We start from the raw sequence: 72,089 nt of genomic DNA, 5'->3' as shown, positions 1-72,089 counted from the left end.
TGCACCATGACACGCGTGGGGCCCGTCAGACGAGCGTCGGGCGCGCTAGAGTAGAGCGCTCGATTGTAGTCGCCACCTGGCAGGAGCATCTTGTCCATTTCAAATGCTGGGTTTAAGGCGGGCCCGTAGAGGCCATGGTTAATGGCAGCGAGCTGGGAGGCCCAATAGTACTGTTTAATATCCGGGAGGGCAATCCCCCCGTCAAACCATGGGAGCGTCAGCTTAGCCAGAGCAATGCGCGGCCTCCCGTCCCAGAACAGGCGGCGTTGTAGACTCTCCACCTCACGGAAGTAGCGCGCCGGGACCAAGTCCATAGTGTTCCGCAAAGCGTACAGAAAACGCGGCAGAGACATCATCTTGAACAATGCCGCCCGGCTGAGCGGCGAAAGCGGCAGGCGCCGCCAGCGTGCGACATCTACCCGCAGACGCTGGAGTGGGGGAAGCAGATTCCGTTCATACCGGGCCTCCGGGTCCAGGGTAATGAAGACACCCAGGTACCGAAATCCCTGCGGGGCGACCTGGATCGGACAGCCCCGCGGGAGAATAGGAGCCTCCCCAGAGAGAACATATACACACGATTTAGCCCAGTTGATGACGAGACCGGAGTTACGACCAAACGAGTGTAAAACATCAACTAGCACTATAAGTGATTTACGTGCGGAGGCTAGGTACAGAAGGATGTCATCAGCGTATAGGGATACGCGGTCCTCATACTCGGGGGTCCAACGGAGACCACGGATGGAAGGCTCCCACCGCAGCCACTCCGCCAGGGGCTCCAAGGCAAGCGCAAAAAGAAGAGGCGACAAGGGACAGCCCTGTCGCGTGCCCCGGCCCAGCTCAAACGGGGCCGATACTCTTCCGTTCACGGCCACCTGCGCCAATGGGCCCGCATACAACAATTTGACCCAACTGATGAATCCTGGGCCAAATCCGAACTTCGCAAGCATCGCCCAGATGTATGGCCACTCAAGCGTGTCAAACGCCATGGTGGCGTCTAAGGACACCAAAATGGCCGGTTCCCGTATAAATGGGACGCGCGCGAGCACCCCATGCAAGCGCCGCAGGTTAAGGGCTGTGTTGCGATGGGGAATAAAGCCAGACTGGTCCTGATGAACCAGATCTCCCACCACACCGACCAGCCGATTGGCGAGTACCTTGGCGAGAATTTTGGGCTCCGCATTCAGTAGTGAGATAGGCCGATAAGAAGTAACCCGATCCCGAGGTCTCCCCTCCTTGTGGATCACCACGATTGTAGCCAGACGCTGGTCAAGCGGGAGGGAGCCCAGCGAGTGGGCCGCGAGGAACATTGCGCGGAGGTGAGGCGCCAATGTATCCGGTCGCAGCTTATACAGCTCGATAGGGATACCGTTCGGGCCCATGGCCTTGCCAGAAGCGACCGAGCGTATGGCGAGGGCGATTTCGTCGGAGGTGGGAGCGGCGTCCAGCGACACCCTGTCTTCCCCGGACAGGGAAGGCAGCGCGATATCCCTGAGCAGGGCACGGGAATCCTCTTCCGAGCAAGAAGAGACCGGGGAATACACCTCGCGGAAATACTCCGCGAAACAGGAGACAATTTCTTCTGGCTCAGTTACACACACACCATTCGTTTTCTCAATCAGCGGGACCACACGATTCGCTCTCTACTTTTTATCCAACCACGCTATTAGTTTACCAGCCTTATCACCCACATCATACAGTCGCCCCTGCTGTTCTCTACTAAGGCCCCTGGCCGCCTCCGTCACGAGGGCCCTATAAGCTGCCTGCTTGAGCTGGAGGACATGCAGTGCAGCATCCGTCACCCCATCTTCTAGATTACCCTCCAGCTCAGTTATTTCAGCCTCCACCCGGGTCACCTCCTCCCGCTCGCGCCTCCGGGCGTGGGAAATAAGGGATAGGGCCTCCCCTCTAAGTACTGTTTTGAAGGCCTCCCACAGGGAGATAGCTGAAGGCACTGACCCCACATTCTCCTCGAAATAGCGCTGGAGGGATTTAATCAAGTCAGCGCGAATGGTGGGGTCGCGCAGGTACCAGGAATTGATTGGGACCACCCTGCTCTCAGCCCTCGGAAAGACATCAAAATGCAACAATAGCGGGGAGTGGTCCGAGATACCCCGTGCCAAATGGCGTACCTCCCCCACCCTCCCGACATGGGCCGCCGGGACAAGGACATAATCAAGCCGTGAGAGACTACCATGGGCCCCCGAGTGGAAAGTGTATTGCAGCTGCGTGGGATGTTTTAAGCGCCAGCAGTCCACCAATCCCAGTGTATCCAAGAGGCCGGATAGCCACGCCTGTGCCCGGGGGAGGTCCCTAGGGGGGTGACGATCCACAGTCCCAGAAACCACCGCGTTGAAATCCCCCCCCACCACCAGAAGCCCCCCCGGAAGGCCAAGGAGGAGGCGCCCCAGATCTGCAAAGGTGGTCGACTGCAACCCCGGTGGGACGTACACTGACACAAAGACAACCACTTTGCCCTCCATTCTCCCCACCAAGACAGTGTAACGTCCCCTGTCATCGTGGAGCACCTCATCAATTTCTAACGGGAGCGAGTTCTTTACCATGATACCCACACCCCTCGAACCTGACGTGAAGCCCGAGTGGGCCATGAGGCGGTAGCCACGCCGATTCATGGCGCAGAAGGAATTGCCAATAAGGTGTGTCTCCTGCAGGAAGACCACATCAGGCGAGAGTCGCTTCAGATACTGTAGGACCACACCTCGTTTGATCCTGTCCCCCAGTCCATTGACGTTCCAAGACAACAAAGTTAATTCCCTACCCCCCATCATACACAGAAACCATCCTTCGTTCCCCCGAGAGCACAGTAGAACCAACACAAAAAAAGGGTTGCCTTGTGATAATAACGAACAACACCCCATCCCTGCCCACCCACCCCAACAAAACTCCCCCCTCCCTGCACCCCTGCATGAGCCCGGACAGCCCCCCCAACGTGCAGTGTGCCTGTCGCCCCATAGATAGTTAAACTAACTAGACCCCCAGAGGAGGAGGGAGAACCCCCAAGAGACCCCACACAACCTCCATAGGAGGGGAACTTAAGCAATCCGACGTATAGTCAAAAGTGGCACCATTTTTGTCCCGAGCGAGGCCTAATATTAGTCCCTCAGTCTTGATCCGGCGAGCCCTCTCCCCCGGCCGCTCCCCCCCCGCCACCCCGATCTCCAGACAGAGTATCCAGCCAGTCCCCGGCCGCTTCGGGGCGATCAAAAAAGTGTGTGCGACCTTCCACCTCCACTCGCAGCTTAGCTGGGAAAAGCATGGCGTATTTGAGATTTAGGTCCCGAAGACGGCGCTTGACACCAAGGAAGCTCAGTCTCTGCTTCTGGACGGCAGGGGTGAAATCAGGATAGAAATTAATGTCCATATTGTCAAGTCTAATCGGTCCCTGTGGTCTGGAGGATTGGAGGATAGCGTCTCTGTCCCGAAAATTAAAAATCCGGGCGATGAGAGGTCTCGGAGCGGCTCCGACCTTAGGCCTCCCCCGGGAACCCTGTGGGCCCTCTCCACAGCAAAGAATTTACTCAGCCCCCGTGGCTGGAGATGGGTAACAATCAGGTCTTCCACGAAAAGGTCCGCCGCCGCTTCCTCACGTCCCTCAGGCACCCCGATGATACGGATGTTGTTCCTCCGGGCCCGACTCTCGGAGTCCTCCAGGCGACGATCCATCAGCGCACTCACCCGAGCAAGCCGGCGCACCTCCGTTTGCAGGGCCGCCACATCTGTCGTAAGGCCCGATGCGGTGTGGGCCAAAGAATCGACTCGGTCGTTGGTCTTGGAGAGATCGGCCCTTATAAGGCCAACATCTACGAGGACCGAGTCGATCTTCTGCGCCAGTGTGTCAAAACGCTGGCCCACAGAGGCCTTCATCTCGGCGATGGCGCCCATGACACCACGCAGAGTCAGATCCGTGGGCAGATCGGGGGCATCAGTAGGGCCCTCAGGGGACCTGCGTGGCACCTCAGGAGATCCCTTCTGGAGGGTATAGCGATCCATGCTGTTGGACTGATGGGCTGCGCCACGCCGGGTCGATTTTACCTTTGCCCGATCGCCATCTTGTTTCGTGGCCATGGTCCCAGTCTCCCGATCGCACCAGCCACGTCGTGAAGGGCGGGCAAGCCGGTCCACGGGCTCCGGGGGGGGTGCCACCCCAGATCTGCGGGGCGGATCACAGCCGGCGGGCAGGCAGGGTCCCCCAGCGAAGCCACACCAACACACAAAGCCCCGCGACCCAACCACGCATATACAGCAAGGAGGGTGCGAAAGCGAAAGTGAAAGTGCGGGTTACGCGAGCCACCAAGCCCTGCCCGCCGCTGTTATTCACTTCGTCACTGGATCGCCCCACAACGCAAATCCGGGGTTCGGCTAGGAGAAGGCCGCAAACCTCAATCGGTGCTAGAGTCGGTGTCCGAGGTCCGATTTGGAAGCGGAAAACGGGCGCCACCTCAGCTCGGGCTCACCAACACAGTCCCCTCATCTGGGACAGGATATGTTCAGGATATTCATAGGAGGTCGCGGAGGTCCTCGGGAGCCTCGCACCTACGCGGCCATCTTGGTTGCGCGCTAGGCTCCTCCCCTAGACAAGCAATGTTGATATTAAGATCCCGCCCATAATGGGCTATCATTCGGTGTCGATATATCCGACTTTACCCAAATAATCTATATCGATCAATTAAAAACCAATTTTACATCAGGTCTACTCATATATCATGTTGAAAATTATATATTTACAGCATCAACAACTCTTATATTCATTCTAATGGGTTTAGATACCCGTGATAACTGTGCTTGTCAGTGTTCGCAAAACAATTTACAAATTCATTATGCCCTGTATGGGCCAAGTCCTCCAAGCCACTCGTCACCACATAAAGATACGAAATTCTACATTTTATAAAGGTACGAAATTCTACATTTTATAAAAGAAGAAGAAGAAGAAAGAAAGAAAGTGGAGGAAAGAAACTTTAGATAATCAAATATCAGAATAAATTTACCAATTAGTTCGTGTTGTCTCCATCCATTAAAAATGATTCAAACAATTCATTAGAACAGTACAATTTCTATTGATACAGTAAGTGGGGAGTAGAGAACCCCTTACCCTAAATGTACGGTAAGTTCCTCATTCATATATAGAGGACCTCTTTATAGTGTGGAGAGGGTCACAGGAATCAGCTTTGCAGTTCGTGAAGATACTGAACGATAATAAACATAATCTTCAATTTACAGCTGAAATCAGTCCGGTTAGTGTGAACTTTCTGGATCTTGAAGTCTTCATTGATGCGGACAAGATTAATACACGCTTGTTTCGCAAGGTAACAGCCGGCAATTCAATTTTGCATTCTACTAGCAGTCATCCTTCTAAATTGATACTGAGCATCCCTTACGGAGAATTCCTTAGGATTAAAAGAAACTGCACCAATGAGGTTGACTTTTTATCTAACGCAGAAGAAAGCATAGAGAGATTCAAAGCTCGAGGGTATAATGAACAAATATTACGTGAATCTCGTGGGAAAGTCCAGTTGAAACATAGGGATGAACTCTTGAAATCAAAAAACATAGCAGAGACCAAAGAACAGTTTAGGATGATAACAACTTTCTCTAGTGGTTCGGGAGAGTTAAGAACGTTGATGAAGAAAAATTGGAAGTTATTGAGAAACGATCCCATCATTGGGACGGATATTCCTAGACAACCCATGCTCACATTCAGAAGAGCTAGGGCATTTAGGGATACTCTAACTAAGAGCCATTTCGTATGGAAAGTCCCCAAACCATTTGGTGAGGCACCACACGGTTTTTATCCTTGTGGAAAATGCAAATCTTGTAAAAACTCAAAAAAGGTCCTCACCTATGAGGCAGTTGGAACCCATAATCTCAGATATATTAGGAAATTCTTGACCTGCATTACTCCCTATACAGTCTATTGCCTTGTGTGCCCATGCGGTTTGAGATATATTGGCAGTACTATTCACCAAACGAAAGTCCGCATATTGGAACACACAAGAGCAATCAAAAATCGTGACATGACATATCCCGTAGCCAGACACTTTCAGACTTATCACAATAGCAATAGCGATTTATTAACGTTTTTTGCAATAGATCAAGTGCCGGCGAGTATAAGAGGAGGGGATAGAATAGCAAGATTGAGGAGACTCGAATCAAGATATATTAAAGATTTGGGGACCAAGACCCCTGGTGGGCTCAACACGAATGAGGAACTTACCGTACATTTAGGGTAAGGGGTTCTCTACTCCCCACTTACTGTATCAATAGAAATTGTACTGTTCTAATGAATTGTTTGAATCATTTTTAATGGATGGAGACAACACGAACTAATTGGTAAATTTATTCTGATATTTGATTATCTAAAGTTTCTTTCCTCCACTTTCTTTCTTTCTTCTTCTTCTTTTATAAAATGTAGAATTTCGTACCTTTATAAAATGTAGAATTTCGTATCTTTATGTGGTGACGAGTGGCTTGGAGGACTTGGCCCATACAGGGCATAATGAATTTGTAAATTGTTTTGCGAACACTGACAAGCACAGTTATCACGGGTATCTAAACCCATTAGAATGAATATAAGATTTGTTGATGCTGTAAATATATAATTTTCAACATGATATATGAGTAGACCTGATGTAAAATTGGTTTTTAATTGATCGATATAGATTATTTGGGTAAATTAGGATATATCGACACCGAATGATAGCCCATTATGGGCGGGATCTTAATATCAACATTGCTTGTCTATAGGTTATATACACACTGTATTTGACGAAACCAAGCCAACGTTAACACCAGTAGATGTGTGAAACAAACGCTCATTATATACAAACCATTACAATATGGCGCTAGTGATTACAGGGACATGTTAGTCCTTTGTTGTTGTTGTTGCACGGAAGTGGTGGCAATGTGGCAATGTAACATAAATATGGCGGCTTCCGTGATGCCTGTAAACCATTGAGAAAGGCATACCCGAAACGCGTCTGGTTTTTTAAGCGCTGTGAGTCACAATAAATCTTGACTCGACCCCGTGAGTGCTGTGTCTTTTCTTGAAGGAGGGGAGACTTGAAGCGTCGATATTTGGCGGGAGCACCCCCCGCCCAACAGCACCCGTTCGAGCATGCGAGACACTGGTGCGAGTGTAGCGTGGATATATATATATATATATATATATATATATATATATATATATATATATATATATATATATATATAATCATTAAAAGATACTTTCATATATATTCATACGGAGAGAGTCAGCCCTGTTCATTCAGTGGTCTGCTCAAGTGTTACTTACATTTTGCTTCCACCCACACCAGCATAGAGCATTGTCTTTGGGTTAGTCCAAGTCACTCGTTGGCTAGCTCCACTCTGAGTGATAGCACTTTGCTTTGCACTTGTGCTCACCTGTCTGAAAAGTAGCTCATTTCAGCGCCAGGGCTGGTGAGTTGAAATCTTCTTTTAGACCTCTTTTTATTATTTTTCGTATGTGTTTTTTCTTGATTTATTTTTTGCAAATTTTAAGAACGTCAACAATGGTGCTGGGAGGTCTGCTGCTCAAATAGGGCTGGTGGATCTCTGGCAGTCTCAGTGTCCTGAAAATAGAGCCTGCTGAGGCGCCACATGTTGAGGGAAAATCAGGATTGCTGCTTCTTAATGAGCCAGCAATACCACGAGGTGGGTGTTTAGAAAATCCACAGATTTTTGGTGAATTTCCTGTAACTGCCCATGTTTAAATGAGACCCCAAGGGGCATATTCACAAGCCCCTATCGCTGGTTGTCATTTTCCGGCAAAACATGGTGGCCGCTTAGGACGCGGCCGCAGAGGCTCCCAAAACACGGAGATCTACCGTGAGCCAATGCCCGAAACGTGGAAATAACGTGAGGAGTGTGGAAAGGCTTAGAGGAGAATAGGAATAACTGAACAGTTTTTTTTCTTCTTTTACCGTGTGGAGCTGTGCTTTGGTGTACTGGTGGTTTTTCGGCACTCTCTGTGTTTTCGAAGGCAGAGGCTGGTTTGACTGGCTGTGGAGGCGGAAGCCCTGGACGGCTTGCGGACATCGGTGGAGTTTAGGGTGACCAACTGGCATTGGTGCAAATTCAGGACGGTGAGTGTAAAAATTCAGGACAACGGGTCAAAATTCAGGACACGAATTCAGGACAGGAGGTCAAAATTCAGGACAAAACTTCAGGACAATAGGTAAGTTTTACAGACACATCAGAGGAGGTTGCGCAATAGTATATAAGTAAGCCCAGTGATATCCAAACATATTCAACCATTTACAAACCTATCCATCATGTATCCTTCCATCTATCATTTCACTCAACCATCCCTTCATCCATCCTCTCATCTATCTATTATCCATCCATCCATCCTTTCACCCTATCCATCTGTACACCCATCCATCCACTCTTCCACCCATCCATCCATTCACTCATCCATCCAGCCATTTACCCTTTCACCCATCCAGCCATCCTTTCACTTACTCATCCATCCACCCAGTCACTCATCCTTCCACCCTTTCATCCATCCATCCATCCTCCCTTTCTCTCTCCACCGACCCTTTCACTTAGCCATCCTTCCTTCCACCCACCCATCCATCTACTCATCCACTCATGAATCCATCCATTGACCCTATCACTCAACCATCCTTTCTCTCATCCATTTATCCTTTCACTCCTTCACTCATCCATCCTTACATCCACCCTTTCACTCATCCGTCCATCCATTCACCCTTGCACTTATCAATTCATCAATCCATCCATCCTTTCACTCATCCATCCACCCACTCACTCATCATCCACCTTTTCACTCATCCATCCTTTCACTCATCCATCCACTCTTTTACCCATCCAGCTACCCTTCCACCCATACATCCAGCTATTTACCTTTTCTCTCATCCATCCTTCCTCTCTCATTATCCATCTATTCAATCTTTCATTCATCCATTCACCCTTTCACTAATTCATCCAGCCATCCACCCATCCCATCACTTACTCACACACCCACCTTTTCATATTAATTTTGTGCTGAGCCTTTTTGAGAAGAGGCCTATCAAGAACTTCACCCTCGCTGCAGGAGCCATTCCAGGACAGCGACAGAAGCCACCCAGGGCGGAGACAGGATCCACCACAGCGGGGGCAGGATCCATCACAGGCGGGGGGAACAGGGGCCACCACATGGGGAGACAGGAGCCATCACTGGGGGGACAGGAGCCATCACTGGGGGGGGGCAGGAGCCATCACAGGAGGGGGAACAGGATCCACCAGGGTGGGCACAGGGGTGGGCATGCAGTATTCTAGTATCATCTTGGTCTCTTCCAGGGTGGGGTAGGGCTCCTCACCCCCTCCTGGACAAGACAACAAGAAGACAGGCTCTCTTTCCAAAATGTTAGTTTTGCCATCCCCCACTGTGATGTACAGTACTTAAATGAGATACTCCAAGAGAACTGATTTAACTGATTGTCCTCCATACTTTGTTAATCAGTGTGGGTGTGATTGTGCCATTTCTTTATTTTATTACATTATAGACTGCAAGTTTGAAGAACCGAGGTTTGCTTGCAATTTAGTTACAGTAATTAAGCTCTGTGAAGAGAGCCATGTGCTGTCTCGGGGTAATCGGGGCCGGTTCTAGGATGTTTGGGGCCCTGGGCAGAAAGGGAATGTGTGAGGCCCCTCTAAATTGCAGAGACATGAGCATTCAGGGCTGTTTGCATCTGAATAGATGCCTCTGCTCCTGAAGCTGCATCCCCTCCCTCTCAGTCACCTTCAAGTGCCTCTTAACAGCTCATCAAGGGCAGAAGGTGTGAGGGTTGCCATCCCGCTGTGCCTCTCCAAGCTTTGGTACTGCATCGGAGTCTGTTGCACCCGACCTCAACAGCATCAGAGTCAAGAAGGGAGGTGGGTGGAAGCTGTGCCGGCTTTAGGGTGGTGCGACCGGTGCCTGGTTAAAATTACGGACAAATGGCATCCGTTAAAGAATCCTTCACGGACAACGGACAGACGGCCAAAATTACGGACTGTCCGTGAAATTTACGGACGGTTGGTCACCCTAGTGGAGTACGCCTGGCTGCCGATCCGGGACCCCTGCTGGCCTCCAACTGCTCAGGAACTCGGCAGAGGCTGGAGGACAGAGGCTCAGCACTCCAGCCACGGAGGTCTGGGCAGTGTCAGCGCAAGCGTGAAAGGCTTGCAGGGTGAAGGCATACATGGAGCAAGCATACAGCAAGAGCCAGTACCCCATGCAGGTCACGTATTTTGGGACAATTTGGAGGCAGAGGGGAAGCTCTGGAGGACATCGCGCTGTGCAGGTAATGATCAGAGGAATGTTGGAAAAGAGGAGGATGTGAGGGGAGGTGCTGAGGGAAAGTTAGCGGGAGAAACAACATTGGGGTTAAAAGCAGAGCCCATTAGAGTGCACCAAGGAAGAAACAGAGGGCTCTCCCAGATAAAAAAGGAGTGGAGCAATTAAACACAGGGGCAATTCAACCCCTAGAAAAAGTGGAAGGGGCAGTAGAGAAGAAGGGGGAAAACTTGAATGAAGGGTATACAAAGCAAGTCTCAAACAAACGCTGCGATTACGCAATCTGCCCCTTTGCAGCAAGTGACTGTGGATGCAGGAGAGTGGGTGACCCCAAAAAAGAGAAGGTCAAAGGGGAAGAGGAGAGAGACACAAGTAACTAGTCTTAAGATCACCCCCTCATTGAGGACTTTTTTCAAGGTAGTTCCTAAGACGCTGTTGTTAAAGAACCCTGCTTTAGAAAATCCTGGCAGTAGGTCAGTAGGAGGACAGGTTATTATAAGTCCTAATAAGTTTCTGGTGTTGGCAAATATTTTTGAGCCCCAGGAAATAGATCTTTTAGAGACAGAAGGGAAGGATCAAGCAGGGATTGAGTGCCTTCTATCTTTGGGAATATGGAGTCACATTCCGCTCAACCTCAGACTCAGTCTCAGATACAGATACAGGCTCAGTCCCAGTCCCAGTCTCAGGCACAGTCAATACCATCTGTAGTTTTTAAAGATGGAAGTGGGTGCAACAGAAACAAAGCAACCCCAAAATCATTTTCAGCCTCATCCCAAACTACAGTCCCAGTCCCAGTCTCAGTCAGTTACTGATCTAATTCAGCTACTAACTACTGAAGTTAGAAACAGATTTGAAACATCTGAGTCTAACCAAAAAGAGATTAGATTTGCATGTGATAGTCTCGAAAAGAAGCTGGATGACAAAGCTGTTAGGACTATACAGTTGGAAACTTCAGTGAAGGTCTTAACACTTCAATCAGAGGTTAAAATGAAAGAGATCAATTTCCTTATGGGAAATGAGATGCTATTGAAAGAAAAAATAGAGTCATTGGAGAACAATCCAAGAAGAAGTAACCTTCGTATCCTAAAAATCCCAGAAGGAGCGGAGGGGGAAGATATAAAGGTATTTGTGGTACATCTGATTAAAGAAGGAGTGCATGTAGAGTGGACAGAAGAGGAACTAATTAAAGATATACAGAGGGTCCACAGAGACCCATATAGACTGACTACGAACAAAGCCAAACCAAGGAAAATCTTGGTAAATTTCCACACTTATAAAATCAAGGAAGAAATTCTCTCCAAAGCATTGAAACAGAAAACACTGACAGTGGATGGAACTAACTTTGAAATTAGATCAGATATCTCCCAATTCACGGAAAATAAGCAATGGGATTTCGGCAATCTGACTGAGCCCTTTAAGAAACTAGAGGGCATATTCTCAAGAACGTGTGATAACTACCGCAAAATTAGCTTAACGCAACATTGCATATCACAGTCTATCACGGGAAAACAACGCCGTGTTAACATAGAATTCTCAACCCGGCGGCACCATGCGATAGTCTCAGGATAATGCAACAAATGACTGCGTTAAAATCAACGCGACGCTGCAAAAATGAAAAAACACGAACGCAAAAAAGTTGCGATGAGGCCAATCGCAATACAAAAATTAGCGATAACCACGCGTCATGTGGGAAAATGCACTATAAAAGCAAAACAAGAAAAACACACCAAAAATAAACTGCGTAGTAACTTGGATGCACCCAGACCAAGTGCCCAGGTCAACGCAAACCACACAAGCCCCCCAGACCACCAGTAAGAAACCTCGGGGTTGGGGAAGGCCAAGGAGAAGCGGAAGAGGAAGACGCGGTTCAGTCTGCATGACAACCGGATCGTCTTCATGGAGGTGACAGAACATCAACAACAAGTGCCCGTCACCTCCACCGTGTCATTGGCAACACAGACGGAAAAATGGCATTCCATCGTGAATGCAGTTGGATTGTCTAGGAGGCCAAGATGCGCTGGCATGATGTGAAAAGCCAAACAAAGCAGAAACCCGCTGCCAAAAGAAAGGCAGCAATGGCAAGTGGAGGTGGGATTCCTGTGCCACAGGAGGAGCTGGATCAAATGGTGGCCACAGTAATCAGTGTGGAGACGGTACAAGGAGTCGGAAGTCTGGACACTGCTCGACATGACCTGACACAACATCAACAGGGTGAGTAACGAACAGGGACGTTGAAATGGCTTGTGGGGATGACTTGTGGTTGACGGAGGTAGAAGCACCAGAGCTGAGCGGGTGTTTAGCCACCGACAATGCCGTGTCCTGTCTGGTACGGACTGGATTGGATTGGTGTGAGGCCTGCTGGACTGCAATGTAGGCCGAAGACGTAGTCATCAAGGGCCCACAGACACGTGTGGTTCGGATGCTATGCACAGACTTGGTGTCACCACATCGAAGGGAGTATAGTGATTTAAGCTCTGCATTGATAGGTGTACTCGGCCATTGTACAATTAAGACTCAGTTCCAAATGTGTGACCTACTTTACTGTAGTGTACACCGGAGGCAGCGATAGAGTACGTCAACGAGAAAGGAGTACAGCGGGTCTGTTTCGCGAAGGCCGTGATGGTCTGAGGAGGCTGCCAAGGTCACGGGCCTTGGGCTTGGAGCTTGTGCTGGCTAGGCCTGGGCGTAGTTCGCCAAGTAGCACTTCGCGAAGCTACGCAAAGTGAAGTTCGCACTACGCGAGCTACGCGTAGCACTTCGCGAACTGCGTAGTACCTTGTTCGCACTGTGCCAGATGTCGTTTTCAATGATTGCACAGTGCGGACAAGCAACCGGCACTGTGCAATCATTGAAAATGGCATCTTGCACAGTGCGAGCTGTAGTTTTCTGCTGCTCGAGTAGATTTTTACTCGAGCTTCAGCTTTCTCATCGCGAGCGGTCGCGAGCATACGCGACCACTCGCAATGAGAAACCTGACCTCCTCGCGTTGGGAATCTCGCCGGGAGGTTTATTTTCCATGCTCGCGATCGCCAACTTGAAGTTGCTGATCGCGAACAAGGAAAAAGTCTCGCCGGGATGTCATTTTGCTTGCTCGCGGTCGCCAACTTGATGTTGAGGACCGCGAGCAAGCAAAAAATGACCGCAGCACTACGCAACACTACGCTACGCGTGTTCGCACTGTGCTACGTGCAGTTCGCGTAGTGCGAAGTAGCGCGAACTTCGCAAACTACGCGAGCGTAGCATAGTGCTTCGCCCAGGCTTAGTGCTGGCATGTGGTGGGCCCTCTTTGAAACACGCCGGTGTCGGCAGGTGAGCAGAGAGGCCTGGGTGGGCAGGGGCAGGCAAGACTGGTTTGGGGACCAGCAGCCTGGGGTGCGGCAGGCGCACAGGATCACAGGCAACACCGCTCACGGCAACGGCCTCGTGGCGGGGTGGTAGGCGCCGCCCTGGCAGACACGTTGGGCATTCCGGAAGAGAACCACGCCCAGAGCAACGTGCTTTTTATTCACACCCCTATGCTGGCCTGGCGTACGCCAGGCCAGTCCACTCCGCACACGCTTACAGGGGGGGACGTCACAAGATACATTTTCGCGATTTTCCCCACTGGCTGGGGTGACACCAGCAGTGCATGTGGACATGGATCTGTCTGTGGTCTGCATACTGCATTCTGTCCAGCATATCTCCGCCACACTTGGCATTGTGTACATTCTCATTCATGGGTCACTTGCCTCCTTTGCACATGCCTGGTTCCCACCACTCCCCACATTCCGCTATTGAGTGGCTGAGGTGCCATGTCGTTGAAGGCTCATATACATGGCGAGCCCAGGTTGCCACAGTAAGTTGTGCTGTTGTGTCTGGTGGGTGGGCATGTTGTATGTGATTTTGTAATGTGTGCATTGCCAGAGTCGTGAGTTGCATGATTGAAGAGTTGAGGTGTGTGGTGTGTTCATTTGGTACTTAACAACGAGCAGTGCATTCCCATAGGTGCTATCCTGGAAGTGTTGGTTGACGATGGACTGTCGGAAGATGAAGGAATCATGCACACTGCCTGTGTAGTTGGCGACGACATTGGTGATCAGTCCCAGGTGGTCCACTATTGCCTGCACATTGATGGAATGCATGTGCTTTTTGTTGCGGTGATTGTGCTCAGTGTCGGCAGGGGGCACAAGTAGGACATGTGTGCTCTAGATTGCCCCCAACATGTGCGGGAATCCATCTATGGCATATAGTTCTTGCTTGGTCTCCAGCTGTTCCTGCGCATTGCGGGGGATGTATAGGTACTAGGGTACCAGGCTGATGATGGCATCCAGGACAGGTGTGAGGAACTTGGGTGGGGCTGGCAGTGAGACTCCTCCAACTCTGGTGGTTGTTGGTTGGGAGGTCCCAGAGGCCCAGAGTTGCAGCACAGCCAGCAGCTTTGTCTGCGGAGGGATGATGGTTGTCTGCTGTGTTGGTACTGTCAGCCTGTGGGCAATGATGGTCAGGATGCGTAGGATGGTCTTCCTTTTGAGCCTGTAGTGGGCAATGACATTGTCTGGTGTTAGGTCTGTAAGGCCGAAGCGTTTCCAGAAGGTCCGCTGTCTTTGTCCGCGCTGCCTCTTGGGTGGGGGGGACTGGGACGCAGTCCTGGGGGTGGTGGCGGTGGGCGTTGTGTCCCTGTTGGGGCTCTGAGCTGCATGATCAGTGGCTCCATGGCATCTGTTGGTCTTCAGGTGTGGCTTTGGGCTGGGCTCCCTTTTCTGGTGCCGGTTGCCGTCCGACTTTGCACCAGTTCAGAGCAGGTGTTAATTTTCTGCTGCTAACGTGCCTTATCACCTGTTTTGTGATCTTATTGCAGATCTGGCTGGTCACTCAGAATGTTGAGGTGTGGTGTTGTTGCGTGTTTTTGCTCGGGAACGCCTATTCTGCATCTCATTAGCGATAGTTGCCAGGGTCATCTGTGGCGACGTTTTTTGCGGATGCTATCACGGGTAAACTGGTTGTATCAGCTGTTAGCGTCGGCTTGTGAATGGGGCGATGAATTTGTCGTGACTTTGGCTGAGAAAAAGTGCCGATAACTCGTCGATAGATCCTTGAGAATATGCCCCTTGGTGCGACTGCACGGTTAAAATTCTCAGCCAGCTTACGTGTAATGCATAACGACAGGATGCAGAACTTTTGCAGAATAGAGGAAGCAGAGGAGTTCCTTAAATCAATATCAGGGGCAGGTGGAAGATAGGAAGGGCTGCATTTACCCCCTTTTTATCCTCTATATCCTACCTCCTTCAGATTTTTTTTTCTGTTTGTTTATTTTGCTTCTTTCTTTCCTTTTCTCCTCCTTTTGTTATTGTAGAAGGTGAATACGGGGCTTACAGGCTGTTCCAGTTTCAGATTTAGAAATAAACGAGAGAAAGGCTTAAACTGTAAATAAATTGAAGGGGCATAATGAACTGTCAAATTTGAGAATAGATCTTCGAGGATTCAGAGGGCCTCCTTAGGCATAGGCCATTAAGGAAGAGTTGGAGGGTTTCCCAGAAGAGGGTAGGAGGGGGTCACGGGTAGAATTTTGTGCACGGGTGTGTCCGCAGCAAACTAAGTCAGAACTCAGGATATAATAGAGCTATGAGGTCAAGAAATAAAAAATTGACAACTATTCAAAAGCCACAGATAGAATTTATATCGTGGAATGTTAATGGCCTTTTGGTGAGACACAGAAGAGAAAGGATTTTGGAGTATCTAAAAGACGCCTGGCTCAAATTATAATCCTTCAAGAGACTCATCTAACCAGTAAAGAAATGAATGAGGTACTCAAGAACAGAAAATGGCTACAGAAAGTGGTATGTACAGAACAGTAACTTACTATAAGAGGGGTGGCGATTCTTGCAAAAAAGAAACCTCAGATAATAATAGTGGAAAGCAGGATGGACAAGGCTGGTCGATGGGTGATTGCTAAGGTGAGACTCTATGATCAACCGTATACTGTAGTTGGATATTATGGGCCTAACCTCGATGATCCTATCCCATTTGGTAATCTACTTTCAGAACCTTTGGATTTCCCAGATCCTGTTATAATGGCAAGGGACTTTAAGGAGGTTTTGGATGGAAGTCTAGATCGTTCCACTAAAAGAATAGGCATTGTACATGATAAATCAAGATCTCTGATAATAAATTCAATAAAGAATTTAGGGTGGTGTGATATATGGAGAGAAAGGAAGGGATCTTTAAAGAGCTTTACTTTTAATAACAAAAAGTATGGACACCAATCCAGAATAGATCTGTTTCTAGTTAACCAAAATATAAAAGATCAGGTTAGAGATGTCAATCATTTGGGATCACATATGTCAGACCATTCAGCCATAACTATGCTTTTGGTCCCTCCGAATACTGTAATACAAAGGAGATGGATCGCACTATGATAGATAAGCTAGGGTCGGAATCTCAAGAATTTTTAAAAAACTATTTGGATAGTGCACCGAGTGGGATACTTATAAGGCCTTCTTAAGGGGTACAATTACATCAATTCAGTCTTATAAAAATAAACAATGAAGGGTTGAGATAGCGAATATTGAAAACAAAATTCAAAAGGTAGAGCAACAAATACAAAGAAATGAGGTGGAATATGGGGTGTGTCAATTATCTATCCAGGCTCTTAAAATGAACCTTTTGGCGGTAGTGGAATGACGACTACAGGAAAGGTGGCAAGCAAGTAAAATATCCCATTTTAATTATGGGGAAGGCTGCGGCAAGTTACTTGCATGGAAGGTAAAAATCGATCTGGCAAGAAGTTTTATACAAGAACTAAAATATGGAGGGCCAGGCTGTCCTATTAAAGTGGGGGATAGTACAGAGGATACTCTAGTAAAATCTTTTGAGGAAGTGTACTCAGATGATCTAAGTACGACAAGAAGGGAGGTAGAAGATTGGCTAGGCCAAGAAGTCCCCTGTAGAATCTCTGAGCCCCAAAAAGAAGCTATTAACTGTCCAATAACGGTGCAGGAAATTGGGAATGCCATCAAAGCAGGGACAACGAGCAAGGCGGCAGGTCGAGATGGTCTTCCGGTTGAGATATACAAAAAGTTAGGAAAGTATCTAGTGCCGGTTTTTGTTAAGCTGTTTTCAGAGGTTTTCGAAAATGGAAAAGAGATTCCCCCATCATGGAATGAAGCCACTGTCACTTCGATACCTAAACCTGATAAACCGCCTGACTGTTGTGAGTCTTATAGGCCTATCTCGCTGCTAAACTCGGATTACAAGATCTTCATGAAAATATTAGCAGACAGATTGAATGGGGCAGTGGTAGTACTCCTCCATGAAGATCAGAAAGGCTTTGTGCGGGGTATAGGTATTAAAGACCTAACGTATAGTCTAATTGGAGCTATAGATATGGACGGATCTCAGGTTACGAGATAAATGAAAGTAAAACGGTCAAAATGGCATGGAAAGTTGTTACACAATTGAGCTGTGTTAAAGAGGAAATGAGATACCTAGGTATTAGGATTGAAAATAGAGCAAATACCTGAAGCCAATATCCAGAAGATCAATAAGGAAGTGGGGAATCTTTTACTTGGTTGGTCTCATTTGCCTCTGTCTATTTATGGAAGGGTTAATCTTGTTAAGATGTCAATCCTTCCAAAGATTTCCTTTCTATTTCAAAATATCCCCATGGCCTTTAGGGAAGATTGGCTTAAAAAGATCCAGTCAAAAATCACTAGTTTTATTTGGGCCTCTAAGGGTGCAAGAATATCAAGGAAAAAGTTAAGACTGCAATATGACAAAGGGGGCCTAAGGTTGCCTGACTTATCCTACTATGCCTGGGTCTTCTTGTTAAAAGGAGGGAAGTGTTTGTTTAATATACCAGATAGTTCAGAAGTTGGGAAGATGTTTACAGCAATGCTTAGTGGCATAAAAGGGGGCGTGTATGGCCTCTATATAAATATGGAGATCCACGATATTTTAAAACGGTAAGTCTGAAAACCCTACAAGGTTTTGCAACTATATGGTATAAAGTCAAGAGAGAACTAAAACATAACTACTATAGGGGAATGGCTCCTATTTTTGCCCCTCCGGTATCTACAGAGTGGTCTAAGGACTGTTTGGCCCTTCCATTAAAAGAAGCAGGAATAACAGTATGGAGAAAACTGATGGAGAACGGAGTTTTGATTTCCTGGGAAGAAGGTCAAGAGTTAGCTAACGGTCGACTGTTGAGATTTAAGTATCTTCAAATAAAGAGCTGGAGCCTTATGGATGGTCTTGGTGCAAGACTGTCTAATGAATTGGAAGCTTGCCTGACAAGTGGTGCAATACGGAAAAAAGAGGTGGCAATATGGTTCTGGCTGTTAATGGAGGTATCAGATGGAGACTTTAAGTTGCCAATAGTACTGTGTGAAAAGAACTTGCCAGGAGAGCCGATGCAAGATTTATGGCAAGTATCTTGTGACATGCTATACTCCATGATACGTCCTGCAAATTTAAGGCGGAACCACCTTTTTTGTCTCCACAGGGTTTATTGGACACCACATAAATTATAGAAACGGGGGAAAGGAGCTATGCCGAGATGTCCCAAATGTAGTAAAGAAAAAGGTGATGGTATAAGGTGTCCCTTCCTGTACACAAACAGACCTTTTGTTAAAAATGCCATTTTGTAACTTACATGTGTGCTGCATGAAGCAGCACACATGTAAGTTACATACAGGCATTTTAGGTTTATTTATGTGCAAGAAGGGACACCTTCCTGTACATAAACAAACCTCCCTTCTTGCCGACACCCTTGCACTCTGGTGCAAGGGTGCCTGCCTAGGCGCTAAGTTGTAAAATGTAGCGCCATCGCAGGGGGAAACGCAAGGCTGCACCATATCCTTGTGAAAATGGTGCAGCCATGCTTTTCCAAAGTGGTGAAGAGAGGCGTTAAGCCAAGAAGGCTAACGCCGCTCTCCGCCAATTCCTTGTGAATATCCCCCCTAGTGTCATAGTTCATATTTCGCAGAAAAGGTGCGCTTAATCATTTAAATTTAAATTTTGAACCCTTTATAATTATGCTTTTATGCTAGAAAACATATTATTGGAGTGATAAATCCCTGAAAAGAATTGCTCGTTCCTTCAAAATTACAAATTAAATGCCAAAGTGAGACTGTTTTAGTATTTCCATACTAAAGCCATCAGGATTCAAATACACATAGCAATATCAAAGATATTTTGGTTCTTAAACATACTATTGCTTTTTTGCACATTATTGCAATGTGGTGCAGAAAGTAGTTGGAGGTCCATTTACATACCATGTGTAAAACTGCAAACATTTTTGCAAAGCATTAAATCGACCACAGATGCCACGCATGTTCAAACTTACCTCCATCATGGATCCGTGAACACAATATTAAAGAACAAACATTGTATAAAAATAGGTTACTGGTTGAGAGGGGTGAAACCCTACTCAAGCAGGAACTGCAATCCTTGTCAGGGTGAAGTCACAAGAATACACTAAATTAACCTGTGCTCAACCCTCGGGTGGCTTCACACAAAGTAATCAGGCTTAAATCAGAGGCAATGTGTTACGTATTTGGTCAACACTCCAAACAGTATCACAATAAAAATACACTGCAAAAGGATCCCACACTGGGTTAGAAAAAAAGAGTACTTTTTAATAAACAGAACAAGACCAAAATCAACAACAAAAAATCAATCAGCAGAACCAGTGTTATTCAGGGTTAAAGATTTCAGTAACAATTTTGCCAAAAAGCACAAAGAGCCAACTGTGGCTATATGATCGCACCAGACTGGGACAAAGTTAAAAGTTGAGGTTGACCGCAACGAGGCACGGGCTGGCTACAGGGACCAGGTAGGCCTGCTGAACAAAGTACCTTAAATCCTGGTTTGCGATACATTGCGATCGTCGGCGACGAATATGCAAGTGCATGAAAGTACCTCTTTTGGCATGATTACTGTGGTATACTGTATCATACTGTATTACTTTTTCTTTACTGTTCCTTTAAGTTAGTAGAATCCCTATTTAGAATAGTGGTATGTCATGCAGGGTTCTAGCCTTTATGTCAGTTGCTTTTCTGTTCCTGCTTACGGTGACTGCAGTGTCCGTGGGCTCCTTATTTCCTTCTGTTTTACTACTTTTGCCATGTGCCAATAAAGGACCTAAATTAACAACGAGAAGCTCCTGTTTCTACTGGCATTCCATACTATATTTTGGTACCAGGAGTGGGGTACGTTTCGCTATCGCCACTATTTCACTGCCGTAACGACGAAGGAGCCCACCGGAGTGATTCAATTGGGTGTTGAATCTCCGTCATTGAACTTTTACAAGGGACTTATCTACATTCAGGTCAGTGGAGTCAAGTTTCCAAATTATTTCCTGATGACTGGTGTAACGCGAGGCGCGAGACGATTATATTTGAAAGTTGCTTACCTTGTCGTTGTGGCCTCAGCTCGTTCCACAGCCAAATTCACAGGCGTTCCGGACATCTCTCCACGTCGTTGCTTCCATTGCGCTCTGACCGCCGTGCTGCATCTTGGGAGAGCGTGATTTCGTCACGTGCTTACTGGCGGCCATTTTCGTTTGGGTTGGGATCCTATTCGGATTTCGAATCGAAATTTCATCGTGATTTCAATTTCGTTGTGTGCGATATTTACATCGGTGAATCGCACACCATCTTCACGTCAGTGAGTCATTTCTCTTATTTAGTTTGTCGCAGATCTTGGTTTCTAACGTTTGGAGTAGCATTAGAATTGTTGCAGTCTTGCCAACTTGGATTATTAACTAAACACTACAACATTTCAACATAAATTTCGATACTTTAAGTTTCAATGGCATCCAGCCAAGGTGTCATCCAGCCAGCACCTTTTCTTGTGAAACCTGGCAAACCAGATTTGAAATGGTCAGAATGGTTAAGGGAATTCGAGAATTATCTCACTGCCATCGATGCTGACAATTATGCACCTGCAAGAAAATTAGCGCTGTTGGTTAATCATCTTGGTACGGCTGGTCGCAGAGTAATTGACAACCTTCCACATTATCCTGCCCCTACTTCAGAAGACACTGTGTGGAATGTTTTTATCGAAGCTAAGCTGCTCATGGGCAAGCAGTATTCTGATGCTACAAGCGTATTATTGGAGAGGTTTAATTTTGCTATGTGCAAACAGTCTGCTGAAGAGTCGGTTGAAGATTTTCTTGCAACTTTGAGAGTGTTAGCAGAAAAATGTGACTTTGGACCTAATGTAGATATACATATAAGGAATCAGTTTGTGTTCTGGTGCTATTCCAAGAAAGTTCAAGAGCGTCTTCTTACATTCCCGAATCCTACCTTAGCTGAAACCATTGACGTTGCAAAGTCTATTGAGAGATCAATTGTTACGTCTAAGGTATTATCCACCCACACTAGCCAGGGTTTTCCTCTCCTCAACCTACAGATCCTTCAAATGTATACCTTGTTTCTAACGATAATTTGATCTGTGCTATAAATTCTAAACAGGTATATCGCAAGAAACAATTTGGGAATCAACCATTTAGAGCTCAATTAGTATGCTTCCGTTGTGGTTCCAGAAATCACATTGGAAACAATCCTGCCTGTCCTGCTTTAGGGAAGAAATGTACTAAATGCCAGAAGGTTGGACATTTCCAGAGCGTTTGCCGGAGCACTGTGTATAATGCACAACCCAACAGAATGAAAATTTCCAGTGTTTCGGTGGACACACCAGACACACAAGAATGTAATCCTCAATTTGCAAACATCGTTGTTACTATTGAGGTTCCTGAATCGTTTGCTAAGCCCATAAAAGGTCCTCTAATTGATATTTGCAATGATAACAAAACTATTTTAGCAATGGCTGATTCTGGAGCACCTGTTACTATATTAGCTGATACTACATTTTACAAACTTTGGCCAAACAACACAACACTAATTAATCCGGACAACAACCCTAAGGCTTTTGGTGAGCAAGACATTGATCTAATAGGTTTCTTCTGGGACAACCTAGAATGTCTTGGCAGCTCAATTAAGACTAAGATTTATGTTGCCATAAAAGGTAGAGATATCATCAGCTGGAAAGATCTGGCACTGTTAGGCATTATATTACGCCCTGGTCAAGATCCTCCAATTGTTCTAGGGGACTTACCATCAAATATCTCCCTAATCATTAATCCTAATTCAATAGTTGAAGATTTGCAAGGTAAATTTCCAGAGGTTTTCAAAAATTCCATAGGCCCAGTCATGGGTTACGAACACAATATCGTTCTTAAAAAAAATGCTATCCCCATTACACATAAAGTGAGACCGGTACCTCTAAGTATCAGAGACGATCTTAAAACACTACTTATTAGTCTACAATCCGAAGGTATCATCTCCCCAATAGATTCTTCGGAATGGATTTCTCCGGTCGTCATACGGAAAAAAAAAACGCCGATTTGAGATTATGTGTGGACTTAAGGTCTTTGAACCAAAACATATTGGTTGATTGCCACCCGCTACCTCTCATACATGAGATGTTAGCCAATATTGGGAGGTCTAAAATGTTTTCAACTATTGATTTACACTCGGCTTACCACCAAATTGAACTAACCCCGACTTGCCAAGACCTCACTGCCTTTGTAACACCGTTTGGGGTCTTCAAATACTTGAGACTGCCTTTTGGACTTGCCTCAGCCGCAAGTGTTTTCCAAAAACTAATGGCCAATTTATTTGGTAACATTCCCCAAGTACAAGCATTCCAAGATGATATCTTAATTCACACAGAGACAAAAGAAGAACATTTAAAAATACTCAATGAAGTGTTTGGCATTTTACGCAACAAAGGCATGACTATAAACGCTACCAAATGTAAACTACTTGTCAATGAAGTTTAATACTTAGGTCATACTATCTCATGTCATGGCATCAAACCCAAATTCTGCAACATAGAAGCCATACGCAATGCTCCCTCTCCATACGATAAAGATTCTTTACGTTCATTCTTAGGTTTATGTGAATATTATGCAAGATTTGTACCCGGCTATGCACAAATAGTACAACCACTAAGAAACCTCCATAAGAAGGGCACAAAGTTTAAATGGTCTGACACTCTTAAAGACACATTTGAAAACACCAAATTATTAGTTATAAATGCCCCTGCGTTACAACCTTATGTTTCTAATGCTAAATCATTCATTTCAGTAGATGCCAGTCAAAGAGGGCTTGGGGCAGTGTTCGGACAGTGGGTTGATGGCAAAGAAAACATTGTTGCTTTCGCTTCACGTACACTGACATCTACTGAGTGCAATTACAGCACTATGGAACTCGAAGCCCTAGCTATTGTATGGGCAGTTAAAAAATGTAAAACTTATATTTGGGGCACCCAAACTGAAATTTTCACTGATCACAAACCTTTGGTTTTATTACTCTCTGGCAATGGTTTAGCGAAATCCTACGCAAGATTGGTCAGATTACTGTCCAAATTACAAGAATACAATCTAATAATAAAATATATTCAAGGGGAAAAAAATATTTGGGCAGATTGCCTTTCCCGCATTCCTCTGTCTAACTGCGATGAAGGCGAGGATGATAACCATAAAGATTGTGTTGTTGGTCTTGTCGATGTCATTTCTTCATGTAAGGGTTGCATCTCACAAAATGAATGGACATCTGCTATGGCATCTGATGAGACTCTCAAAAAAGTTGATGTTTTTATAAAAAGCAAATGGCCTAGTAGCAAGAATTTAAGTAGTGACCTGAGACATTTTGCACAGATTAGTGAGGAATTATCTTTTGAAAATGGCATTTGCATTAGGAACGGATTATTTGTTCCTCCCACTTCTCTCAGAGAAAGAATCATATCAATTGGTCATGAAGGTCATCTAGGAGTTTCTGCTACTTGTAAAAGATTGAAAGATAGCTATTGGTGGCCAGGTTTAGATAAACAAGTTTCTAGTTTCATAGATAATTGCCCAAAGTGTATTGTGTCTGACAAACATTGGAAAACTTACAAAAAACCGTTGATCACGGTTCCCTTTCCTGATTCTCCATGGGAAAAAATTGCTTTGGACTTCTCAGGTCCTTTCAATGTATTACCACCTGAAAATAGGTACTGTTTAGTCGCCATAGATTATCACTCCAAGTGGATTTATTACTCATTCACGCACACACCTAACTCTTCAACTGTCATTTATTTTCTTCAGAGATTATTTAGAGTTGAAGGTACCCCTAATTGTGTAATTACTGATAACAGCCAACCTTTTCTTTCTCACCAAGTTGCTGAATTTTTGGAAATTTCTGAAATCAAACATTGCCAAGTTGTGTTATACAGTCCTTCCTCTAATGGCCTAGTTGAGAGAGCCAATAGGTTCCTAAAGGAAGGAGTTCAAACTGCTATTGCATCAAATATTGATGTAAGTAAGTTCTTGCAAGAAAAAGTTTGGAGCTACCTCACAACACCCCATTCCACTACCGGTGTAACGCCTTTTAAAGCTCTAAGAGGTAGAGAGGCTAAGTCAAAATTAATGCCACATTGGTTTATTAACTTGGATGCAGGTTTAGCTTTACAAAACAAAAGGAACACTTCAACTGATCCTCACATTGTTAAAAATAGAGTGTATATTGAACAATTACAACAAAGAAACTATTATTATAGTGCTTCTACTCTACATGGTCCTGAATTTAAGTATAATGATTGGGCGTTGATTAAAAAGCCATACAAAGTTTGCAAAGGCCAGTCTAAATTCTCTGTTCCTGTTCGTGTCATTAGGGTTACCAAATCTTCTGTTCTTTTGGAAAACAAAGGTTGGTGGAACAGAAACAATGTTGTGAAACTCACTGAGAACCAAGCAAAAATTTTTAACAAAGTTTATGACAATAGGTTGGATACAGATGATGCACAATTTTCTTTTGGTCCGGATTTTGAAGTTTCTAAGACTTTAACTACTAAAATGTTGATTCTCACTTGAATTCTTCTTCCAGTTGCTGTTCTAGTGTTCCTCCTGCTGATATTTCTAATTCACCAATAGTACCATCATGTGATCAACGAGTCTGTAAATTACCTGCCCAATTTCATGATTATGTTTTATATTAATGTGTTTAATGTGTTTTGTTCACTGTATAAGGAGGGGGTATGTGGTATACTGTATCATACTGTATACCAGTCCCTATGTTTTTTACACCAAACTGTACTTTTGTTTCCACAATTGGCACACCTCTGGCTCACATATAAGTCTCTTGTAAAAGGTGCCAGCAGTACCAAGGGCCTTGTGACCAGAGAGGGTCTCAAAGGACTGCAGAATGTATTGTGCCACCCTAAGAGACCCCTCACTAAATACAGGCATACTGCCACTGCAGCCTGCATGTTCTGGTGCAGATAAAAGTGAAGAGTCAATCTGTGTGCAAGGCCTACCAGCACTGTAAGAGACATAGGTATGTCACCCCTACAGTAGGCCTTACAGACCTAAAGCATGCTGTACTATACCTCATGTGAAGGCATAACTGCATGAGTAGATATGCCCCTATAGTGTCTAAGTCCATTCTTATGCATTATAAGTACACACTGAAGTCATTCTTAGTACATGAGCTGCAAGCTTATAACTACAAATTCTACAGCTCCATGATGGCTTTACTGATTTCTAAGATGTTTGGTACCAAACATCTAAGCTTAATAAACCGCACTGATGCCAGAGGTGCCCCTGAAATCCTACCAACTTGCCAGTGTGTGCCTGACTGGTCCCCACCAGCCTGCTACCTCAAGACATGCTTCAGACTCCTAAGGTGGGAGCCTTTTGCTCTCGTGGGTCAGAAACAAAATCTGCTCTGGGTGGAGGTGCTTCACACCTACCACAAAGCAGGGAAAGCATACAAAGGAAGTGAGTCTCAAAGACTTTCGTCGTTTGTTATGCTGATCAGGGCATCTCTAGCTAATGGAGATGCCTGCACCCCCTGACCAAGCCCCATTTTTAGCGGCAAGGTAGGTAGGAAATATAGTAAGCAATATAGGTGTGTCTCCTCTCAGCTAGGGCCCTGAGCTGAAGTGCCCCCCCTCCTTTGAGAAGACTTCATATTGTTTTGGAGGACTCTAGTCAAAAGGGTTAGGGATATGATCCCCTCCTTAGGGAGTGGACATACAAAGGGTGCAGGCACCCTAGAGGTAAGTAGCCCATTAGCTACCACCTGCTGGCCCTCGTATCACTCCTAAAATTAGTATTTAGGGGCACCCCTGAACCCTAATCCTCAGATTACTGATGACCTATGAAGAAGTGGACAAAGAAGAGCCAATCCCTGCACCAAAAGAAGCTTCAGCCCTGTAAGCCTGTCTGCAAAGTTCGAAGTTTGCAGCTCCTGCGACTCGTTCTGCAGACCATCAACTTCCAAAACCCTGGGAGGACTGCCTACCTTCCAAAAATACTCCTGTTTTCCTGTGGACAGCGAACCTATCCAACCAACATTAAAGTACAAGGCTCTGCCTGCAGCACCGCAAAACTGACTACATCTGCACCCAGTGCCCACAACCCGAGTTTCAGTGGCTCACTGGTCCCGCAAAGGTCCTCAGTGCTCCTGAGCAGACGTCCACCATGGGCTGAATCCTGCCAAACTCCACGTCGATAACTGCTGCCTCTGCAAATGGCCCTCCAACCATGACCTGCACCAGTAAACCGCTTCCTGACACCAAAGGACACCCCTGCACCCAGAGTCCCTGTGTCTTCGGGAGAACAACCGACAGTGTCCCAGTGCTCCATCACATTCCAACTTACCTGTGCAGCTGTAGGTCTCCTCTGATGTGCTTCCTCTCCTGAGCCAGCAGTCTTTTTCTGACTTCGAGATTCCCCATTGGTTTGCATTTGGCACCTGATGATGTGTTAGTTCTCTGCACCTAGCTGCCCCAGTGCCGCTGGAGGTGTACGTTTGATGTTGCCTTGTGGCCCACCCATGCTTACCTTAACCCCCGGAGACTGAGATACCAGGCTGGTATCACTGCATCCTCAAAGGTAGGCAGTAAAGGTTCCGTTCCTTGTTCCGGATTGAGACAGGCCATTGATAAAGGTAAAGGGAGATAAGTTTACTCAATGGTTGACATTAGTGACAATGTACAAAAGGAGAATTATCTATAAATAGGGATGGGCAGTATAGTGCCAATGGTCAGTCTATGGGTATACGAATAGCCCTATCTCTGTGATTTCTATTGCACACAGCCTTCTTCACGATAAAACACAATTTCTTTGAATTTTGTCACCATCCTAATAGAAAAGTATAAAAGTTCAGACTATTTCAAATAGTCTCATGCGATGTCTGCTAAAATGTTTCTAAAACAGGTCTACAAACAATTACAGTATACACATAAATATAAGAAAATGCTTTTGTGAAGTTATTGACACCATGGCCATAGTCCAAAAGAACAATTATTTTGCAGTATAGAGTTTAGGAGCCATCATTCTGGAAGCAATTCTCTTAGTACATAATTACATTTCTGTGCAAACTTTCTTTGTAAGTTCAACATTCACAAAACACAGAAAAAAATGATGGAATTATGCTTGCAAAAAGTCTAACCACTTGCAATAGCTCAGGGTAGAACTCAAACCCATTGTTCTTTTGCTCATAATGCCACCTCAGTTTGGACCCAGCCATTAACCCTGCTCCTCATTGCAACAGTCTAACCCAAATTGCCAAATCAGGTCCTCCCTGAATTGAAACACAAGCAAACCAGGACAGGTTTGCCAGCAGCCTCCTACCACTTTTTGTATGTTTCATGTACTGCCCTAATTATCATCGGTATGCACAGGTGTGGGTCCGCTGCTCACTTGTCAATAGAACCAACTTGTACCTGGCAGATGAAGCCATAACTAGAGTGGATACCGGTCCTGGGTTGCTTGTGTTCCAGTGTGTGAATAAAAGGTGAAATTTGTACACGTTGGGTTGTGTAGTCTCCAGACATCAACTAGTTAATTGTCTCAGCCAATGTATGAAGCTGCCTATGAGCACGATTGGGTATGTAGGGACATCCTGAGAGTCTTTCTAGAGTAGTCTTGTATGGAAGGTTAAAATCCCCCACCAAAATGATTCTACTATCCTTGGGGAACTTGTGCAGTTTGTTACAGAGAGAGAGAGGACCAGAAGGAGGGGTTATCTGTCGTCGGACATGAATAGTTGCTATAACAAATGAAAAAACACCTTTAGTGTTTTTTAGACAGGAGCCATCTGCCCCGATCATTGTGCACTAAATTGTCAACTGAGCACCTAACCTGTTTAGAAATCACAGTCCACACTCCATGTTTCTTGTTAAGTGCTGGTGAATATGCACTCTCCCATATCCAGGTGTGTTGCATACTCCATGTCTCCAGCGGTATGGCCCTAGTCTCCTGGAAAAGAATAATGGCACTCTTTAGTTTCCGACAATAATTTAGTAACTTCTTATGTTTGCTAGGATGATTGAGACATTTTGTGTTAAGGGAAATTATTTTAAGTGATGAGAGAGTTATCAATCAAAGAACCATTCTTCAGAAAAGAGTAGAATAAAGGGGGAGTAGAGAAGTGAAAAGAAATGAAATGAAAAGAAAAGCGATTCAGAGTGTAAGACACAGAAGGAACAAATATCACCATGTTATATAGTACTGTTGCACAGTTCTCCAAAACCATACCCAAAATCAGACCTGAAACCCCAACCCAACCTTCCCCCACCCTCAACACACCCTGTGAACCCACACCCAAAAGACAAAAGAGGATCATGTAGACCTTTAAAACCGGCATTCAAACCAGAGAGAAGTTTCTAGACCCAAGTGGCACAATGGCAATACCAACTTGTATAAAAATGAAAAAATACCAGAGATGCTAAACATTATATCCATTCAGCAAAAAGAGGCTATTTGTCATATCAGTGACTTAGAGATGCCATGCCGAGAGTTAGAACTAAAAGGTAAAAAAATGCAGCCCTCAGAAACTGGCTGTGTCCGAAACCTTGAGAATTTTAACAGTATGACAAATGTAAATTAAATTAAAGTCTACCCTATGATGTAATTACCCTGGCGAGAAACAATGTGAATATGAGTTAAGACAAGTGCATTACATCATTGTGTATGACTGATAACTTAGCTAAAATTATCTGAACAAAGGTAACTAGCAATATTTATGACAAAAAGATACTTTCAAATATTAATTGGTAGCAAAGGAGATCAAGTGTGACCTCTATTTTAGAACAACAAAGAGATGGAGAGGATCAGTGAGTCAAACTGGAGTCCAGCACATTCTTCATAAAAGCCTCAAGATCTTTGGGTTCATCATAGATGCATGAGTGGCCCTCATGACTAATATTCATTCTTGCCGGGCCTACAAAGGAAAATGTAATGTTTAGAGATCTAAGATCAGTATGTAAAGCAAGGAATTTCTTCTGCAGATCCACTGTAGGCTTGGCATAGTCCTGAGAGAAACTCACTTTGTGACCCACTCAGTCAATGGCTTTAATCCAGCTCATGTGGTCCAGAATCAGATAAGTGCTCTTGGATTAGTAGAGTAAGCATAAGTCACCTTTGTTGGGATGCTGTGAGCTCTTTCTATTTCAAAGGGTCTTTTAAACAACATTTCCAGGACATGCCCCTCCTGTTTCTGTCTTCCAAGTCCCAAAGTTCTCTTTGTAGTGACATCACCTTGCATGCCATTATGTCTGATCTTTTCATCAGTGAGTTCTTGTTGTCTTCAACCTTGCTAATTTAAGATTCTGTCTTCTCCATACATTGAGGTAGAGCTTTTACATCTTGCCTTAGGCCCACCATTCAAACCTGTAGATTCTCTGTATTATCTTTTGTTGATTGTGTCAGGTTGTGTGGTGAATTGAGTCGCATGAGAATGTTTTCAATATTGTTGGAGAGATCTTGTTTCCCTTTTATTAGAGAATCCAGTGATGGAGCATCTTGTTTGCTACACTTTTATCCAGGTTTGTGCTCTCTTTGTTCTTTGGAGCTTCTGTGTTCCCCCTTAAGTCATTTTCTTTTTTATCAGCCATTTTAAGAAATGCCTTGAACCGGGATTACCTGGCAGTGATGAAAGTGAACTATAGGGAACAAATTCAGACATGTAATGGCAGAGAAAGGTCCACTCTAGCACCTAGTGTGAACCATGTGTCAGAAATAGGAAGACAACAGTGTCCCAGTTCTGGAAGCATTGGCAAAAGTATTGACAACAGGAGGACAGTACCTAAATTATATTATTTCTACTCCTGATCACAAGGTGCCTCTCCAGAGTACACTAAGTCCGTTCAGCGTTGCTGCCACCCAGTGATCGCTCTGTGATGCATCTGTGGTTTCAATCTACACAGCCATAAAATACCATATTCCAAGCAAAGATATATTGTGCCACACAAACGATACAGCTTGTCTCTTATTTACAAGCTTGCCTCACTCCCTTGTCTCTTGTTTCTACTATACAAGCATCCTGCATACAAGCCTGCCCCTAGATGAGTTTGAGGTGGTTTGAGGGAATGGTCCCTGTGCACATGCGTGATGAGTTAGCGGGGCAGGGATGGCTAAGAATGGCCAGATAAGCTGTAAGAAATTAACTCTGTAAAAGGCTCTAAAAGAGTTAGTGCTGTGGTAAAGCGATATGGTAATGTTCATGCCTGACTTTAATTAGCAGACTGCAGTATTGCAATTCCAGAAAACATCTTATGAACTTAAACAACAAGCATCATAGACGTGATCAGGCATCAACCTCAAGGCTAAGGTGAAATTAGGTGAATGTGTCTTCCGCTAGATGGCGGGGTATACAGCAACTGACTAGAACTAAGAAGTTGCAGTCTCCTGCCTCTGCTATACCTTGCAGGAACTGTTTACAGGAGCTGCTAGATTTTTTGGCCAGTTGAGCATGGCATAGCAAAGTATGGGCACCATCACATTAGGTAGTGGCTCAATGTTATTGCACTCTCCTAACTCTAATTAGAGCCTGTAATTTTGTTTATTCAGGGGCCGCTTGATTGTTCAGTGATCTCAGTGCTATGCAGTGATTATGCTCCTTGCACAACTCACTAAAACCTTAGAACTAAGATGTGTTTAATCCTCCCTCCTCAGTCCATGACTCCTTAGTCTGTTTTTATTCATGGCCCAGGTACTCCTTGAATAAACTGTGGAGAATCCAGGATCCATTTCTAAACCATACGCACATGATCCCTTTTCTACTCACTACACATAGGTACCCTCAAGTGACATCATTTAGCTTTGTGACGGCAAACCGAGAAGACCACCGGGAAAGAGCCCCCAGGCAGGGTCCGTATGGTCATTGCAGCACCAGCCAAATGAGGAGCTGCCCTATGATGAAGCATGACACCCCTCAGGGCGTGTGAGGGCCCTTGCTCCTTATTTGAGCTATCCCCGGACACACTATCTTGTCCTATCTAGCACCTGTCTGCAACTGACTTTTTTGACGTGACCCACCAGAATAGCCCTTCATTCACCACTCATTGTGATTGTACCATACCGTTTGAATGTCGTCTTTCCGGTGTAGCGCTAGACGGATTATGGATACATCCTAAACGTCTGTGTGAGAGTGTATTGTAACTCTCGACCAGCGATATCCAGGACGCGGTTCATTTATGGTGGCTATATCCTTTAGCCTCTCTGCTACTATATTGATTCTTTGTGCTAAGAATTACCCATTTGGTGGAAAGTTTGAGACAATTATCGATTGCGCAACTGTGTCCTCCTGATTTGACCCTCACAGGGCACCCGGCTGGGTACTTTGTGAGTTATTTTGTTTCACTCCTAGCACAGTGACACTATTTTTATGCGTCGGCTAACACCATTGCCGTTCAGGTGTCCCTATATTAAATTGTCCTGAAGAGACCCTTTATTTCAAATAGGGTCGAAACGTCGTTGACGAGATTTAAGAGGCGAATCGTTATTTGACACTTATGATGAATAAGTGATGATGAATTACACTCCACTATTCTCTTTGATCGCCTATATAATGAATAATTGAAACCTTTTATGTTGCACTTTGTTGTCATTTGCTTAGTTTAGGTTTATTCACTCTTTTTTTTCACTGGGACACTTTTCAGAATTGTTTTTAAAAAATTGTCAAAAAATTGTCATTTTGTTTGGAATGTATATTGTGAAATTGTTTTCAGAACAAACTCTTTCATTGTAGATATAAAGAACAATGTTTTTTAACAAGTTTCTAATGTGTATGGTCAACTTTTCTTTCTGACGTCACGTTAAACCCTTTTTGTTACTGCCATTTGGCTTTGTTTATTAATCCACACGAGCCATTGTTTCCTTCTAATAATTAATACCCAGGCTCTATGTGAGTAGGGTTCCCTTGTTCCTTTTTTAGACCACCAGAATATATGACATTACTCCGCATGAAAACACTCCGCATACCATCACAGCACATTTTTTTGTCTGCAGATACCATGACTCCGCATGCTTTTATAACAAAGGAAAGATAACGAAAAATGTATCTAAACATGTAAAAGTACATTTACAATGCATTTCTTAACAACGTTTCCTTTTACAACGAAAATGAAAGGCAAATAAATGCTTTTTTTCAATTTAGTCACTTATCCATTTTTTCCATTATTTCCATCCTTTCTCTTAAACTTTCTTTCTCTCTATTTCAATTTATGAACATAGAATCTAACTTACCTTACCGCAGATCTTTCCTGCATCCGTTCCTGTAGAAGTCACTCTGTAAAGGAAAATTATTGTTAAATGGATTACCGCTTTCGTCAAAAATGATAATAAAGATAAAAAAGAGACTATTATTTTCAACTATAGCCTACACTTACCTTCAAAGCCGCTTCATCATGGGTTTTTTTCTGCAGCCTCTCTCCATCCTTTTAGCAGCGCTCCGTCTATTTTTTTGAAAATAAGTAACTTTCTTCTCTCCTGCCTCTGGAAGGAGACGGATCCACCAACACTTGGGCATAATATATATAATCTATGTATTTTTAGCATACAGTATGCAGTGCACCGTCAAGTGTCGAGAATGCCTTTCAAATCGAGTATACAGTGTAGTGTTTAAAGTGCAAATCAGTAAGTCTTCTTTTTAATTTCTATCCTTCTCAACAAATCTTTTCATTTAACGTCAATGTTAAATGAAGAAACGAAGAAAACAAAATTAACAGAGGGTGGGTTATCATTTTCACATAGACAACATACATGAACCAGTTCTAATTTTACAGGTATGGAGCAGATGGGAAGGGTGTAGAGAGATTCCTTGCCCTTCTGATACCGAAGAGTTGTGTCACTAAGCCTTGCAGAGTGAATGTATTTGTGGGATGAAAGTATGAGGAGTGAAAGTATTTGCGGGATGAAAGTATGCAGAGTGAAAGTAATTGCGGAGTGAAAGTATGCGTGGTTAAAGTATTTGTTATAATGAGTTAGCTGTGAAGGGGGTTTACCGACCCTCCACACTTCCCACCCCGCCCCGCCCCTGCCCCCTCCCCAGGAACAGCATACCCTCTTATCTGTATCAGTATCCACGGGCCTGTATGCTGGACCTACCAAGTCCCTCGTCCCTCCCTGTGAGACTCTCTATAAGGCTGAAACTCACCTCTACACATCTTCTGTCATCATGGAGCCCATCGGACACATCCTGCAGCTGTTGTACCTGCTCGACCATGTCCAAAACCCACTCTGTCATGGACAAAATCGGCGGTAAGTCATACAACTACCAATTTCCACTGAGTGCTCAGCAAAATGATGACCTGCCATGGACCTGGCAAGGAAGTTGGGGCCCATACGTAATTTACACTTTTACAGGGACCCTGTCTGGGACTGTTTCATAAGAATAATCAAAAACACATCTGTAGGATGTCCTCCTAGGCCAAAACACTGGCACTGCATAAGCACACTGTATACAGATGGACATGTGTTTGCAAATTATATATAGTGATAGTGATGTGTGCATTATTTTGTATTCCACAACAGCACCTTCTCATCTATATCACACCTAATAATGTCTATCACATACTTATTTTGCCCTTTATCATTTGTCCGCCATGTTATTGCTGATGGTCACTGTTTCTGCAGCTTACCATTTCTCAAGTGTTGGGAAAGTAAGATTGAAGTGACTACAACTACCATGAGGCTTTCTCACTCAGACCCTAACAAAGATGCTAGACCCCTTTTGCCCCTTCTCACTTGTCTGCCATGTTACTACTGATCTTCCCTCATCATGCAGCTTACCACTTCTCAAGTGTTAATGAAGTCAGATTGAAGTGACTACAACTACCATGTGACACACTCACATTGCACACATCTCAGATCCTGTTCTGATGTCAAAGAAACATCTGTATGGCTGTGTCAATAAAGTGAAAGACACCTTCTCTGCTACAACTCTGTATTGAACTCTCACACATCACCCACACGAAAAGGCAATGCTAGTCAATGGGACTACATGGAATCTGTGTGATAACCATTCTAAGGCACAATGGAAACACTATCTGCAGGATAGTTATGCCTCTATTAGGGGGAACCCTGAAAAGCCAGGGCCTTGATGCACAGTACATGTTGAACATGCCTGACAAACTTAATGTGCACTGGACCTGGGAACTGAAGTCTATCAAGAACAACCAATGGCATAAGCAAATGCCATGCATGTGTAGGGAATGTGTAAGTGCAACTAATGAAAGTAAAAACAGCACCAACAGCATATGGCACAAACCTCCATAAAGGAGCTGTAAGGTTGACACAGGGAAATGGACACATGTCCATTTGGAGCTACACAAAAGCATGACAAAATAATGCCCTCCATGTGTGGATCAATATCTAACTTCAACACATCAAACACATACCCAACCTACATCATAGGGAGAAGTGCAACCTAAATGAAGTTGACAGTGGTCAGATCAAGCTGAAATCCTTACAATATAACATGTCACCCAATGCAATGTCTGCCGCCCTATTTGGATTTGATCCCACATAAACATCATTCCAACATTTCCCCTTGTCCTATGTAAATCCAACACAGGGTGCAAGTTCACATCATGCTAGCCACAACAACTGGATCAGCAATCAGGGATGAAATAAACACAACTGTAGTCACACATCACTAAATATGCAATAACATAAAATAGAAAAGTAACGGCAGGACCAATATCTTCAAAACTATGAAAAGATTTTAAGAATAGTATGTCACAACAGGATTATGAGCAAAGGCCAATGGCCAGTCCATTCAGTGTCCATCTGCCACAGCACAATGCTATGCCACCAAACCTGCCATTGCTGACACTGCCAGGGAACATCCTCACATATGGACATCCATTAGGCATAGCAGGCACCTTGAATATGGTACTTGGGAAGGGGGACAGAGGTGTAGGGAGGGGTGGGTTTAATTTTGGGAGGGCTTGGTTCAGGGATGTGGAGATACTTTTTTTCAGGGGCACAGTGGGAAATAGAAGGGAAGGGGTTTGAGTATGGGAGGGGTTTTATGTTTTTTTTCTCTTTTGAGAGCTGGGATCAGTGGGTGAAAATGCTTTTTTCAGGGGTGGAATGGGAAGTGGAAGGGATGGGTTTGGGCGTGGGAGAGGTTTTTGGGACTTTAGGACTCACATATGATCTCCACAGTTCTACATCTCACTCCCTCATGTATGTCACCAGTCAGTGAATGAGTGTATTGAAACACTATTACAGATGAAACATCAACTGGCAAATGCACACTGGCCCACATGTAGGGACTAATGCTGGTGGCACCAGTGATGTTTGCACTCTCATTTCACTGTATTATTAGTACTTACCCATGGGAACTATAGTACAGTCACTGCTTGTACTGTGAACTCTATGTCATGCCACATGCAATAGGGTCACCATCAAATGAGAGACAGTATTGAGGGTACATCACTCCTCACACAAGAAAGACAAGTTGCTCATGTGGTACAATTGTCACTCAGATTTACTGAGAAGATGAGATTATTACCCACTTCACTCAGCCAGTTGTATTCTCAAATGGGGAAAATTGGACGTGGACAGGACTCTGCTGTGTTCCAGGTCAGGAAGACAATAGCCACAGCACAGCAGCATGTACCTACTATCACACTTACACTAACAATGACTCATCTTGTGTGTGACACATGGGCCACCACCAATATGTTTGGGAAAATGCCTGCCTGTAACACTCAAAGTTGGCAATATGAAATGTATGACTCTGGCCAGGACTCACCCCCCATGTTGCTGCTGTTGGGTCCTCAACTGCCCATCAGGGTCTGGGTAGGCCACTGACAGTATGCAGGCGGATTATCAGATTTCAGTGTGTGCCCCTTCCATGTTGAGATGACTTTCCCAGCTGGACCTCTGTGATCTTCTGCTTCCAATACCGCAGGTCCTCCCACCTCTTTCCACAGTGGGCACTATGCTGGATGATGACCACCAGGGTCTGCACGTCTGGGCAATGGCTCCCCAAATGGCCTTCCTCTGATGGGTGATGACCTGTATGGATGTAATAGATGTAGAAATTGATTGTAACTGGAAGCTCAAGGATAACTGTCAGCTTGATACACATTTCGTTGATCTCTAGCACAAAGCTTCATCAAGAGTCAACATAGCACATGTGTCCATGATACACACGTTTGTGATTATCTGATGACAAACCTCGACCCTGGTCATGACCTATACTGACTGAGGAAGCCCACTAACATCATGTAGGCCAGGGCTATCCTGCATGGAATGTGATGTGAGGTACCATGATACACAAAACACAATGTTTACCTTCTGAAGGGTAAACTACATGTGCATGACTGTCTAAACACCTTTCCTGTCAGGCCCATTGTATTGACACATATGGTCAATAGAGGCGACTACCATATTATATACAACATCCTAAGACTAAGCTCAGAAGGTAAGGGCTGGAATGTGTGAAACTGAGAGCTACTTCTCTGGTGGCTGTGTGGACAACTTATTAGAATATATTTGGGGAGAGGATGTAGCCTTATGGCTAGAGGTGTCAACCTCGAAGTGGGGGAAAAAGGTTTGAGTCTCGGCAATGACGCTCAATATCCTGTGATTCTGGGCAAATCACTTAATCTCCCCGTGCCTAACAACAACAACAAAAATGAATGTGTCCATCTGTAACGAAACTGGTGCTCATGTAAAGCGCTCTGATACCCGATGTCTCGGGTATAGTTTGCGCTATATAAAACTCTAAAAATAAAAAAATAAAAATATCCAAGTAAGTCAGAATAAGTTTGTGCTGTTTGTACTGCCATCACAGGACACCCCTTTTGCCATATATGGCACCGTAACAGGGATGAAAATCAACATACCATTGTATGTGTTGTGTGATAGGGAATATTGTAGCTAAGCAGATAATTCACATTTCTAAATCTATTCAACAGTAACTCACTATCTAAACTGTTCATGTCTCCGATGTGAATTACGCATGTACAGTGGAAGAAATACTATTAGAAAAATTGTCACCAGACCTATGTGAGTAAGGGATCAGTCATTACTGACAGACACACATTGACACTGTGGGTCAATGGAAAGAAGTATCAGGTTAAGGTGTCACCTTAGTCACCTTGCCTAATAGTATCCATGAATATTATCAGGGCTATTAGTGGTACATATGACTCTTTCTAGGAACATCCATAGATCGGCAGGTCTACAGGGACATTACTCTGTGCATCAGTTCTCCTGCAACAGTAACTCAGGTCCAGGCTGGCCCATGCCCCACACAGCCCACATATTAATGTCAAGCCTTGCTCTCTGCAGGATGAGGCTAATTACCCCACATGAACCTCACATTTCCACCAATTCAATACATAAAAGTTAAACTTCTGCCCATCTCATATGTGAACATACAGTTGCCTGGCACTCTGAACAAGTCTGTGAGGTACAGCTACCTACCAGACAACTGTCTTCCCAAGTCTGACGTGGGCTTAGTGATCTGTGGTATGGTACACTGACCTAACATCATCCTCAAATGCTGATAACAGTATACACACATGGGTCAAGATGTGAAGCTTATGCATAACAATACACATATACCATGATATGATTTGAGAACTAATTGTAGTTACTGTGAACTTGAGTCCTGAATAGGGATATGCAAGTAATACCAGTAGAAATCACCCTTATCACACAGTGGCATTCTCTCCACAAAGTCTAGGGCCTCATAATCCATTACATGTGTGCCCTATATAGGGGCCACACAATGCATGCGAACAACATAATGCTTACACTCTGACACTCAGAGGCACATTGTAGCCTATGGAAATAGAAAGGAAGCAGTGACATGGAGTTAAATATGTATTTGAGAAACTTAGCTGTTCCTCTGGTGAGCCATGGAGCTGATCATACATGGGAAGAACCTCATCCACCAGGGCACCCCGCTCCACTTGATTGAAGGGAAGTTCCCTTTCCCCTGCAGTGAATGCCATGGTTGCTCCTAGAGGTAGCAAACAGCAGCTAAAATAGAGGATGTGTTGATAGCATCAGTTTCAGGAGGCATGTGAGATTGTTTCCAACGCCCATGCATATACTCCACATACATGGTCATTAGCATCGGCACACACAGCCATTGGGCCATGACCTTCACTATCACCAAAGTTAGCCTATGGCTGTGTCCACCGTGCATAAGACTGCCCTCCGTGCAGTCAGCAACATGTCCTATTAGTGAGCTCAGGCATCTGCCATGTTAGCGGTTGGGAAAATTGTACTGGTGAGTGTTAAGTGCATCACCACCACTACAAACGAGGGCAAGTATGCTTACATTTGAAATGCTCCATTCCCATGTCAAGTCCAGTACAAAATTTCATCTCTGTAGTGAATTACTGTGAACATAGGCACAATCTGTGTGGCGCACTGTACACCGCAGTTGGCAATATTTCACATGAAATGTTATTTCACCCTCACTATAATAGAAAATAAACTTTTCTGAATAGATGATGTGCACAGTTTTGTTATAGACCTGTGTAGGCCACCTTGGGGAGGACTGATTGATGAAGTGAAATGTGTAATGCTTAATGAAGCATTATTGTTCAGATACATGATATTTGCCTTACTCTTCACATATGGTACTCTGCACACTGTAACAAATGTGTTACTCCTCACATAGGTACCCTGGGAGAGGGAGGAGATGCCAGGCTCCAGTGTACCACCCATTTCTAGACCTTCAAACCATGGAACAGCTACATGTGATCCAGAAGTTCCATTTGAATCATCAAACAATAATGAACTTCTGTCATCAGTTGGCGCCTGACCTCAAATCTCACATCACTTATCGTACATCAATCCCACCACTTGTGAAACTCATGTCTGTATCGCATTTTTTGGCCAAAGGCTCATTACAATGCACTGTCGCTATTTCAGTGGAATGTCCTAACCTATGTTCAGTCGGGTACTCCCACAAGGTGGTAGCAGCACTTATGAGACTTGTGGCCAGCTACATCCAGTTCAACAGGCATGAGGATTTACCCACAATTAAGGTGGATTTCTATGCTTTTGGTCACATCCCACATGTGATTAGATCTATTGATGGCACACATATTGCCTTAGTACCACCACAAGTCAGGGAGCAAGTGTGTCACAACAGGAAGCACTTCAATTCTATCAATGTGCAAGTTGTCTGCTTGGCGAATTTGTGCATCTCAAATGCATGTGCCCTGTTCCCAGGATCTGCACATGATTCCTTCATACTGCGGAACAGCACCATAACCCAGCTGATGTCACAACTACTACTGGAGAGGACCTGGCTTGTAGGTAAGTGTGAACAGCAAAACACACAAGATGATGGACGGAATGTTACACATTGGCAAAACATTCACCCCCAGTCACAGATCTGGGCTTAATCCATCGTTATTTTGCTCACCACGTCACCCCAGTTCAGACATGGCCATATGCAAATCAGTCTTGACTCTGTGCCTCATTGGAACAGTCCAGCCTGAACTGCCAAGCCATGTCTTCCCTGGACCGGAATCAAGCATCCTAGGACCGGTTTCGTGGTTTCACCCCTCTTCAGCCAGGATAGCTTGACTCCAATGGCGTAGTGAGCATGGGACCCACGTCTGGGCATACCCTTCCCACATAGGGCGAACAGAAAAACACCCAATATGATGGATGGAATGTTGCACATTGGCAACACATTCATCCCCAGTCACAGATCTGGGTTTAATCCATCGTTAATTTGCTCACCACGCCACCCCAGTTCAGACATGGCCATATGCAAATCAGTCTTGACCCTGTGCCTCATGGGAACAGTTCAGCCCGAACTGCCAAGCCATGTCTTCCCTGGACCGGAATCAAGCATCCTAGGACCAGTTTCGGGGTTTCACCCCTCTTCAGCCAGGATAGCTTGATTCCAATGGCGTAGTGAGCACAGGACCCACGTCTGGGCATACCCTTCCCACATAGAGCGAACAGCAAAACACACAAGATGATGGACGGAATGTTGCACATTGGCAAAACATTCACCCCCAGTCACAGATCTGGGTGTAATCCATTGTTATTTTGCTCACCACGCCACCCCAGTTCAGACATGGCCATATGCAAATCAGTCTTGACCCTGTGCCTCATGGGAACAGCCCAGCCCGAACTGCCAAGCCATGTCTTCCCTGGTTGCATTTTCACCCTAAGTGGGAAGGGTATGCCCACACGTGGGTCCCGTGCTCACTACACCACTGGAGTCAAGCTATCCTGGCTGATGATGGCTGAAAGCTCGAAACCGGTCCTAGGATCCTTGATTCCTGTCCAGGGAAGACATGGCCTGGCAGTTCGGTCTGGACTGTTCCCATGATGCACAGGGTCAAGACTGATTTGCCTATGGCTATGTCTGAACTGGGGTGGCGTGGTGAGCAAACTAACGGTGGATTAAACCCAGATCTGTGACTGGGGGTGAATGTTTGACAATGTTCAACATTCCGTCCATCATCTTTTAGTGTTGTAGGTAAGTGTGACCTGTCCAAAGTTTGTGTGGGTGATATCAGGTAGGATTATCTGAAAGTGTATAACTCATTGTTGCACTTCTATCTATCTTCTGTCTAGGAACCTCGGTGTATCCCAACCAGCCATGGTTGTTGGCACCGCTGAGGAATCCCTCAAGGCCAGGAGAAGTCTGTTTCAATGAGGCCCACGGAAGAACACGGCGGCCAGTGGAGCAGGCTTTCGGGCTCCTGAAGGCCAGATTTAGATGACTGGATAAGACTGGGGTAACTCTCCTCTACTAACCCGGGAACATGTGTAAGATCACTGCTTCATGCTCCACTACATTAATCTGTGATGGAACATCCCTTACATCGCAGAGGATTCAGGCCATAAAGTCCCAATGGGGTGAGGGACCTGACATGCCAAATGATGATGATGTTGGGGGTGAAGAGGAAGGAGCTGAATTGCATCAATATCTCATTAAAAAAATGACTTTTGCTGAGTGTAACTATGGTCTGAGATGTGATCGCTTTGACTAATATTGCAACTCTTGTAGTGATGTTTTGAGGAGGATGTTCATGCTACATACTAGGAATATATGGGTCTGGAAATATCTAGGCAAAGGTGATTGTATTGTAAGTGTGTCTTTGTTTAGCTGTAAATGTTGTCTTGGACTGTGTTCTCTGGCAGTTGGCAATGTGATGTGTGCCATATTTATGTTTTCTTAGCGAATCTCTCTGTGTTGGTCTGTTTTATATTCCTTCTCCATGGCATCTCCATTTGGACATTTCAGAGTTGTGACTTTAGCAGATATATGATGCTGTTTAGCTGCATGATGGGGACATGGATTGATCCTGGGAATGTCTGTCAAAGAATTTGGGTGTACAAAGCCGGTACCAAGATATCTTGCACAGCGATAGGATGGATGTTACCTGGCTTCCATTGGACTTGTTCCTTGTGGTGTGCTGGTCCTAATGCAATATGTGTCCCATCATGTGATCCAACACAATTTTGTGTGGGGCCCAATTTATCCTATTCTGCCTTCACGTTGTCTAAATACTCATTGTAGATGAACTATGTGTAGATGTTGATGTGTTTCCCCATTGTAGACCAAAGTGCTTATGGCACATCACTGACATTTGTTTGTGACATTTCATGAGATGCAAGCAACACTGCATTGAAATTACCCTGTGGTCAAAAACTGTTGTACAGACATGTGTCTGTTTATTTGTCCTTTTGTGAGGTAGGCAATATGGCTATGTTTCTGACATCATGTCAGCCTATTATTTGAAAAATGGAATAAAGATGTTCTCAGACACTTGACTGTATGTGTTGTTGTGATATGATAGTGATCCTGAGTTGGACATTGTTTACATGCAACATTCCCATGCTTCCAGAAATCCTTAGTTTTGACATTGCAACGTTTAAATAGTAGAACATTCATATTGTTATATGTGGGAATTACAATAGTAGACAATGATTTGGTGATGTGTTTTTAACAAAGTGAACAAGGATAAGAGCATAACTAAATTTTACACAGTGACAACAAAAGTGGAGTCTTCAGTCATGGTGGATGAAATAATTGTAGTAGAGTACAAATTGGAAGGAGTCCAAAGTCCAAGATACTCCTCCCATCAGATATGGAAAAGTGGGCAAGAATAGTCCACAGAGTGAATTTGTAGCACACACAGGAGGACATTAGGGGCAATAATTCTTTCTGGCGATGGTGGGTGTCTTGCCATCTTAAGCTCCAGGAATTTGGGTGTACATCTCCTCTTTCTGAGAGAGGAGGGATCCGCAGCTACTGAGACAGGGACAAGGGCAGGCGTGTCCTCCTCTCATAGGGCCTCCCTTCCTGTGGCTGCAGCAGATGTTGATGGTCTGGCTATACTTGGACCACAGGAAAGGGTAGAGGCTGGTGGAAAAACCCTGCAGAAGGTGGTGTTGATGTCCTGCAGAACCCCAACCAGGGTGGACATATTGGTGTTCTTGCCGGCCACCTCGGTGTGCATGCGAGCCACCTTGATGTGCATGCCAGCCACCTTGTTGTGTATGCCAGCAACTTCCTGGTATGTGTAATTTCCTGAAATACAGCCAATACCAGGCCCATGACATTTTGGGAGCCCTGGTATACTCCCCTGTCTTGGGTAATAGTGGCCTTGGGTTTGCTACCCCCAGTGGACTCCCTTTGTGGGCCCGCAGTTACCCTCTAACTATGCCTACTCTCACAGGCCTTTGCTCCTGGCACAGACTGCACCCTCCCACTGACTCCTGGTTCCTCTCTGACTTGGGTGGTGATAGCCAACTCAGAATCCAGGACTGGGTGGCACAGATGTTACTGACTGTTCTAGGTGCACAGCTTGGAGAGGGCAGTGGTTGGCTGTGTTGTGCAGCTGTGGTGGAAGATGTTCTTGTGGTACAGTGAGCCCCAGTGTTGGAGTCTGCCAAGGCTGACCAGATGGGCCAGGAGCTTCATCCACATCCACCTCTTCAGGAGCGTTGTAATCACTGAGGGATTTGTCCTGAGGTAGAGAGGAAATCAGTTTGGTTTCGAGCCTTTGTGCAGGTGCAGTGTAGGTTGGTGGAAGTGAGGTATCAACATCCACGTTGTTAGTGTCAAAGTAAATGGGGACCTAGAATTGAACAAAATAGATAGTGATTAGTATTTGGAATCTATTTGAATGGAGTTGAAGTTGGTTACTAGACATTTGTAGACATTCAATAGATGTAGTATATTTCATCAGCTCATTAGATGTGCAGATATTTGGCATTTTGGCTTTAGGGTAAGACATGGCATCTCCAAAACTCTGCTACATGCGCAGTGTAGTCATAAAGTGTATTTGTCCATTCAAAGGTCTAGTAGTGTCGAATACAGGAAATGCCCAGCTTGGTTGTGGTTGTGGTTGTATATTTAGTATTGTTCATCATATGAGAAGTGTGGAGTCAAGGTGTCACCTGCCGTTGATAATCAGCTGAGTTTCCTTCATCGCTCACATATATTGGGGTACACTGTTGTTATGGTGTTACTCATGCCATCAATAGTTTCAGTTGATGAGACCAGGGCACCATCAAGCAAAGTATTTAGATGTATATCTGAGTGGAGCATTGTCTATACATTACACAGTCCATGATGAGTGAAGATCAGTTGCAATATAGCAGACAAGTGAGAAAGGGCCAAAGGGGCCTAGCATATTGGGTAGTGTTGCAGTGAGAGGGCCTCATGGTAGTTGTAGTCACTTCAATTTCACTATAGCAAAACCTGAGAAATTGTAAGCTTCATGGTGAGTGAAGATCAGTTGTAACATGGCAGGCAAGTGAGAAGGGGCAAACGGAGTCAAGCATCTTGGTTAGAGTTGGAGCGAGAGGGCCTCATGGTAGTTGTAGTCCCTTCAATCTCACTTTAGCAAGACTTGAGAAATGGTAAGCTTCATGATGAGTGAAGATCAGTTTTAACATGGCAGACAAGTGAGAAGGGTCAAACGTATTCTAGCATCTTGGTTAAAGTTGGAGCGAGAGGGCCTCATGGTAGTCGTAGTCACTTCAATCTCACTTTAGCAAGTCTTGAGAAGTGGTAAGCTGACTGATGAGAGAAGATCAGTTGTAACATGGCAGACAAGTGAGAAGGCGCAAAGGAGTCTTGCATCTTGGTTAGAGTTGGAGTGAGAGGGCCTCATGGCAGTTGTAGTCACTTCAATCTCACTTTACCAACATCTGGCAAACAGTTATTGTACAATACTTGTTGGCAACATGCATTAGGTCTGAACCATACTTTTAAATATTCAAACGCATCATGGGTCCTGTATTGATATTTTTATGACAATGCACTTATAGACAGCATTGCAACATATGCCATGGAGATGGATACATGTGCTCTTATATGAAACAATACACATTAGCAAAGACAACCCAACATCTCAGATTCTTTGAGTACTGCGTGTTAGGAAAGTAGACAGAGAACACAATAGCAAAAACAGAGTTGAGAGCAAACAGGACATTGTGATATTGTGCCAGAGTCCACTCCCCCAGCTATTGCTGTCAAGCCTTCAGAATGCAGAATGGCTTAGACCTTCTCCTCCCAGGGGAAGAATTGTAACCAGGCACTGGGAGGGCTACCCCCAGTCCTCTGAGCTTCCAGGTGGTATGCACCCTCAATCTGAGGTCAGTCCACCACATCCTAATTTTGTTCTGTGTACTCAGGGTGGTACCAACAGCATTCACTCTGTTGACTATTCCGTCCCACATTTCAGTTTTCCTACTGAGAGGAGTATCCTGGACTTGGGAACAAAAAAGTTGGGGCTTTACTCTAATGATTTAATCCACCGTGACTGTCAACTCTTGCTCAGTGAAGCAATTTTTTGTTTTGCCAGGCATGATGAGAAAAATAAATGTGAGTTAGTATATGAAAGGAAAATCAAACAAATGATACAGGGGAAAAGGTGCAACAGAAAAATTACAGGTGTTTGAGAGTGCTAAATGCAGTGGCGGCCGGTAAGTTTTGGAGGGAGGAAGGGACACACACACATACACATATCACTCACAACCATGCATTCACACACGCGCTCACACATTCATTCACAACACTCTTTCTCAAACATTCATACATGCACGCACGCACCAAACAATTTAAAAAGAAAACAAAACACACTTACCTTCAGCCAGCTCTGCGCTGCCTCGGCAGTAATAGAAGATTTGGGAATGCTGCCTTTCCTCATTGGCTGACCTAAGATCAGCCGATGAGGGAAAGCAGCAGTCCCAACGTCATCACAGAGTGGGATAGGGTCAGTGAGACTACTGACCCCACCCCACTCTGTGATGAAGTGTCACTGATTGACACTCGACCCTGGGCGCTTCAGAGCTTAAAACTGAAGCACCCAGGTGTGAGGCAATCAGTGACGCTACCCCTCATCGCTGAGGGGGGGCCTCAGCAACCTTTGCTGAGCTGAATACATCATACAGACCGGAGCTGTGACTTTCTCAGCCCAGCAAAGTTCATTTTAGGCAGCCAGGAGTCAGCGCTAAATGCGCATGTCTGGTTCCTGGCTGCTTGAACTGAAAGTGAACAGTGTCTGTCAGGCTCACCTTTGTTCAGCCTGACAGGCACTATTCCTACGGGGCAAAAGGTGGAGGGGCCAAAGGGACTGGCTGTGCCTGGCTAAATGGGATTTTGAAAATGTATATCTGAGAAAAGAGCTTCCTGCCTTGTGGGCTGCAGCTGGCATTCAAAGGATGCTGCTCAGGGATTAGGTGTGTTTTTATAGTGTGATTTGTAGGCGTGCCCACTTACCAAAGCACATGAGCTGTGTAGCTTTTAAATCCATCCAATGGTCACTGTTATGGTGGGTATTTTGCACGTACTGCAGCGGCCTACCGCCATTGGGAAACTACATTGTGTTAACTGCTGCTGGTATACTGTGAGTACAACTGTGTAGCTATAATACGCCCGGCAGGTGGACCATGGACCAAATGGTGTGGGTGGACACAATGCCAACATTGCACACCATCAGGTCTCGTCAGGAAGAGCGTCATAACTGAGGTCAGCATTTCAGGTAACACAACTCATAATACAGCGGGCCGTAGAAGGCCGGCGCAGCGGTGGCGTAGAGGACGTGGCATTTGGGCAGTCACCAAACTCATATTCAGGCCCTTAGTATCACTTTACACCATCACAAAGTGATGCATAAAGGCACAAATCAGCACATTGGTATTTCCTTTCCAGTGCAAAAGGTATTTTAAGCCGGAAAGGTGTGCTTTTTTCCGCATAATAATTGAGTTGCATCGCTTTGCACCAAGAAGATGTTACTGGGAGTTACAGTGAAAACATCTATAGTTATTAATGCAAACCCTAATCTACTAAAATAGCAGACACGTTTTTACATAAAAAATCATCATAGAAGGCAGCCTTTAAGTGCACCAGTACAGGGAAAGACAGCAGCAGCAGGACAGTCTTAATAAATGTGCCGAAGCAGTGGTATTTTTCCACAAAACAGCACAGCACATGTGAGTTGGGTTAAAAATGTGTAAATTTGCCACTAGGTTTTACACCCTACTAGCCCCCAGAAATCTTTTTGGTGGGTGTACATTACTGCACATGATCAAAAAGTGGCAGAGCGGGCCTCCTCTTTACTAAGGTCTATGCTCATGTGTGTAAAAAGTAAAGTTAAATAAAAATAAGTTTCCTGAAAATGTGGTTATCGCTGATGAGTGATTCTGTAGGCTTTACAGATGTTTCAATGCAGCAGCTATGGAAGACCAAAGCACACACAGATAATCATTCTGGAAATACAATCCAAAAGACATTTGACAAATAGAAATAATTGCCCAAACAATGCAATGTAGAAAGAGAACCAAGTGATACATTGGAAGGAGTGGAACTGACCAAGCCATCATGTGGCTACTCTTTGTCAATAATAAAATGACATTTTTGCAGTTTTATTCAGGCAAATGTGAAACACACAAGACCACTGAAATAGAATATCCCATGTGAAATATTGACACTATTTATGATGGTTCAGGGTCAATTTAGTGCTACAAAAACGGTAATCTGAGATTTTAGTAATGGTAGAGTGTACCGAACTCCAGGTTCTGACACTCATCATAGATTTTCACTTTTTCATTGCTTTATTCAAGATTGACCCATCTGTGGTAGATCAAGGGAGGGCTAGTTAGATCTTTGAGCATATCATTGTGGATTATCCTTTAGCAGGTATGATTAGAAGGCCAGGTCAAAATTGTGAAGAAAGTTTGAATGAATGAGTTTCTATTGCCTGATTTAAAATGTGATACTTAGGTAACTCCATCACAAATGTAACAGGTAACCTATCCTCCTTATTACAAGGTCCAAAGGATATAATGCACTTAGAATAAGGTGGACAGTATATCCGTCATGTATGTGCCAGAGTACCCAGTCCGCCAAACTCTAAATCAGGCCCTTAGCTTCTGGAATCCTAATTTAGAAATATTTTGTTTACCTAATCTGAACTCGGGTCTGAAAAAACTGCACTATCTGAATGTAAATTCCACATTCTGATTCACAAAATCAAGTATTGTAAAATGGTACATTTGTAAATTGCCTTTACGAAAGCTAAAATCCACTAGAATTGAGAATACTGACATTACTGCAAGGTCACAAGTCAGAAGTAGATGAGCAGACACAAGCTTTGAAGCTTGTGGGTTTTCAATATTGCATAGGTAGTTTCCCATTTGGTAGAAGTATTTTAAGTTGTTCCTATCGAACGCAGGAATAAGTGAAAATCAATTGTGAAAAGAGCAAGGAAAAACACTCTTGATTCATAGCAGTCTAGTGCAAGGGATTTTTCCACAGGGATTAATATGACCGCCATGGAAGAAAAATAAAATAAAAATACCTCCACCACCTCACATTTCTGTTTCATTTACATATAAAGAGATTTTCACCTGGTAGAAATTCTGCCTGCATACACTCAACATCCAATCTGGACACAGACAAGAACTCACACTCCTCTCTCTCATTAATTCAAAGGGTATCTTTCCCGTAGTTGAATGTGGACATCACGACCAAATAACCAGCATGTACAGTTTTAATAATCCTTCTCCTGTAACTCGCAGGTGGCATCCTTTGACCAGAAACCACTTTCTGCAATTTCCCAATAGGTTGCAAAGATGACTTCAAGCTTTTTTTCTAAGCCCAACTCTCAGCACAACTTTGATCACTTCCTCTAGATCAACATCCTCACACACAGCACCACCCACTCACATACACTGTCACAAACGACATAATCTTCAACCATCGCAAAAAATGCATTCTTCAATTTCTTCCTCCTCCCTGGAATTCCCTTGATTGACAATAGGTAGCCTTCACAAACAGTTCACTTTACAATTCTTGCCCTTGGTAAATACATTACTTCAAAACTGAATTCCATCAATCTAGCGAGTCTAGCCATAGATTTCTTTATCTTGCATCCTTTGAGAATGTCCACCAAAGGCCGATAGTCCGTTTGAAGATGAAATTATTTTCTCCACAAATACGGCTTACATTTTTTAACAACCCCCCCCCCCCCACCACCACCACCCCAGGTGCATGCCAGCATCTCTTTTCCAATCAAGGAATACCATGTTTCTACCTCAGTTAGTCTTCGTGAGGACACCCTCATTTTGTGAAAGCGCTGCTCCAATCCCAACCGTAATAAATGTTTTGCAGTGTGCCACATATAGTTGTAGTGAAGGAGCAGATACCATATGCTCCTTGATGATATCAAAACTCTACTGACGTATAGGTGACCAACTGAAGTCTGTATTTTATTTAAGTAAGTTTCTGAAGTATTCTGTCAAATCAAAGTATTTTAGTACAAATTTGGAATAAAACTCACACATCCGCAAGAAAGATATAAGTTTATCTTTGTTTTTGAGATGTGGAGCTTTTACAATTACCTTCACCAAGCCTTTCTTGAGTTTAATACCATCAGATGAAAACATGTGTCCATGGTATTCCACCTCCTTGACTGCAAAAAAACATTACTCCTTTCTCAAAGTTACTCCATTTTCACACAAAGCATGTAACATTAGTCTTAAAGTACAATTGTGCTCCTCTAAAGTGTTGGCAAACACCAAAATATCGTCTAGGAGTGACAGAACATTTTTTATCCCCTGCAAAAACCTAGTCATAACCTTTTGAAAAACTGTTACTGCAGAAGCCAGGCCTCATGTCAAAACTGGAAAGTACTATCTGGTTAAACAAAAGCATGTCTCAGGCTCTAACACCACCTATTGGAATGCTGCTTTCAAATCCAATCTTGTATACTATTTGGCCTGACCCACTACTGTGATCAAATCTTTCACTTGTCTAAGTGGGGGATTTTCCACCCATCTCAAATCAATACAAAGTCGTAACTCTCCAGATCTCTCTTTCCTAGATCAACCGTAGATAACCATAAAGTGCCATCCACTGGTTTGATTATGCCATATTCCTACATTTTGGACAAACTCTTTGTAAAATCCCCTTTCACACCGAGAGTAACATTGCATAGATTGTGCTTAATCGGCACATATCCATCCTTAACCTTGATGAAATGCTTGGAATTCTTAATCTCACCCACCTCATTAGTGAATACTTTAGGAAACTTAGAAATCCAATTGACATTCTCATTGGAAACCACACTCCAGATGTCAGAACATCTCTCTAGAGTAACAGGTGGCTCTCCCCCAAGTCTTATAGCAATGCCGAAATCAGCCTTGTGGCACTGGCAATGCACATTTATCCATTTATTTCTTACATAAAACTTTCCTTTGATTGTCTTATTAGAAAGTCCAATAAGTGCCCAAAGACAATATGGCAAATACATTAAAGCTATAGCTACTTCATTTGGAGATAGCAAACCTTGATTGAACCATTTGTCGTTAAATTTATTGATGTCAATAATGATTATCCTAGCACCAGAATCAACTAACAAGCGAATAATGACGATATTAATGGTAAATTCCACCAAAGGGTCACTGTAAAATCTAGTGTCATCTCCACCTTTTACCTCTATTACATTTACTGCTAACACCAATTTTTCCAATTTATTTTCTACAGCTTGAAAATCATCACCTGGATCCTGACTCTGCACAGCTCGAATGTGCATCCCTCTCAAGCTACCTCTACCAGTACCAGGATGTCTACCATCCCGACAGACCTTTTTCGAAATGCCCTAGTCTGTTGCTCTTCCAGCACTCTCGTGAAACTGGGGAATAATTTTTAAAACAGGACACATATTACAATGAACCACACCTGAAACATTGAGATTGGAACTTCCCTGCCCTTTCCCTGAAGATGTGGCACCAGACTGCACATGGCCTGATAGCTGACCTTTATTAGTTTGACTTTTATTGACTCACTGGTTTATGTTATCAGCCTGTTGAGTTTTAGATTCCAACTGTTTCGAATCTTCTCAACGCCATCTCATCCTCCTGCCTCCATATGCTCCACCTACTTTGTAAGATCTTCAAGTGGATCCCCACCAAGTCAAGGAAAGTGGTCACCCATGCACTTGTCAGCCTCAGACTTTACTACGGCAATGCACTCTACGCTGGCATCACCAGGAAACTCCCAAAGAACCCGAAGACCCTCCAGAACACCTCTGCCAGACTCATCCTGAACATCCCGTGCTGCAACCACATCACCAGCCACCTGAGAGACCTTCACCGGCTACCTGTCAACCAGAGAATCACCTTCAAGCTTCTTACGCAGGCCTAAAACCCCTCCACAATGCTGGACTTGCATACCTCAACCACCACCTATCCTTCTCCTACCTCGCTGCCAAGACCTGGAACTCCCCGCCTCTGCACCTTAGGCAATCACCATCGCAGCTGCAATTCATGAAGGACCTCAAAACCTGATCCTTCGACTGAACCTCAGCTCCCCCACCTCCCCAGCACCTTGAGACCCTCACAGGTGAGTAGTTGTGCTTTAGAAGATCCTGATTGATTGATGCTCTTCGCAATATCATTCGCTTCAGCTAGGGTGGGAACTAACAATTTATATTGGATTTTTTGGGAGCTGCACCTCGCCACCAACTGATCCCTAATAGGCTGAGAGATAAAGTTGTCAAAATCAAAATAGGAAGCAAACACTTCTAAGTACATTTTGTATGTGTCAATACATTCAGATGGTGCTTGTACTCTGATGGAACAATTGATGTCTATGCACCACAAGATTAACTCTGCCCTCAAATTGAACCTCTGACTGTTTTACTGCACTTTGATACTCATTTAACTCTTCAGATTCTGCTGGATCTATGTTCAGGTAAATGATCAACATATTTTGCCTCTCAACCCCTAAATAATAATAGAGTACAATTCTTTTCCTGCAGGGCAAACGTTTTGAACTTCAATGGGCCCTAAATAGGCATTAAATGACCGGATCCAAAGTCTCCATTTCAATGGTGGTTTCCCAAGCTCCTGGAGGAAAGGTGCAGGTAGAGTAATACATTGCATCATGTTAAACTACAATAAGTTACACAAAACAACAAAAACTAAATCGAAATATCAATATATGAAACACAATGCAACACACAACCTGAAATAAACTGAATGCAAAAAGTACTTGCAGCATGCTAATTGCTGAAAAAGAGTTGCTGAACTCAGTGAGACTAGCACAAAATTAAACATGTAATAAAAATGGCATATAAAAGAGGTAGTGTGCTAATCACTGAAATAGTGTTGAGTTGGTAAAATTAGCACAAGAGTAAGCGGCCAATGTCTAAAAATCAAAACTGGAGGCTGCTGTCTTGTGTGAAGCTTCATAATAGTATTAAGTATGCTAATTATTGTTGGCACTGGATGACTCCATTAGATTGCGCTGCAGCACAAACAATGAGTATGCTAATCCCTGTTAACACTTGGAGCCTCCAGGTGACACTATTGCAGCATAAACACCGGAAACTGTCTGACCACCAACACCAACGATACCAGCAGACATGCTATAGGTACCAAAGGAGAGTGAGATGCCGGATGAGTACTGTAATGTTCAGGGTCCACAGCCATGTGAGCATCAAACAATGGAGAGCGCTGCCGGGTGAGTACTATAATGTTCTTTGTTAAAGTTTCAGCTGGGCTCCCCAGCTGCGAGAGAACAGCAGCCCATGAGTAACAGCAAAACTGGCACAATTTGCCACAACGTGCGAGCACCTCAGAAGAGAAACAGTGAAGATGGCGACTGCTCAGTACTGCACTATCGCTAGCAAAAAACGTAAATAGAGCTGCAGAAATATTCATCGAGCGCACAGCTTCACACACATACGAAAGCAAACATTATTTGAAATCGTCAGAGGCACTGCAGGACGCTAACTGCCATCAGAAACACCGCTCAGAAAATATACAGTTACCTCCAGCAGGACAATACTTCTTTAGATCCCCTGACCCTCACTGTGCCTGCCATGTCCAACTTCAGCAGAACAATTTAGAAGTCTCTTTGCCTTAGGTAAATCCAGCATTACACCCCGTAACAATCCCTGATGAAATGCTCATGATCCTTGAGTTCTCCTTGCACCAATTATGGAGTAGCTCCACACAGAGGCAGTAGATTGGTATATAAATACTGTATTCCTAAGGTATATTAATAAGTATAAAGCATACTATATAGAGCCCAGGAGAAGACATCCAGCCCCAACGACTCTCTAGTGTCATCTCCTCAGCATTCCAGCCAGCCTCAGCCAGACGTTTAGAACCCACATATGTCATATCTGCAGTCCCACACATAAGGCAACAAACTATACCAAACCCTCTCCCTAATGGATCCCTGCTTAGAGATCCATTATTGGAGATTACCACAATATGACCCCATGTATGGGGCAGAAATCCCACCAGACACCTGAGAAAATAAAGGGAAAAAGAGAAGTAGAGGGACGGTCCACCCATGCCTCCAATAATGACACCTGCAGACTTTCTTCTCCCCTGGTGGGTGGATTGGGGAAGAATATCTCCAATCTATCCTTCCAAAGGCTGAAAGCCCACTCGATACCAGGGACAAATGGTCCAAAAATAAATAAACAGAGTGGCCAGCCCATCCAAGCAAAAGGCACTGCCACACTCTTAATGGTCCCAGCACTCTTTCTGTACCTCCCCCATCGGGGCTAGATTGGAGTTATCAGTCCATCCTGACACACTACCACTACCAACGCCCTAATAATCATTGTGCTTCCTGGGGTAGAACATCCCCATGCCCATAGCAAGCAAGATATAATGTGGTTTTCCTTGGGCAAAATTTTGATATTTGAGACTGGAAAAAGCAGGTAAATCCTTATTTCCTCTCTCTTTCTATAGTAAATGGATGCAGTATTCGGCCTCATGATCAGATGACCACAGGGAAATCCTAAAGAATGAGTACAGCCCAGATTCGTTTTGCATGTATGGATCTCAGTATATTTTCTGAAACTGAATGATCGGTAAATATCAAGGTACCAATGGGTGGCAGCTGAGCCAAGGCCCAAATACCACAGCTAACCACAGCAGCAAAATGTGACAATTTTTCAGATGAAAATTTGAAATGTCTATGTTGCGTTTGCGGCCTCTTTTCACAGGTGATAGACCAAGTCACGCAAGTGGGGGACTGTTTTTACCAGTAGAAGTGTGTGAATTAAGCCAAATATTGGGATTTGCAAGGCAGTTCTGGGAAAGAAAATGTAATAGAATCCACACAGATCACACTACCTGGAACTTTCCTGGGTGTCTAGCTTTCAGAAATGATTAAGGTTAGTAGCTTTCCTTAGGTGGAGGCCAAATCCAGGCCCTAGTACTACAGCTACCGGCATCACCAATCAGCCAATTTTTATGGCAACAAATGTATATCTCCATGTGGTGTTTTGGGTTGTATCATGTCACTGGTGACAGCCTCAGACACCCAAATGGGGTACTGAAAAAGTGTAGGAATTCTGGATGGTAGGAATTTTGTTCTAGATACTCAAACTTTAAAAAATGTGTGATTTACTAAAAGTTTGAGATTTGAAGGGCATTATGGTTAGGAAAATGAAGTGGGATCTACAGAAGGTACATCGCCCTGCAGTCTTCTTGGATGCTTGTTTTCAGAAATGCCTCGGTGGTGGCTAAGCCTGGCTGCAAATTTCATAGCTACCTCCATCGCCAAAGTAGGTCATTTTTAATGACAAAAATGTGATTTATCCCGATCACACTTTGGGGCCTTTCCTTTCATGCATGCTAACCCCATCCCCACAAGTGCAACTCAGTTTTCAGAAGGAAAAATGTGTAACCGCACAACAGTAGAGCATTTGGCATTAGCAAATAGATTGCTGTCCATTTTTGTCATCCAAATATGAGGTAGGGTGTAAGAGAGAACACATTTTTCAGAATGCCCTATGAGTCACATGATAGTATGGGTGATTCCAGATTCAGAGTTGTACAAAAACACACTATTCCTAAACTCAGTATTGATAGAGCATTTTTTATAAACTGCATTAATGCAATTAACAAGTAGAAATGATATGTAGGCCTAAGATTAGAAGTCACAGTTTTAATAGGTAAATGGGAGCACTGGGCTTCCATAAATGCCCATGTTAAGTTAGAAATGCTTATGAACACAGTTTTTCTTTTTTAATTCTTACTGATCTTAGGTCAACATTCTAAGTAATGTTAAGATGTGACGATTTCAATGATGAAATGTGCTGAACTAACATCATATAATAGAAAAAGGATAGATTTTTACCTTCCTAAAAGCATATCTTTTCATAGAGTACAACAGAGTTTTAAATAATATAGTTACAAATCACGACCTGTGCAATATTGTCAATAATGTGACATAGAAAACTTAATATCTGTGAGTCTTCTTTTCAAGTCAGCATAAGACGATTAAAGATGTCCATTCCCATTAAGACATTTTGGCCTGATTGGCTAAAGAGTGGTATTGTTGCAACGTTTGTTTTAGTTGTACATATTATATTAGTTTGAGTTCCTAGACTAGAGACAGATGACTTCTTCATACACATTCTAGATGCTTTAAGCTCGTAAAACCGAGACTCTCTATGCTATGACGGTTTCTGCTTTGAGCATAATCTATACAATAACTCCAATGAATTTCCTGAAGTTCTCTTTATCGGAAGTGTTGTTTGAACTGCCTAAAGCGGTATTCTTTCACCTCTCGTTTTAAAACTCTTTATGGGTTCAAGATGTTTTTCTCATCTTAAGATTTGGAAAAGGGATTTATATGCTTTATGTTCTATATCGTCATTGGTGATTAATAAAGAAATACTTAATGAAAGAGTTCAATAAAATCCTTCAAAATCACATAAAAAAATCTCATCATTGACTCCCACATAATTGAGATCTTACTGTGATGAGTAATTAGAAATTTTGATTTGCAGCTTGTGAATAATTCTCTACCTCCGTTCAGTGTCCAAGGACCAAGCTCTCAGTAAGAACATGGGCTTTACATTCAGGTATGCTGAGACATAAAATTTGAATCATAAATTAAATATGTATTAAGATCCCATGCTCCACTAGTAGCTTGTGCACTTTAAAAAAATATATAAGTTCCTTCCTACCCATTTTTCATTTAGTCGATGTAACTATATGAAGGCCACATGGTCACTACACAATAAACAATCATTATAACCTGCAGCTCAATTGTTGGCTTTTAGTGTCAAGTGCTTTTCAACAACTAACAAACACCATATATCCCAATGTCCTAACTTGTCTGATGGGGATAAAAATTTATTGTTTTTGTTTATTGACCATCAGAGCAAAAAATTACAGATGAAACTGTTGCCACCAATTACTATTTTTTCCTACTTATTCTCATTATTTTTTTATTTCAATTATTAGTTTATTTTAGAAAACAGTGAGTAATGTACATGCATGACTGCTCGCTGAATTTGGACTTTTATCTACTTTTCAGAAATGCAATGTGTAGCTGTTTGAGAACATCCATCATTTTCACTTCTGTTTCCAACATGAACCGTGGTAATTAATTATATACAGCTCTGCTTGTTTCTGAAAGTTGGGATGATGGTGATCTTAGCACAGCAAAAATGTTGTTGATGCCATTTTTAGAAAATAATATGCTTTCTTGCCCAGCCTTTTTTTCATTTTTCAAACAAAAAAAAATCTTGCTGTATTTTGAATATTTCCTGGCTTCTCCTTAGTGGAATCCACAAAACCCGGTTATCTTTAGAATGCTCAATATGTGGGAAAATGGCCACACATTTGGCCTAGATACCTTCTGTGTAAAAAACACAAAAAGCTAATAAGTCTTAAATGCAAAGCCCCCCAAATGTTAAAATGGGCTAAGTACTGGAGAGGAGGAAGCCTCAGAAGCTAAGGGATTAAGGCTAGCATGCAAGAAAGTAGAATACATGTTTCATAACCTATGCTTCAAGTCTGCATTTATAAATATGTAATATATTTGGTCACTGGATAAATCTTCTTGCGTATTTTTTTAAAATTTTAAATGCATATATTCAATCAACATTTATAGCTACATCTCATATAAATTCATGATTCAATGTGCTTCTTAAGATTAAAAAATGCTGGGACATACAAATCTTTAAAAATTCACATGCCCTGGTAATTTATATGGAAGTGAAACTGTTGCTACGTATTGCCAAACATTTATGCAAATATAACTTTCTAATACACCTATATAGATCAAAAGTCTGCATTCTAATGCTAATAATTTATTAGCTGACAGGAAATAAGAAAAATAATTCACTAATGTTAATTTTTTATATTTCAATTACTAGGAGAGTCTTCGAATGTGGTACTTCAACTCAGGCAGTTGCGAGTCCAATGAAGCCAGTATGTATTTTTTTGTAAATTTTATTTCCTTGTACGTACATATGAGGCATTCCTCCAAAAAATGCATTCTGCTGACTGAAGGACACTAAAGCTAAATACTTCTTCCAAGGTATTAGATGAGCTCTGATATAGGTGTGATATCATAGTTTCGGCACAACAGTGTTCCTTGGTTGCTCGTACTAAAACCTTAGCAAAGAGGGGTTCTAGAATGTAGGTTGAATGTGGGAAGTCAGTTAGAGCAGGATAAGCGGCTGGCTGAGGTGTTGATAATACACTTACCTAACAGTATGGATTTTATGTTGTTTATGCTTGAATATTACACCACATTTGGCGACGAGCTTGATTCGGAAAACATTTCTGCAACATCCCAATGGCTGTTCTGCAGCATAAAAGCTGATCATGATTTACATGACATATAAAGCAATATTGACAATGAAAAAACAAATATGCACTTTGCACACGTCAAGGAAAATTACAATGAAACTGAGAAAAGTTTGATGTAGCAGCACCGTAAAAGTGTGCTTGGCTAGGTGGAAACAGTAGGATTAATCATATAGTGAATTAAAAATGTTTAGTAACTGATATAACAAAGATGTCATGAAAATTAATGATGAAACTGAGCATTTATATTGACTTCATTATAGAGCACTATACAAAACTCGGCGATGGTGCAATTTATGAATGCAATATGCTATATGATTGAAACTTTCAGGTTAAGTGCCTAACATTATAAAGAACGTTTATTCATAGAAACAATTTTATTTTAATGATTTCTAGAAATAATTTACATGTTACTGCTTTTGAAATTTTAGTAGTAGGCCATAATTAGAGTTGAACATTTCTGTGAAACAATCACTGACAACTTTATATAAAATGTGTTTGATTTATTTTGTTCTGCTTGAATTTAATTAGAAGTTTATTTTACTAAATAAAAAATGCTAACTTTAAAATGTATTGAATTATCATTTCTACTTAGGCTACATTATTTCATAGCCTTTTGCAATGGATTTTGATACCTTTCCTCAAATATGCTTTGTTTTTTCTTGTTCATGTGACATTCTTTAAGCGGGAAAAGACTTCTTACAGCATCTCTTTGTGTATGAATGGTGGGAAACTGACCTTTAGACTATGGTGCCGATTACGATCCGGTAAAAAAATTTCCTGTGCGACTCGTATCCGGTCTTTTTACCGTACAAATCGTACAAGTGCCGTACTAACTGGCAATCACGATTCGCATGGGAAAAAGACCATACGAATCGCATTGGGAATAATTCCCCACACGTCCTCGGGTCGGAAAAAGTGTCCGACACGTCCTCGTACGATTTACCGTACAAACGTGAAAAGCGAAGTCCGACCGGGGAATCACGATCCGTCCCGGGCGTCCGAATGTACAACCGTATGGTGAAAAGACCGTCCGCACCGAACTCCCATAACAACCATGGAGACGTCCAAACAGGTGCCCGGTACGTGCCGTACCCCCCCAGCCCCCGCATGTACGCGCCGTACCCCCCCAGCCCCCGCATGTACGCGCCGTACCCCCCCCAGCCCCCGCATGTACGCGCCGTACCCCCCCAGCCCCCGCATGTACGCGCCGTACCCCCCCAGCCCCCGCATGTACGCGCCGTACCCCCCAAGCCCCCGCATGTACGTGTCTAACCCCCCCCAGCCCCCGCATGTACGTGCCGTACCCCCCCCAGCCCCCGCATGTACGTGCCATACCCCCCAGCCCCCGCATGTACGTGTCGAACCCCCCCAGCCCCCGCATGTACGCGCCGTACCCCCCCCAGCCCCCGCATGTACGTGTCGAACCCCCCCCAGTCCCCGCATGTACGCGCCGTACCCCCCCAGCCCCCGCATGTACGTGTCGAACCCCCCCCAGCCCCCGCTTGTACGCGCCGTACCCCCCCAGCCCCCGCATGTACGTGTTGAACCCCCCCGTGTATGTACACCCGAGTACGTGTCGAACTGTACGTGTCGAACCCCCCGTGTATGTACACCCGAGTACGTGTCGAACCCCCCCGTGTATGTACACCCGAGTACGTGTCGAACCCCCCCGTGTATGTACACCCGAGTACGTGTCGAACCCCCCCGTGTATGTACACCCGAGTACGTGTCGAACCCCCCGTGTATGTACACCCGAGTACGTGTCGAACCCCCGTGTATGTACACCCGAGTACGTGTCGAACCCCCCGTGTATGTACACCCGAGTACGTGTCGAACCCCCCGTGTATGTACACCCGAGTACGTTCGAGTCGTACCCCCACCCGTGTATGTACGGTGCGTACCCCCAGCGCTACGCTATTTAGCTCAACGTAGTATATTTATGAACCCTTATTCTGTTGCTCTAATTTTTCAATTCACATGCATGCCTGCTTTTAGCTTTAACTTTTTAAGTCAATTATTATCATAAGTGGCATTTTCAAATGTATTTCTTCTCTGGAATGTATCTGTGTAATTTCTATCCAGCTCAATAGTGTACGCGCATGTACCCTAATTATACTCTCTCAATTCAATTACTCTATTTTCAAAGTACATGCGTGTGTTCAACCTCAAATAACGTTTTTTACCTATACTAAGTGTGTTTAAGCTTTATACTTCTATTACTCGATTTTCTTAATTGCAATTTGTGCTTGTCACATTACCTCTGCTTGAGGTTGCCTAGGTTACCCTTGTCTGTTTCAAATGATCTCCCTCAACAGTTCAACTACTCTATTATTCAATGTTGTTTTTTCGATGTGTGACCTTTATGAGGCTGTCGATTTGTGTTGCTGCCTCTCAATATTCAAATTATTTTTTTCAATGTTTGACCTGTTGAGGTTGTCGATATGGGGGTTCTTTGTTGCACTTCTCAATTTGCATGCATTCCACTAGTATACCCTAGTTGGAAATCATTGTGTTGTACTTACCACAGCACTCACGTTTTCAAATAGTCACCCTCAACAGTTCAATTACTCTATTATTCAATGTCGATTTGTGTTGCTGCCTCTCAATACTCCAATGTGTTTTTTCAATGTTTACCTCTTGAGGTTGTCGATGTGGGGGTTCTTTCCTCTCAATTCTTCAATATTTCTTCAATGCAACCTTAGGTTCTGAGGTTATTCTCTATTTCAATTTCTGCAATCTTCCCAAGTGGGATTGCACTGTCAAATTTTTCTCTTTCTCAATTTCAATTTGTGGATGTCAAGTGATCTCTGCTTGAGGTTGCCCAGGTTGCACTTGCATGCGTGCACTACTCCTTCGAGGGATTGCACGTTTCAATATTTGTAAATTTGAGAACACATGACAAGTCACCTCTGTACGAGGTTGTCCAGAGTGTGTGTTCTTAAAACTCTCAATTTTACGCTCCAACGCTATGTCAATTAGGGTTTCCAAGGGGCGTGCTGTTCTAGCTCTATGTCATTCTGGTGTTTATTCAAGCCAGTGGTCACACGTACTTACATGAGTGCAACTTGTACGTTCTGGAGGTACTTTTCTATTGTGCTCACCATACGGTATTTTTCTAACGTTATGCGAGTCAAAGTACAATCCAAGTGATATGTAGGTTAATGCAAATGTTTATGTTACTGTTAACCTTAGGTTGTGCGGTTATTCTCCTAAATTTTTCAATGTGTGATCTTGACGAGGTTGTGTCGATGTGGGTTTTAAACCTTTCTATTGGTCAATATTTGACTTGTTACTTTGTAAAACTCAATTCCAAAGTTGTCTACATTATATGTTACTGCTGTTTTAACAGGGTAGTATGAAGGATCTTTTATTGTCCTTTCCTTTGCTTCTCTGTTTGCTATTTCCATTTACTCAATGCCTGTCTCTTTTCTTACCTTTCCTTTCAGTGGGTGTGTCTGGAGTAGTTCTTGGGTTCCTCCCCTTTTTCGTTGTTTTATGTAGAAAGGAGATGAGTACTTATTTGTTTGTACCCTTCGGCTGTTTCCTCCTACTCCTTCTACTTTCCTGTTCTATGAGTACTTACTTAGGTGTTTGTATGTTTGTACACTTCGGTTGTTTCTCAATGGTTCTATCTTTTGTTGTGATGGAAGAAAAGGAGATATGTAGTATTTTACACTACTATCCATGCCTGTATACCATGCCTGTATATCTTTATTCATCTTATGCCCTGCCTCTAGAATCTTACAGCATGATGATGTTAAATAGAATGTTGAGTGTCTCTCAAGAAAGGGACAGTTATGATGGGGCTGAGCAGCATGCTGGCTGCTCCTGGTGGGGCTCTTCTACTTGACATATGACTCCTACAATAAATACTTCTAAAATACATCTACCAGCCTGGAGTTCATTACTACAGTCTTCTATTGTGTTGTGATGTTTTATTGCACAGAAACTGTGCTTACATATCTATTTTTAAATGCCTAATAGGGAAAGTCATAGATTATTTTCAGAATAATAGGTCCTTTAGCTATTGTTCTGTGTAGCCACAACATAGCTGTTGGTCTGTATTTGTGAATTGGCTACCACTTAAATGTCCTCATTGGGTGGCCGACAGTGGGACATCCTGATTTCTCACCCCTCACTACGACGAAGAAAGATCCATCAGAGGACCATCACCTCTGAGATGATGTATAGATATTTGAGTTGCAAATCCTACCTATATGAGTCCAGTATGATAGCTAGGTTGAATACGAGAAAAAAAAGGCTTCCTCTGCAACAGCAGCTATGGCTGTAAAGTAGCCTCCTGCTTGAATGCCCCACAACGGAAAGCTTGATGAAGACCATAAAGCCGCGCATCTCCCCGGAGGACTTCGATGCCGGATGTGGTAAAGTCAGTTAAAATAGGATAAGAGGCTGGCTGGTGTGTTGATAATAAATCTCTATGCTTACCTAACAGTATGGATTTCATGTCATTTATGCTTGAATAAAACACCACAATAGGTGTAGAACAATTACAGGTTATGGCTGTTTCTAAGGCAAGACAAAGGAAAGTGGCTGCCAACATGCAAACAGGAGAGGGAGCCAGGACTGCCTCTACAAGCAGCAAATGTGATGTTCTCCTATCTTAAACATATAATTTTCTAGAATATTCTTCTTAGTACTTTCCACATATTCCTTAAGAAAGTTCTGCAGCATTTAAAGGGGCCATTTGGAGAATGATGTCCCCATAGCTCTCAAAATACGGGTTGCCATCATCCATCAACTTTCTAGAATGTCTAGTGCTAGTGATTGCTGGAGGTGAGAGACTTGGTAGAGAACTGCTCTTATTCTCTAGACTGGATGACTTTAAACTTTGACCTCTGTCTTCAGTTGTGTAACTTGTTCTTGCATTGAGTACATATATTTACAGAGAACGGTTGATCTTAAGCCAGGTAAAACATTTTGGAATTCTTGCCCTGTAGCCTTAAGCTGTGCATCTTTCATTCAAAAACGTTAACGTGTAGGAAATGCGCAAAATTTACATTTATGAGTTCTGAATTATAGGAAATATTATTTATTGTGATGCATTTAAATACACGACATTTATTTTCACTCCATGAATTCCTAATGATTTATCTCAGTATGCGGCTCACGATTTTCGTTTTTTATTATTATCCAAGCATATAATTGTATTTCCCAAGCACAACTGCTCTCATGGTGTAAAATAATTTAGGAGGGTTTCGAATTACTGGTATAGTAGGTTCAAAATGTTTACGGAGGTGATATTTTTGGGGTCGGTGAGGGATGGAATGCAGAGGGATGGGATGCACGAATATTAAAGAGCCAATTTTACTTGACTTCTACATAGTGATTGTAAAACAAGATAGCGATACCAAAGGGGATGATAGACATGGAAGAACTCTAATCACCACTTCCTCCTTCTTGCTTTTGTTTTGCCTGCACAAAAACTGGATACTGCAAGTGAATCACCTATATGACAATAACCATTTTAGATATAATTTTATATATTGGAAGGGACCTCACAGAAGTGTGAGCATCAGTACACATGCAGCGCAGGCCGCTTGATTAACAAAGTAACACATCTGTGCAATTCAACTTTCCTCGCATAACATGGGTAGAGGTCAGACATATCAATAAATCCTCAGGATTATGACAAAAAAGTTCCAAAAATCTTAGGCTTGAATCCTACTCCATTCTTTCTTCTGTGGATTGTCTGCTGAGTGGCCAACCAGTATGAACAAATGTGGGGTAATTGCATTTTAAACCACTTGCCATGTTTTTTTTTTTCTCTGCCTGGATTCTTTTAAGCGAAGAAACCCTCTCCCCCATACAATAGTGTGCGTGTTACATACATTTGGTCACCCTGGAAAACAGGCACATAAAATGCTCGTGAACATGCTCAAAGTCTCGTCTCTGGGGCATATTTACAATGCCCCTGTGGCACCTTTACACCACTGGTGCAGCACTTTTGTGATGCTCCTGAGGAGCAGTGTGCTGGCCCATATTTACAAGGCCTTGTAAATATGGGGTAAGGCAATGCCAAATCTCTGCGAGGAAGGGGTGTTCAATGGGTGTTGCTGTGGGTGTTCCCACGCCACACCCATGTTTTTGTAACACTTCCCCATATTTAGGACATTGCGTAAATCTGGGGCAGGGCCAAAACTAAAGCCTTCCCAAAGCAGGCGGTCCTCTTTCCATGTGTGCTGCATAACGAGGAAAACACCTCCTTGGATTGTTTTTGGTGCAGGAAGGTGTCCATTCCTGCTTAAAAACAATCATGCCTACAACACAGACACCTGTGCACGGGTGACAGTATTGGAGCTCGGCTGCAGTTTGTGCACCAGCTTGGCAGAAAGGACATGAACGCACCGTATCTTGTAGATACAGTGCATTCCTGCCATTTTCTTTTGACATGGGGCAGTGCAGATACAAGGCTTGTGGCACTGCCCAAGGCCAAAATATTGTGAATATTCCCCTCTGTGTTTATTTAAAGCACTTTGGGGCATATTTACAATACCTCAGTGTCACTTTTACATCACCGAAGCATCACTTTTGTGATGTCCTGGAGGTGCAAGCCATGCAAAGCCACCCTGCGTAGCTTTTCATGGCCTTGTAAATATGGAGTGGAATATGCGTGGAAGGGGAGTTCCATGGGTGCTGCTGTGGGTGTTCCCATCCTAGACCTTTGGTTTTAGATACTGCCCCAGATTTACAACATAGCGGTAAATTTGTGGCAGCGCCAAAACTGACACTTTCCCAAATCAGCCCTATCAAGGAGAGATGTTTACATTAATCCTCATTTTTAACTCTTTCCACATGTGCTGCATTCTGCAGCACACATAAAACAAGGACAGCACATCCTTTGATTGTTTTTGTGCAGAAAGGTGCGCCTTCCTGCACAAAAACAAGCATGCCATCAACACAGACACACTTGCACCATGGTGCAACGGTGCCTACATTGGCTCTCAGCTGCAGTTTGTGCACCAGCACTGGAAAAAAGGACAGGAATGCAGCGTATCATGCAGATACAGTGCATTCTTGCCCTTTTCGTTTAACACAGGGAAGCACAGCTAGAAGACTTGCGATGATGCCCTACGTCAAAATATTTTAAATATGCCCCTTTATGAGGTCAACATTGTGCCCCTCCACTGGAATCATCCATGCTCCCACCCCTAACTCTACACTTATTACATCAGTAATTCGGATATATCAGCTGATTTTACATAGTTAACAGTGCAATATATGGTCCGAGAAATTAAGATTTTGAAATTTCTACCACAAAGACAATTTTTCATGAGCCTAAGTTGAATTTAGGTGTGCAAAAGGTTTTGAGACTCAAGTTCCTTTTGACCTTACATCATCTTGTCAGGTAGAGGTGACATTTATTTGGCGTTATATGAAGAACTAGGCTTGCACCATATGGTAGAATATGTTAGAAATGTTCAGTGGTAATTACCAGTGTGAGAAGAATTTACCAGTCATAATTGTCTCCATTTCAGAGGCATTAACAAATGTCATTGTCCCAATGCCCAAGGACATGATACGTATAGCTAGCACCATTTTGTAGGTATTTTCTTACAAAATTGTTCATACATTGGTATTCTGAATGTCAAATGACGTTCTCATCTCAACCTTGCATTCCATTCTATCCACATGATCACCTAGCAAATCTCCGTGTTGTTTTAAGCAGTTTTGGAGCTCCTTGTAAGACACATTTTGGGGACAGTTGTCTGTAGAAGTTTATTTCTCACTTTCGTGCTAGTTGCAGCACTTATGTTGGCAAAAAAACTTTCGAAAACAGGTTTAAAAAAAATAGTTGAAATATATCTCTCCAAGGACCCCAAAAATCCTGAAAATGGCACTGGGCAAAAAGAAACAGAGACAGATGTAGGTAAAGAGAAGAAGATAGATTCTGATAAAGAATAGACAGTGATGACCTAGAGAGAGAGAGAGACACACAGTTTACTTTTTGAGGAGCCCCTCGAAATGTGGGCGGGGGGCCTGGGCAATTGCCCACTTTGCCCATGCATTAAAAAAGGTCTTTGGCTATTCTAATGGATGGTTGCATCTACAACCACCTGCCAATGCTCATCAAGCTGCCTAAAAGAATGAGGTATTCTTCCAGAAACTCAGTACAGACCATAGACATAAGCCAGACACAAAGCAGATAGTCAGTAGCCTCCTTTGAATACTACTTCTGAAGATTCTAGTGATACAAGAGAGAGAAAGCAGGGCACCCATTGGGTTGTGATCTGACAACCTACATGTGCCCTTACATATTTACCAGTAACATCCGCTAATTGAGCCTTACTCCTGGAGGTACTTTCTATGTAAGCATCTCCCAATATGCATTTGAACTGAGTGCATCCCCTGGCTCCCTGCTGCCTCCTGAGGGGATTAAGGGACCACCATTCATGCAGAAGGTGGGAATTTGTGCTGTTTTTTTTTAAGAAAACTGGAGCAACATTCCACTCCAATTTGTGCTGTACCATTATTCAAAAGAATTTGTCTTCGCCAAATCATTTAATTTGAACTAATAGCCCCAGAGTTACCAGAGTTACCAGATTATTTCAAAGTTGTTTAAAAAAGAACCATTCTATATGAATAGGTCTGCCCTGCCTCAAGAATTTGCATTACTATAGTAATGAATGTGCATATGTATTACTTCTGGTTCATCTTGCTCAGTGTCATTCCTTTTCCGAATACACCTTTCCTTCTTAATGCACTTTTTATTAACAGAATCACAGATATCAGAGCACTGTCAAATCTTCTGTGCAATGGCTCTGGCAGCTGCTGTGATGCTGGGTGACAAATTAAGAATGGCTGTGACTGCATCATATTTTATCGGCACTGTGAGAAATTGAGTTGTTGGTTGAATGGGGGTGACACCTGTTCAAGCAAAAGCCACAATCCCTGTCAGGGTGAACCTCAAAGGTCACTAAATTAACCTGTGCTTAAACCTGGGTAACTTGGCACAAACAGCAGTCAGGCTTAATTTAGATGCAATGTGTAAAGTAATTATGCAGCACAGAAGCATAAATAAAGTGAAAACACAACACAAGAAAATTCACACACCAATTTAGACAAATAGAGTAAATTGTAATAAATTATTTGAAACCAAAATGACAAATATCCAATAGTGTGGTGAAGATTTCCACGTTTCAGCTTAGTCACTTTTTGGAAGTCGAAAATCTCCATCATTAAAAGGAAAGAGGCTGTAGCTGACGGGAGTTCCAGGAGGCTGGGAACCCCTTTGGCGAAGTACCACTGAACAGGGTTTGCTGCTGTGGAGAAGGGCATAGCGATAGCAGCTGCAAAGTCTTCAAGCTCCCTACGGGGTCAATGCAGTGGTGACAAGCCCTTTGTGTGAAGACAGAGCACAGCCCATTCAGCTGCAAGCAGGGCTGTGCCCAGATCAGGCCCTCCATCCTGCCAACAGAAGGCCAGTTCATGCTCACCTAATGCCTATATTATGTGATTGTCTGGGAGGAAGTCACACAATCTAACTATCAACTACACCCAGTCAGGTGCCCTAGGACAGGTTGCAGCCACCAAATGCAAGGGGCAGGATAATGACAAATTTATAAAAGTGAGATTTTAAAAATTGTGATTTAAAATCCAACTTTACTATTAAAGAGGATTTCTAATTACATTTTCATGGATGCCAAATATGAAATGCTTATCTGTTCCCAATCAAAATGAGCACTCGTTAAATGAGGCAACCCAATGTTCTTCAATGAGATAGGTAGGCCTCACAGTGGTGAAAAACTAATTTAGTTTTTTTTTTACTACCAGGACATATAAAACTTAAAAGTATTTATCAAACATTTTAATTATCATCCAACCTGCCCTGTGGACTAACAACAGCCTACCTGAAGGGTGACTTTGATGCAATTAACAGCTTGACAAGGGGGTTGTGTTGACAAGTCTAATTGACAGTTGAAAACTACGTTCAGGCTTTAATAGCAGGATTGGTTCATGTTTAAAGGAGGTACTAAAGTGGGTTGGAGAATAAGTGCTGCATGCTCAATAGTATCATTTAATCTACAGGTCCTGGGTTTATGGTATGCCACACTAATAGGGACTTATAAGTAAATAAAATATGCCAAACAGGTGTAAGCCAATTTTACCATGTTCAAAGGAGAGAGCACAAGTACTTTAGCACTAGTTAGAAGTGGTTAAAGTGCATAGGGTCCTAAGGCCAACAAAAGGAAGTCAGGAAGTGCAGGGTAAAGGCAAAACATTTGCGAGTGACCCTGCAGAAAGGGTCATGTCCAGCAGGTACACTTCATAAAATTCTATGAAACATTTGTGAAATTGTGCTTTTCTAGCAAAATTTGATTTTCTGGTATGTTGCATCACTTATTTTTTGCCCAAGCGCACACCTCTTGTCAATAAGTCTTGCAAAATACTGTCAGGAGACTGGTTTGAATTGAAAATATCTTTTGGTGAGCCATTTTCCATTTGAACCAGTGTCCCAAATGAATTGCAGTACTGCTTTGTTGTGAATCTTTGTCTATGCTATGTAACAGTAGGGTGTTATATCACCACTAATTTACCTCTGTATACTGTTGCTGCTGTTTTAGCCATGGTTAACTAATGCAGTAGAACCCCAAACATTGATTGAGACCACACTGGTCACTAGTCCTGGTTGGTTATGCTCTCCAGCGCCCCAATGTGTTTAGGTCACACATGACCCATGCAAGCATGTCTGCTGAAGGCCTGATGTGTTATGGTACGTTTTCTTTGTTTGGGTTCGGTGGGACTCTGGACACCAACTGGGGTCAGCGTGAGAGGGGAGAGGGACTGGGTAGGCATTTTTTTCGGTTTACGTTTCTTCTGTTTCATGCATACCAATAATGTGGGTAAACATTTCTAGCATTGTTTGTCATCCCTGGCATGTCCATTGCTCTACAGATCCCGTATGATATGGTATGTCCATGTGGTTCAGTTACTGAGCTGGTATGCCCACGATAATTACAATTCTCAGAAAGCCAGACTGGTTCTGGCCTATTTGAACAGGCACAAAATAGATACAGCCCTGCTGCAAGACACGTATCCCCTGCAAACCTTTCACACATCGCTTCTTCTCCTCTTACTCCACATATTCCACAGTGGTGGTCATCCTGATAAAGAAAGCTGTTGCATTTGCTTGAGGGAAGTTATTGCAGTCATGACAGGGTGGGTGGTTGATCTGGTGGGTGCTGTCAATGCTCAACCTCTAGTGCTCAACTATATATATACCTCAAATACTAATGAGCCAGACTTATTCAACAACATATTGCTTAAATGTAGCAAGTATTAGAAATGGCCCATCCTCTGGTGTAGCAAATTCAGTCTCACTCTCTCTGATCAGACTGACAGAACTACACACACTTACAGGTCACCCTCTCAAGCGGCCGAGGCCCTTCATCACATAATGTGCCTTTATCGTTTGGTTGGCTTTATACTCAACGAAAGCTGACTTCACATATTACTCTGCTGTACACGGCACATCCTTACACATTGACATTTGGTTGGGAATGTTATCCTTAATGGAGATGATATGTGATTCGTCCATCTTTCTGAGGACTCTGCCTGACCATTCCCTGGTTAGTGTCTGCCTTATCGACCTCCCTCTCACCCAAACCCTTCATTAGCTGGCACCTTAGAAGTTCTGAAATACGGGGCAAGGTTTTCCATGCTCAAGTCTGTTCCACAATAACTGAGTTCTTCAAGCTGAATGAGGGCTTAGTTGTGGAGGTAGCCAACCTATGGGAGGCCTTCAAGATGTCTATCAGGGTGGTTTGGGTGTTTAAAAGATCTTGTATTCTTTGCTCCCTGAGTGGAACACTCAATCATCTCGATACTGAGATCAAGTTTCTGGAATGTACCTATGTTCAGGTCTGTGTGCTCTCCTGCTTCCTCCACTGCAGGAAAAGATGCAGGAGTTTTGTGACACGACAGAGTGCAAGACCCTCTACCTGGTTAAATATACAAGGGCTTGGTGTTTTTGTGTGTGGAGTTTTATATAGTCCAAAGTAGACCCGGAGGTATCAGAGTGCTTTACATGAGCACCAGTTACGTTACAGACGGACACATTAATTGTTGTTAGGCATGGGGAGATTGCAAAATTTGTCCAGAATCACAGACTGTTGAGCATCCCTGCCGAGACTCGAACCCCGTTCCCGGGATCCAAGGTTTACCGCCCTAGCCATTAGGCCACATTCTCTCCCCAAAAGCTTCTGTGTTCTGGGAGAGAGACAAACCTGGCAGGATGTTTGCATGGGAGTTGAGGTCAGGGGTTGTCATGATCCCGTCACTAGCATTTTGTACAAGAATGGGAGAGTGACATCCCTCTCTGGTGACATACTCAAGATGTTTCAGGACTCCTACGCTGACCTCTATAATGCCAGGGATGAGGGAGGTGCTCCGGCTCTGCCGGCTTGCCTAGAACACTTTGCATTGGGGTGAATTGAAGGCACTGCGAGAGGACTCATATACCCCCCTGTTATAGTAGAAGATGTCAAGATTGGTATGAACACCCTATCTAGTGGCAAGCTACAGATGGTGACGGCCTGCCTGTAGAGTTTTACAAAGAGTATATTGATCTATTAGCTTCACAACTGCAGGCACGCTATCAGGATGCACTTACTAAAAGTAACCTCCCCCCATCGTTGCATATAACAATGCTCCCCAAACCCAGAAGAGATCCCACCAAATTTTCCTCTTACAGACTGTTAGACCTGGCATCATTGGCATGAGTCTCCCTTCCATTTTGTTGGATTGCCTCCTCGTTTTTTTATATGTTTTTGCTGGTTATATGCTTTGGGCACTTTGCCACTGCTATTCAGTGCCACAGTGCAAGTGCTCCCTATGTTAAATTGATGTATTGATTAGTGACTCCATGATTGGGTTATTTGATTTACTTGTCAGACCCTAGTACAGTGCACCATGTGTGCCCGGTGCTTGTAAATCAAATGCTGCTGGTGGGCTTGCAGCACTGGTTGTACCACCCACAGAAGCAGCTTGTAAAGTGTGTCTCAGGTCTGCCATTGCAGAACCTGTGTGCAGTCTGGTACTGCCATGCTGACTGACCAAGTGCACCCACTTGCCAGTCCCTAAACCTTCCCTTTTCTTCATATCAGACACCCCTATGGTAGGCCCAAGGGCGGGGTGCATTGTAAGTATAAGGTAGGACATGCCCTGGTGTGTGTAGCATGTCCTAATAGTGAATTACAGCCATTTTCGTTTTTTTCGCTATTGCAATGCTACCTGTTCTCCATCGGACAGAATGGGCAGTTAGATTATTACATTTTATAATCCTAACTGACTCAGGGAACATGGTAGAAATTCGAATGTAGTATGCCGGAACGCAGAATGATAAAATACATCTTTTAGTAAAGTTGGTTTTAACATTCTGTGTTTGAAAACACCACTTTTAGAAAGTAGGTATTTTCTTGTCTAACTATCCAAAGCCTGCCTCTGCTAGGTTGTGTATTCCTTGTCTGGAGTTTGAGTGACAGGGCTGGGGAATTCCAGGAGACAGAATGAGTCAGCCCAGTGGTGAATAGGGAGATCTGCATCTAGATGAGAGGGAGGAGTTGCACCTGGGACCTGAATAGGGCTGGGTCTTCCCGCCACAATGCTGGCTCCACCTCCTGTGGGGCGTCTGATGTTTCTGCCATGCACTTTGAATGGAAAGAAGGAGTCCTGTAAACAAAGTGCTCAAGAACTGGTTTGGACTAGGCAGAGGCCTCTCTGCCTTCAGAGAACAAAGGATTTTGGGGTATAATTATTGGGACCCAGACCCAAGAACTTTAGATCACTTCTGGGAACAAGACGAACCTTTTGCCAAGGAGAAGAACCAAGGAAGCTGCAGGAGTTTGGACTGCCCCTCTGCCAGCGTACTGTTTGCTGGGTTGGCCTGCAGTGTTGTCTTCATTACCGAGGAAAGGAGAAGGAACTTTTCAAAGGACTTTCATCATCTTACAGAATATTTCTCCAAGGGCTTGAACTTGTGCTTGCCTCCTGCTGAAGTCTCAGGGACATTAGACTTCACCACCTTGCTGGGAATTCTATCTGCAGAAGCCTGCGTGTCGATGGGAGCTGGAAGCGCGACGCAACGAGAAGAAGCGTGTCGCCGCCACAGCTGTAGTCGTCTCATCGCCGGAGAAGCGTGCCGCCACCGCCGCTTCTCCCAGGAAGTATGTCTTCGTCGAAGCTCTCTGCTGTCGCATCACTGGAGAAGCGTGACACCATCGAGAGGGTTGCCATCGCATCGCCGGAGAAGCGTGTCGCAGGGCCTGCTGCGGCTCCAAAGTACAGAGTCGTCGCAAGGCTGCCAGGGCGTGAACGCATCACCATCACATCGTCGCATCAAGG

The sequence above is a fragment of the Triturus cristatus genome, chromosome 10 (assembly GCF_964204655.1).
Source record: "Triturus cristatus chromosome 10, aTriCri1.1, whole genome shotgun sequence".
In the NCBI taxonomy this organism is placed as follows: Eukaryota; Metazoa; Chordata; class Amphibia; order Caudata; family Salamandridae; genus Triturus; species Triturus cristatus.
This window is presented reverse-complemented; position numbering follows the sequence as displayed.